Source organism: Cannabis sativa, chromosome 2 (genome assembly GCF_029168945.1).
Source record: "Cannabis sativa cultivar Pink pepper isolate KNU-18-1 chromosome 2, ASM2916894v1, whole genome shotgun sequence".
Lineage (NCBI taxonomy): Eukaryota > Viridiplantae > Streptophyta > Magnoliopsida > Rosales > Cannabaceae > Cannabis > Cannabis sativa.
The window spans coordinates 65,227,857-65,299,945 of NC_083602.1; the positions used below are offsets into that span (position 1 = coordinate 65,227,857).

The 72,089-nt window shown below is 31.5% G+C and overlaps 2 protein-coding genes across 2 annotated transcripts; one reads left to right on the forward strand and one right to left on the reverse strand.

Moving 5' to 3' along the window:
• The first annotated feature begins 29,345 nt into the window (after positions 1 to 29,345).
• Positions 29,346 to 34,616, forward strand: LOC115719379 (inner membrane protein PPF-1, chloroplastic). Its single transcript, XM_030648398.2, has 11 exons — positions 29,346 to 29,876; positions 30,011 to 30,121; positions 30,215 to 30,289; positions 30,407 to 30,467; positions 30,821 to 30,894; positions 30,987 to 31,091; positions 31,722 to 31,829; positions 31,925 to 32,028; positions 33,110 to 33,259; positions 33,339 to 33,462; positions 34,337 to 34,616. Exons 1-11 carry the CDS (start codon positions 29,547 to 29,549, stop codon positions 34,436 to 34,438), a joined length of 1,344 nt encoding a protein of 447 aa, XP_030504258.2. The 5' UTR covers positions 29,346 to 29,546; the 3' UTR covers positions 34,439 to 34,616.
• Positions 34,617 to 35,249: 633 nt separating this feature from the next.
• On the reverse strand, positions 35,250 to 37,076 carry LOC115719380 (CLAVATA3/ESR (CLE)-related protein 46). The gene is made up of 3 exons (XM_030648402.2): positions 35,796 to 37,076; positions 35,583 to 35,650; positions 35,250 to 35,487 (listed from the first exon to the last, which is right to left on the reverse strand). The coding sequence occupies exons 1-3, from the start codon at positions 35,917 to 35,919 to the stop codon at positions 35,410 to 35,412; spliced, it is 270 nt and encodes an 89-aa protein (XP_030504262.2). The 5' UTR covers positions 35,920 to 37,076; the 3' UTR covers positions 35,250 to 35,409.
• Between the last annotated feature and the right edge of the window lie 35,013 nt (positions 37,077 to 72,089).

The window sequence follows — 72,089 nt, forward strand, 5'->3', positions numbered from 1 at the left end:
ATCTATCCAATTCAATATCACCTAGTTGATCCTAGATCAAATGATCTTTATCCGGACATGATTAGGTTCGATCTCAAGAGTGTTATTCGTGTTCTTTGATTTGTTAGTTAAGCCTACTTTTTGGTCAGGGCGATACGTACATTTTGGGAACATGATTTATGATTGAGTGGGAGCGCTAAACATAGATATAGAATCTATAGCTTCTATAGGTATTTAGAGGTGAAATGATGATTTCCTTCGAGCTTGGCTGTATAGAGATAAATGATTGAGATCTCATTTTAGGGATTATATTAGTTCACTAAAATATCATTTATAGGTGGCCAAGTGTTTTAAAGATAAAATACATAGAAAGGGTGTAACGGTAATTTTATCCCTATGTAATGTAGATCATCTATAGAAGATCATTGATTATTGGGATTATAACAATGGATAATTAATAGCGTATCTATATCGTGGAACATATAGAGCGTTCTATGTAACTGAGAGTGCAATTCCAAGTTCTATGGTGGATGCAATGAGGCATTAATAAGTTAGTTAATGTACTTGGTAAATTCTAGATCTGCTTATTGGAAGCTCGGTTATATAGGTCCATGGTCCCCATACTAGTTCAGACAAACTGCTTGTAAGACTCAGTTAATTGATTTTAATTAATCAATTATAATTCTAAAACTAGACTATGTCTAGTTTATGAATTTTTCACTAAGATATGGCTTGATTGTGAAGAAATAGTGTTTTAGGATTTATTTGTTGATTAAGAGACTTTATGGAGTGTAATTAATAAATATTATAAATGACAATTTTATTTGATAGTTATTTTAATTATTAAATAAATAGTTTTTGCATTTATAGGGTTGAAAGTGTAAAAGTGATATTTATGAAAAATAGATAAAATAGTTGGGAAAAATGACAAAACCCAAACTTGTGCGGGGCTCATTAAGTGGCCGGCCATCAAGTGGTTTTTCACCCTATTTTTATTTTTTTTTTTATTCCTAATAATTCAACTCTAACCCTATTAAAGATAGTATAAAAGGAAGGTTATGGTCTCTTCATCCAAACTAATGCCTCCAAAGCTAAAAACCTAGCTTTCTGATGAGACCTCTTCCGTCTTCTTCTTCCTCTTGAATTTTCCAAACACTAAGCCTTTCTTCACAAAATAAATTCAGCCATTAGTGATTGAGTAACTTCCCACACACATCAAGTTGGTCCTTAATCATAGTATGTAAAACTGTGAAGAATCTAAACACAAGGAATGAGTTTCGGCCTCAGATCTTGGTGATACTCTGCTACAGAAAGGATACAAGGGTTAGAGATCTGAGCGGAATGAGTCATTTACATACGCTGCACCCACTGTAAGGTTTCTCAAACTTTATATGTGTTTATTTACATTGTTTTAGAAATTCATATTTAGGATGTTAAACAACATACATGGTAGTAAATTTAGATCCTGGTAAAATATATTCCAACAACTGGCATCAGAACCATGGTAATGATTTACTTTCCTGAAAAATGGAAATATTGTTTGTGTATTGATTTGGATGTGTTCAAGTTGGTTTATGTGTTACTTAATGGTTGAATGTGTTTTACGAAATTTTTCCATGAAAATAATTTTATTTTCTTTCTGAAAATATTTTATTTGGATTCCTTGTAAAAAATTAAGCAATTTTGGTTTTTACGGAACTCGATTCCGATAAAAATTGAGAAAGTTATTAAGGTTTGAAAATTCGGGTGCATATGGTGTCGAGGGTACCCCATTCGCACGCACAGACCTTTGGACAAGGAGGATCCACGCGCGCACGTGCCTGGGACAGCTCCGTGTCTGAACTTGGCGTGCAACCCTCCTTCAGACACGATGCGCCCCAGCTGATGCTGCAACTGCCGAGAGTTCTCGGCGCAGCACCCTGCAAATCTGTTCTCCCGCGCGCGGAATGGGCTGCTTGTTTCGTGGGCAGCCAGGGTGTGTGCACCCAAAAATGTGATTTTTTGGGATTTTTTCCCAAATTTTGATTTTTTTTAATTTTCAAACCCTAATTTCAAAATAAAATATTATTTTTAATATATTTAAACTGAAATATCAATTTTTAAATTAGTAATATTTAATTTTAATAGATTATTATATTAATTTTTGATATTTTGAAGTTTAATTTTATTTTTTAAAGTATGGTCAGATTTGATAAAGTTGTTAATTTCTTTAATATTTATATATTATTTAATTATAAGATCAGATTTTTTAATATTGGACATATTTTAAATTTAAATGATAGCCTTATCTTTTAATTTGAAATATTACATAAAAATTATCTTATAAGATAAATTAAATAATTAATAAATTTGAAATTAACCTAGATATTTTTATAAATATTCTAACCATAATATTTTCAAATTCAAAATTGATTATTTTGTTAAATATTTAATTTTTTATAAATTATAAGTTTGAAAAATGATATTTTTTATCATTTTACTTATCAGATATTTATAAATAATATTTTAAAATATTTAAATAACCTAGATAATTTTGTAGAAATTTGAATAATGCTTAATTTGAGATATTTTGACATATAATTAGGATAATTATTATTTGTTTATTATTTTATTCTTAAAATAATAATTACATAACCATTTTTATTTTAAAATTGTTTATTTTATTATTTTAATTGTATTAAATTATAAGATTAGAAAATGATATTGAAAATATCTATTTGGTTATTTTCAAATCATTTATCTTATTAGATATTTAATTTAATTTGATAAAATAATTCAAATAAACCTAGATATTTTAAATATAGTTTCATTTTTGAATTTTAAATTTTGAAAAGATACTTTAGGTTGTTTTTCATAACCCTTAATTTTCAAAATTTAGCTGGTCAGTTAAATAATAATTTAATTATATTAATATCTTATTTCACATTTGTTACATGGATATTGTGTTTGTTGTATTTATTTTTTTATTCAAAACTTTTTTAGCAAACCTATTATTTATTTGATCTAAATTGCTATGATTAACTTGTTGACAGATCTAATGATCTGATTTTAATCATAGTCTAAAGTGTCAATAGATCCTATAAATAATTTGTAACAGGTAAATTTTGTACTTCTTTCATCTGTGTAAACCTAGTAACATGATAGGGCTCATCCAAATCATTTGACCTGTGTGAGCCTATATGTTTGCTTTTGGGCTTAGATGCATATAGGAAGCCCTTTTAAGTTTTAAGTAATTAAATGGACTAGGTTGCTAAAATAAAATTTCACATAAGTAATTTTATTTAGGCCCAGTTAGAATTGGGCTTATTCAATGAATAAAAATTATTTATTTAATGGTTAAATTCCTCACCTTTGGGCCTTGTGTGAGAGTTAGGGGCCAATAGTAGTGGGTACGACATACTGAACTCAGCCCTCCCTCACATGAACCACCCCAATTGTGAAGGTCCATATACCTTACTTAAATAATTGTATTAGGTTAATTATATTAGTCTAACCTAATTAAAATTAAATTAGCAACATAATAAGCTTTAAAATATATGAAATTTATTTTTCATTGAATATTTTAAAGTTAATTTTAGAAAAACACTTAGTTAATGAGATATATTCTAGATAGTTATTTCTAGTAACTAATTATATTTTCTAAAATTAGGAAAATATTTTTAAGTTGAAAATTAATTATTTATTAATTAATTTTGGACCAACTTAAATTAGAATATTTTTCTTAGTATTAAATTAGAATTAATAGTTAAGTTGATTTTATACTTAATTATTTTTTTTTTCATTTAATACATTTAATTAAATTAAAATTTTAATATTTAAGTTGATTTTATTCTAGACACTTAAATATTAGTTATTTTTCAGAATATTTAATTAAATAGAAAATAATATTTAAATTGGAAATTTTAATTTCAGAACAACTTAAATTAGAAAAAATTTCAAAATATATTTTATTTTATTTTATTAATCATTTTTCCCACCAAATTTCGAAATTGCATTTATTAAATGGAGATAATTTTTTTAAAAATAGATTAAAGTTGAAAATTAATTATTTTAATTAATTTTAGATCAACTTAAATCATTTAAATTTTTCATTAATGATTAATTAAAATAAATAGACTAAAATATATTATATTTTAGTTAGAAAATAAAGAGATTAGTTAGTGAAAATCTAGATAGTTATTTTCTGTTTGCTTGAAGTATTTTTCTAATTATATTTAATTAAATAGAAATTAATATTTAAGTTAATTTTATTTATGAAACTTAAATATTTGATAATTTTCTTAATATTTAATTAAATAGGAAAATTATATTTATGTTGAAAATTAATTTATTAATTAATTTTTGATCAACATAAATTAGAATATTTTTTTCAAGGATTTATTTTATTTTATTTTATGCAATTTCAAAAATGTAATTATTTTTTCAATACATTGGATTTTCGAATTTTGCTATATATTTTTATAGAAAATTAAATTTGAGTTTAAAATTAATTTTGGATCAACTTAAATTGAATAATTTTTGAAATATTTATTGAAAATTAATTCTAAGATGGAAAATAATTTAATTTATTTTCAGATTAATCTAAGTATAATTTTATAAATATTAAATTAAAATTTATATTTAGAATTTTTTTCTAAATTAGAAATTTTAATTAAATAAATATATATTTAAAATAAATAGCTTAAAATAAATATTTCAATGAAAATACAACTCCTTAAAAATAATGAGCTTTAGTTATAAGGAAATTCGATCTCCATTGTTGGTCCTACATGGTTAAATATTTTCAATATAACCTCGAGACGCTAGAATTCGTCCCCCTTATGGATGGTTATTCGTTGAAGTATTTAACACCGTAACGTTCTCTTATGATAAGTATTTTGTAAGTTTTTATCTCTATTAGACTCTCCCCTACGGTGATTACTTAGAGATAAATTTACGAAGTACGTAACAATGGTGGAAGCTCATAAAATAAGAATAACCTTGACTCTCGCCTATCGGGACAACGTTGGATTCTTATTTTGGTCGAATAAAAGGTTTCTAGAATGGTGTCCATTTTAGATGAGCTGACAACTCTATTCAATGAATGATTACTTTGACTCTCGCCTACCGGGACACTGTATCAGTTTGTTGGAAACCTTAGAAATTATTTAAGATGTGCTTGTTTTGTATTTTCTCATATCTTTGTTACTTGTATAATAATTTTGAATTGTGTATGAATTTATATTGAACCATGTTGTTTTCTGTTATTAATTGTAGTTGTAAATTTCGTATAAAATAAGAATAACTTTGACTCTCGCCTACCGGGACATTGTTGGATTCCTATTTTAATCGAAATAATCCTTTATTTTTCCTCTTAGCTTTTTCATTTCGAATTTGCTATGATAATATAGCATTGGATGAATGGTTTATAAATCATTTACTTATGATGTCATTCTGTTTTCTCTTAAGAAATTGAATGGCACAGATGACTATATTCCCAACATTCTACCCCGAAATGATATAAATCCTCGATCTTAGAAATCTTCTACTTGTATATGCTTACTTTAGGCAAATCAGACTTAGAGTTAGATTAGTAGTGGTGGTCCAAGCTACAATAAAACTCATTGTACATTTGGTATATATTTAAGTCTTTGACTTTAAATTTTAGATTCCAAATAGAAATTTTATATTTCTGTTTCTAGAATACAATATAGTTCTACTTTCACAAGTCATTAATATCCATTTTCTGTCAATGGATTCAAACTGTATGTTAATGTATATGGAATGTGAGTTTAGTATTCTGTGACCAAGATCCAATTGGACTATTCTAAAACCTCTTTGATGTAACTAGACCTAAGTCATCAAAAGATTACTACCACATTTTTATATATCTATGGCATTTGTATCTTGTTCATAGTAGTTTTGACAAGATCATTCTCTGCAAAGAGTCAATATGCCTATATCCACTAAAAGTAAAATCATCTATATTAGTAGATCAATGTACATTCAGGGGTGGATATGAGTTTTCGTTATATTCTTAAGACGATCACTCTAGATTTTACCTTATGCAAAAGAAATTTGAAATGTTTAAAAAAATTTCATGAATTTCTAGCAATGGTGGAAAACCATTAAGGTAAGTGGTTAAAGATCTTGCGAACTGATAGGGGTGGAGAAATATTTGGTAGATATGCAGTTCAAAGATCATTAAGTTGATTTTTGAATTATACCCAAACTGACCTCCCCAAAAATTTGATTTGCGTATTGATGATAGTATAAGGTCTATGATTAGTTACTAGCCATTGCCTATACCCTAGTGATAGGAAAATTTCAGAATGATGAAATGGTTGTGTGCTTAGTCTAAACCATTACTAGATTCATGGATGTCCTGATCGTGATCTTCAGAATGCTAGAACAGTTAACTAAGGTTTGCATTTTTGATAGCTATTCTAAGTGATTAGGGGTGGACCATCCCATAGTCAATAGACAAGAAAGTATTTGTTTCAACAAATACTACTTTTTTAAGAAAATGACTAAGTCTGAAAATAAAGTAGCAAATAAAGGAGATATTTTCTTGATTGTAAAAGTGCTCTATCATCTTATTCTGTATAAGATGGTCCCACTGTCTCTGTTGTCTTGACACAACCGAAGAGGATAATTCCACTTATGTTCTTAGACACAAAGTCACGGTACCTTGTCATAGTGGGAGGGTTTCAAGGAACTCACCCTGCTATGACTTGGAAGACACTTGTGATGAAAATCCATTGTCAGAATAAGAAACTAAGAAGCAAAGCCAAGAGAACTATGGTTAAAACCATTCATATGGAACAACCAAAAGTTTTCTATTACAAGGACAAGAAAGGAAATTTCGTTAGTAAGTCTATTAATGGACTTAACAAAACTTCATGTTCCCAGTATTAAAGGTTTGAGTTTATCTAAACCTATGGCTTGTGGTATGCCAGGTAATTTACTTACTCTAGTGCAAGGAACTTACTTTAGTAAGATGTTGAAGCATTTTTTTCTAATGGCTAAATCTATAGAAGCTTCTTGACTTTTAGATATAGATTTCATTTATCTAAGGAAAAGTTTCAACTATTCCAGAAAAGATAAAGGGCAATGAAAGAATTCCTTAGGATCAATAGTGAGAGGTCTCAGATATGCTTTCCTATGCATTAGACTAGACATCTGCTGTTGAGTGGGAGTAATGAGTAGGTATCAGATTAATCCAGGAAAGGAACATTGGAAGACAATCAAGTGAATCTTAAGATTAAGAAGAGGAACTATATGTTAGTCGATAAGGGTGTATTTAATACTCTTAGACTACACCAAATCAGATTTCTAAACTTGCCTTAGTGATAGAAAGTCTGCTGATGAGATGGTGATTACTCTGGGGATGGAGTAGTGATTTTGGAAAAGTGTAAAAACCTATCTGAAGTCTCTAAGTCTACCAGAGAGACTGAATGTTAAAGTTGCAGGAAAGATACTTATTAAGTCTAAGGAAAGTTCTATACATTTTTGGCATTGTTCCAACATTTATTACCTACTATTGTTACTTCCTGACTAACGCAAAAGTAGTTGCCAAAAAGTAAAGAATCCAGTATCCCTAGAGGAGTAGACATATAGAGAGGAATTTCACAATTTTAAGGATTTTGTGATTAAGGAAATGTAATGGTGGAGGAAAGGCTGTATTGAATACAACATGTCATATCCTATTACGGACAGTATACTACATACTAAACTTGATTTGGATATCAAGGTGTTGAGATTATTTGAAATACACTTTTTGTTTTATATTAGTGCAAGTGGGAGTTTGTTGGGTTTTGTGTCCTAAATAAAACCCATTTCAATATAATCAGATTTACTAATTAATAAAGATCAGAAATCATTTTATGTTGCATGGTTCACATGATTTATTTCATGATTATATTTAATGTATAAATTCTATTAAGTCCAGAACATATGTATTTGTTCATGATTATAGTGTTGTCAACACAGTGGAATACAATCATGATTATATGTTCAAAAGTTTAATTCCCTGATTTGTCTATTCACTGGATTTAGACTGGCATGATAATCAGCGATAGGTATACTTACACCTTGGATAAGTGTTATGTCCTTTCCAGGGCATTGGCAAAGTTTACCAGTATCGGATGTATGGAGTATACATTGGAAGGGACCGATATTGAACTTAGATTAGATATGATAAATTTACCGTAATATCTATTCAATTCAATATCACCTAGTTGATCCTAGATCAAATGATCTTAATCTTGACATGATTAGGTTCGATCTCAAGAGTGTTATTCGTGTTCTTTGATTTGTTATTTAAGCTTACTTTTTGGTCAGGGCGATACGTACATTTTGGGAACATGATAGTACAATTGAGTGGGAGCGCTAAACATAGATATAGAATCTATAGCTTTTATAGGTATTTAGAAGTGAAACGATGATTTCCTTCAAGCTTGGCTGAATAGACGTAAATGATTGAGATCTCATTTTAGTGATTATATTAGTTCACTTAAATATCATTTATAGGTTGCCAAGTGTTTTAAGGATAAAATACATTGAAAGGGTGTAATGGTAATTTTATCCCTATACAATGTAGATCATCTATAGAGGATCATTGATTATTAGGATTATAACAATGGATAATTAATAGCGTATCTATATCGTGGAACATATAGAGCATTCTATGTAACTGAGAGTGCAATTCCAAGTTCTATGGTGCATGCAATGAGGAATTAATAAGTTAGTGAATTTACTTTGTAAATTCTAGATCTGCTTATTGGAAGCTCGGTTATATAGGCACATGGTCCCCATACTAGTTGAGACAAACTACTTGTAAGACTCAGTTAATTGATTTTAATTAATCAATTATAATTCTAAAATTAGACTATGTCTAGTTTATGAATTTTTCACTAAGATATGGCTTGATTGTGAAGAAATAGTGTTTTAGGATTTATTTGTTAATTTAGAGACTTTATGGAGTCTAATTAATAAATTTTATTTAATAGTTATTTTAATTATTAAATAAATAGTTTTGGCATTTATAGGGTTGAAAGTGTAAAAGTGGTATTTATGAAAAATAGGTGAAATAGTTGGGAAAAATGACAAAACCCAAACTTGTGTGGGGCTCATTAAGTGGCCGGCCATCAAGTGGTTTTTCACCCTATTTTTATCATTTTTTTTATTCCTAATAATTCAACCCTAACCCTATTGAAGATTGTATAAAAGGAAGGCTATGGTCTCTTCACCCAAACTAATGCCTCCAAAGCTAAAAACCTAGCTTTCTGATGAGACCTCTTCCTTCTTCTTCTTCCTCTTGAATTTTCGAAACACTAAGTCTTTCTTCACAAAATAAATTCAGCCATTAGTGATTGAGTAAGTGCCCACACACATCAAGTTGGTCCTCAATCATAGTATGTAAGACTGTGAAGAATCCAAGCACAAGGAAGGAGTTTCGGGCTCAGATCTTGGTGATACTCTGCTATAGAAAGGATACAAGGGTTAAAGATGTGAGCGGAAGGAGTCATTGAATTTCACTGCACCCACTTTAAGGTTTCTCAAACTTTATATGTGTTTATTTATATTGTTTTAGAAATTCATATTTAGGATGTTAAACAACATACATGGTAGTAAATCTAGATCCTGGTAAAATATATTCCAACATTTATATGATTAGAATTGGAAAATATGGCATTTATGAAATAATAGATAAATAGTTGAGAAAGATGGCAAAAATATAATTAGTGTAGGGCCCACATCATGGTCGGCCACTAAGTCCCTATTTTTGCTATTATTTTATCATTTTTGATTCCATATAATTCAATCTTAACCCAACTAATGACTCTAAACCTAGTTTACATCTTCTTAGACAACTAGAGAGTTTGAGACTTCTTCTTCTTCTTCTTCCTAATTTCGAAATCCTATAGATTTCTTCACATAAAAATTTGAGCCTTAGTGATTGAGTGCATGCCCACCCATAGCAAGTTAGTCCTCAATCATAGTGTGTAAGACTGTGAAGAATTGAAACTACTGAAGGAGTATTGGGCTCAGATCTTGATTATACTCTGCGACAAAAAGGAACAAGGGTTAGAGATCTTAGTGGAAGAAGTCATATAATTCTGCAACAACCACTGTAAGGTTTCTCATACTTTATATGTTTTTAAGTTTCATTATTTTAGAAATTCATATTTAGGATGTTAAAAACATACTTGTTGGTAAATCTAGGTCCTGGTAAAATATATTCCAACAGGGCCTAACTGCCTGTGATCCCCCGATTAATTGGTGCAGCCGGTGTACTGATAGGGGTAGATTGCACCAATTGTTGGAGTTAGGTGGATCTAGATAATTGAAGTGATTAGAATCACTTTTCAAGTTGTTATTTTGTGTGTTTCCACCTATTCATGGCCCTAATTTGTTGAAAATTGGCCAGCCAGAGGAGCACCACCAAAGGGATGACCGACCAAGGGTTGGCCAATGGGAGAGTTATTGAGCTTGAGATCCCTAGCTGGCTCTCTAAACCACTGGTTTCTAATATCTGGCTATTCTCACCATCAAACCTTAGTCGGAAGGCTTATCCTCCTTTGGGTAGGGGAAGGTTTTTCCTGGCTCCTAAAGAACCTGGTTGGACAATTTGTTGGTAGACCCTCCCCGATCTGTCGACTAGTCTCCCTAAGAGAGGATCTCTGATGAGATCCTGACCTCTCCTAGTAGTTCTTTCATTGAACTGCCTTATTAGGTCCTTGGCTTCTTTGTTGTAGCAGTCGAACTCTCTTAGTGAGATAGGAGGATATTGTTGGAATTTATTTTACCAGGATCTTAGATCTACTCACAAGTATGTTGTTTAAACACCCTAAATATGAACTTTCTAAAACGATAAATTAAACACATATAAAGTTAAGAAAACCTTACATTGATGCAGCGGAATTAATGTCTCCTTCCACTCAGATCTCTAACCTTTGTATCCTTTCTGTAGCAGAGTATAATCAAGATCTGAGCCCGAATGTCCTTCTTCTTCAAGTTTGATCCTTCACAGTCTTCCAATCTATGATTGAGTTGCGCTTCTTTGTGTGTGGGCACTTACTCTCTCACTAGGGTTCGAAATTGATGAAGGAGAAAAGAGAATAGGGATTTCGGCCAGGTATAGAAAGTGGGGAAGGCTCAGTTTTTCTGAAGAGAGAAAATTCTGTCAGAAAAGGTTATAGGAAACTTGTTATTTGACTGAGCCACCACTTTCTATTTATAGGCAACTACTAGGTTTAGGTTAAGAATTATTTGGCATTAAAATAATGAAAAAATTAATTTGAAAAACCCTTAATTAGTGGCCGGCCATGGTGTTGTATTGGGCCCCACTTGTTTTTGCAGTTTTATCAAATTTTATCTCTATTTTCTCAAAAACGCCAATTTTACAATTCTAACCTTTTAAATGCCAAAACTAATTATTTAATAACTAAAATAGATTATTAAATAATATTGTCTTTTAATTTAATTATTAATTAGACATATAAAGTCCATTAATAAATAAATAAACCTAGAAACTCTTTTCTTTACAATTTCACCCCTGCTTAGTGAAAATTCATAAAATTAGACATAGTCTAATTTTAGAATTATAATTGATCAATCACGAATCAATTAATGAGTCTTACAAGCAGAATGTTCTCAACTAGAATGGGGACCATGGATCTATATGCTGAGCTTCCGATAAGTGAACCAAATTTACCAAGTAAATTACTACTTATTAATTCTTCGTTGAATCCACTCTTAGAACTTAGAATTGCACTCTCAGACTTATATAGAGCATATTGTATGTTCCACGATATCAATATGCTATCTCATTTAACCATTGTTATAATCTTATTGTGATTTAAAGATCCTCTATATAGATGATCTACATCGAGATGGGATTTCTTTACCGTTCTCACCCCTCAATGTATTTTGCCCCTTAAAACACTTAGCTACCTGTAAATGGTGTTTAGTGGTCTAATAATTAGTCATTTAAACAAGAGCTCATCCATTTACTTCTATTTGCTAAGCTCGAAGGGAATCATCACTTGACTTCTATACACCAGTAGAAGCTATAGATTCCATATTTATGTTCAGCACTCCCACTCAATCATACTATCATGTTCCCAAAATATACGTATCACCCTGACCCAAAAGTAGGCTTAACTAATAAATCTAAGAACATGAATAGCACTCCTGAGTTGAGCCTAAGCATATCAGGATTTAGATTCTTTTAATCTTAAGATCAACTACTAATATTGACTTGGAAAGATATGTATAACGGTAAGTTTGTAATATCTTAACTTAGTTGCAATATCGGTCCAGTCCAATGTATACTCCATACATTCGAAACTAGTATACTTTACTAATGTCCTGGAAAGAACGTAACACTTACTCCAAGTGTAAGTACACATCATCGTTGATTATCACATTAGTGTAAATCCAAAAACACTGATGAAACAGGGACCAAAACTTTTGATTCATATGATCACAATCACATTCCACTGTGTTGACGATACTGTAATTGTGAATAAACATATGATCTGGATTTAACTGATTCTGTGTGTAAATGTAATAAACATATTTAAACCATTAGCATGTAGAATTCATGCAAACATCAATCACTTCAAATTTCTTATATTGATAACTAATCAGATTGTAAAGAGTTTTATTTAGGGCATAAAACCCAACAAACTCCCACTTGCACTAATATAAAACAAACTGTGCAAATAGGTCAATCTGATGTCTTGATCTTCAGATCAAGTGTAGTATATTTGAATCCACCCAAACTTCTGGAACTAGTTCATAAAAACTCTTATGAAACATCCTTTACTATATGCTTTACTCATCAAGGGATACTGAAATCTTTTACTGTTTGAAAAGTACATCTGAATTAACAGAAGACATATCTCTGATATTTTAAAATATGTAATTGAGATAATACAATGTAGACTTATCTTCAGTGATATAACTTTCTTGGATTTCGAATACACAAAGTTATATTTCTTCTCTGGTAGAGCTTGAATTATTATACAATAATTCCTCCACCCCCAAAGTAAGCACCATCTCAAGAATTTTGAAATTAGATGGTGAGATTCAAAGACAACTGATACATAGCTCCTTAATATCTAACATATAAATCACTTTCATAAATCCTTCTTGAATATCTTCTAATGTTCCCTATTTGATTACATCTCAGATAGCTCCCACTCAATAGCAGATGTCTAGTTAAATAATACTTTTAACCTCTGATTGTTTGGAGAGTTACCTAGTTGTGACTTTTGTATTAGTCTGAAACATTAAGTTAAGACTAAGTCATCAACATAGCAGACTAGTATTTGAAGTAAAAATTACATGCCAGAGATAAAGTAATCAAAATTAAGATACCATAAAATTTTATGAGGATTAAGAATTCTAGATTCAAGTCATTCGAATGGACTGAACTAGAGTTCTTTATCTTATTCTCATAATTCTGATAAGCTATTCCTATCCATGTGAATGGTTAGATTTGCTTTTCAGTGGTGTTCTTAAGTATCTATCACAAGTATCAACCTAATGAAGATGGGTATAGAACTTTAAAATTCTCCCACTCAATTAAGGTAGTGTGAAACTTTAACAAAGAACTTTCAAAGGTATCAAACTTTTACTTACAACAGTAAAATCGAAATGAAACATACAATCAAGATCAAGAATTTATATTGACAATAGCTGACTCATTATATTACTTCCATGTTTAAAGAAGATATGTGTTACATAGGGAATTGTGGAATAGACTCCACCCCTAAGAATATACATATAGGGTACTTGTGGATAACCTCCACCCCTAAGTATATAGAGATTATGATCCATTCCTAAAGGTTGTAAAGATCATGATTCTATAAGTGTGATAGAGTTTATGTGGAGTTGAATACTATCCAGATTTCATTAGATATAAAAGATCGTTGAACTGCATAGTTTTCTTAACTTTTATCCACCCCTATCAGATCCAAAGATCCTTTTATTAAACAAATTCTTAATAATTGTATTAGAATTAACAATTATTAATAAACATAGAAATAATTTCTAGTGTTTATTTAATATAACTCTATGAAGAGTTGTAAATATTATAGAATTTGCATCAATAATAAAAACACTTACACATACAAAAATACAAATATAATGTGGTAATAATTGATGAAGATAAATTAAATGAAGCTCAATCTCATAATTTGCAATATTGATTTCGAAAATTAGAAACTTTATTAATAATAAAATAAAAAAAAATGTATTGCAACAATATAAGAAAAACAGGGATAAATATCCCTAACTAAAATTTGAAATCCAAATTGTCTTTAAACTAAAACAATTAATTCAAAAATAAATTGAAGAGCTTCATCTTCATCTGGACGATTTCACCCTTTTATCCAGCTTTCTGATCCAACTCATCTGAGTTCAAGTAGCTTGGCCTATAAGAAGAAGAATACAAATAAACAAAGTTAGTCCAGAATCATAAATCCAATTGGATAATAATTCACTAAAACTCTTAAAGTTTATAAATGGAAATACCTTGTTTCTTTGCAAGAAGTTTAGGACACTGGGGTTTCCAATGACCTTTCTCATTGCAGTAGAAACACTTTCCTTTAAGTGTAGCATCACCAGAAGGAGCAGCCTTTTTATTCTTCATGGCTTTAGTTCGCTTCTTGGTGTTGTTCCACTTCCTCTTCGATTTGGGCTTTGAAGCAGAGGCAACATTTGCTTCAGGTTTCATCGTTCCATTACCATTTCCAGGATTATGAGGTTTGCTCCCTTTCTTCTTGGGTCCTCCAATCAAATTTTCATAAGTTTGAAGGTCATTGACTAATTCATGAAAGTCAATTTCCTTCTTATTCATGACATAATTTGAAGTGTATGGTAGAAATGCTGGAGTTAGGCTATTCAAGATAAGACTTACTTGAGTAGCACTATCCATTTCAGCACCATGATCCTGGGCTTCTTGGAAATAACTTGACATTAGGAGAACATGGTCACGCACGTTTTGATGAGGTTTCATCCGTGCATTAATGTACTTCTTAGTCGCGTCAAAGCGTGACTGAAGTGATGCCTTACCGAATAGCTCGTTTAACTTTGTCATAACTTCGTCATAACTTCAGCAGCCTTCTCGGTTTTAGAAAACCGAGTTTTGAGGGTGTCAACCATGCTAGAAAGCATAAAGTATAGAGCTTTGTCATTTGCTTTCTGCCAACGCTCATACTTTTCTTTCACAGCTTTGGAAGCATTGTCCCCAGGCACTTCAGGTGACGGCTCAGTTAAAACAAACAAGGCACTTTCTCCTATGAGAGCAATATTAATGTTCTCATTCCACTTATTAAAGTTAGATCCATTAAGCTTATTTTCAGTCAACAGTGATAACATGGGATTCATTTTGATAATACAGGATACTACAAAATAATAGAAATCAACAAATAGAAATTAATAATGGTTTAACACAAGATCAATTCAGAAATTATAAGCACATAGCAAGTAGGAATGATATGAGAAAATACTTAAAAAAATCAATCCTAAATAATTTCCAAGGTTTTTCAACAAACTGATATCAGTGTCTTGTTTAGGCGAGAGTCAAAGCTACCATCCATTGAATAGAGTTGTCAGCTCATCTAAAATGTTAAACATTCTAGCAACCTTTCATTCGATCAAGATTGGAATCCACCGTTGTCCCGTTTAGGCGAGAGTCAAGGCTATTCTATCTTATGAGCTTCCACCATTGTTTCACAATTTGCAAGTCAAATATGATCGCCACCATTAGGGTGATCTATACCATATAAAACACTTACAAACCACTTATCATGCGAGATTAAACGGTGCAAAATTGCTAATGAACGTTCCTCCATTAGGGAGGATTACTCACTAAAACAAACGCGATGTAAAACCCACAATGGAGATCGAATATCTTAATAATGATAAAGCTCATTCTTTAAAATGTATTTTCTTTATTATTCTAATAAATAAATTCTCATTAAATTCGAAATTAAGAATTGAAATTCAAAAATAAGAATTTAATATAATATTTATAAAATTATACTTAGATGGTGATTGAAATAAAATTAATTATTTCCATCTTAGTAATAATCTTAAATATAAATATTAAGGAAATTAATTTAAGTTGAATTAAATTAAATAATTAGCAACTTAAAAATTTCCTTTGAGAATATATTTATTGAGTTCGAAAATTTAAAGTATATAAAAGAAATATACAAATTTCGAAAAATAATAAAAATTAGAAAAGAAATACTTCAAGCAAAAATATCACCTATCTAGATTTTCTTTTGACTAATTAATTCAATTTCTAATAATATATATATTTTAAATTTCTTTTATTTTAAATTAATCAATATTTGAAAAAATCATTGATTTAAGTTGGCCCAAGAATTAATTAAAATAAATAATTAATTTACAACTCAATCTATTTTTCAAAAAAAAATTCAAAAATATTGCATAAATAAAATGCCATTTTTCCGAAATTGATTAATAAAATAAAGGAAAAATATATATTGAAAATTATTTAAATTTAAGTTGAAAATTTAAATTTCAACCTAAAAATAATTTTCTATTTAATTAAGTGTCATGAAAAATCAATAAATATTCAAGTATCATGATTAAAATCAACTTAGATATTTAGATTTTTCAAGTTAATTAAATGTATTAAATTCAAGAAATAATAATTAAGTGTAGAGAAGGCTTAATTATTTATTTCTAGTTTAATACTAGGAAAAATATACTTAATAAAATTGTACCAAAATTAATTATTTAAATAATTAATTTCACATAGTATAATATTTTCCTATTTAAATATTATAAATAATAAGTAGTCTAGAAATTACTATCTAGAAAATATCTTATTTGACTAAGTATCTTTTCAACAAAAATTTGAAAAATATCTAATTTAAGTTATATAGAAAAAATCTAAAACTTAAATAATTTCAAATTTAGATTTAATTAAATATCAAAAATTAAGTTATAACCACTTAATTTGAAGATATCTTTTTAAGTTAATATTCGAAAAGATATTAACCTAAAAAATATCTAAAATATTCCATTTTAAGTTAATATTCGAAAAAGATATTAACTTAAAAAATATCTTAAGAATCTTTAATAATTAATGCCTAGGATTCCTCAACTTAATTTAAAATTTAAATAAAATATTCAAATTTAAGTTAGATAAGAAAAATCAGTTGATACAACTAATTTATAACTTAAATAGGAATATTTAATTAAATAAGCTCCAGAAAGAATCTTAGTTAGTTAAAATTCTATATTTAATTAAATACAAGAAAAATACAAATAGTTTGTCTAGAAATAATATCTAAAACTAAAAGTGTTTTTCTTAAAATTAACTTTAAAATATTACAATGAAAATAAATTTCCATATATTTTAAAAGTTAATTATGTTGCTAATTCAATTTTATTAGGTCAAACTAATATAATTAACCTAGTACAGTTATTTAAATCAGGCAAATGGGCCTTCACAATTGGGGTAGTTCATGTGAGGGGGTGTTGTGTTCAGTATGTCGTACCCACTTCTATGGCTCCCAACTCTCACACAAGGCCCAAAAGAGAGGAATTTAACCTTAATAAGAACAACTGTTATTAATTGAATAGGTCCAATAACTAGATGGACCTAAATAAAATCTATCATGGTGTGACATTTTATTTAGCAACAACCTATATGCATCTATATTAAAACAAAATAAACATATAGGCTCACACAGACACACTTTGGATGGATCCTATCATGTTGCTAGGTCATACACAGATGAAAGAAGATTGTAAAATTTACCTGTTACAAATTATTAACTAGACCAAGGGAGCCATCAGATCATTAGATCTGGCAAAAAGTAACCATGGCTATCCAGCTAACCTTGTTGCAGAAGTATGTGGTTATAGCTTGTGTGTAGGTTTTTAAAACCTATTATTACTTGATAATAAAATAAATGTTTTAATTTTCGAAAAATAAAATTTTAAAAAAATATATATTTAATTTCGAAAATAAAATAAAAAAAATAATAAATTTAAATTTCGAAATTATTTAAAAAATAAATATTTAAAATTAAACCTACTATTTTGAAAAATTAGGTTTCAACCAACCTAAATATCATTTCAAAAATTTGCTAACTACTTTTAAAAATTAAATGTTATTTTAAAAATAAAAATTAAATAAAAATTAGAAAAGATAAATTAAATATCTTTTTCAGATTTTAAATTTAATTTGAATAAATAAAATAACAAAATTTAAAAGTTAGCAAAATATCTTACATCTATTTAAAATTACATGATTATAGTTATCTTATTTTAAATTTGAATAAGGTCAAATTATTTAAAAAGATTTAATTTAAAAAATAGTTAAAATCTGACCTTAAATTTAAAAATAAGATAAGATATAATCAAATTTAAAAAATAAGATAGATAATTAAGCAATAAGATAGATATTTACTATTTTAAAATTCAAATTACACTAATATCTTGAGTTAAATTTAAAAAATATTAAATTAATTCATAATGATAATTAGAATTGAATTAGGAATAGTAAATATATAAATATAAAACTACACAAAAAATCGGAAATTAATTCCATGAAAAAGCATGAAAAAATGAAGAAAAACGAAAAAATTGTGAGTTGTACGGACAGTTTTCGCGATCGCAGGAAAATTTCAGCACAACTCCGATTTTTTTCGAATCTTCAAAAAATCATAACTAATTCAAATTAAATCGAAATTGAGTTCTGTAAAAAAGTAACTTGCTTAATTTTTTTCCATACTATCCAATAAAAATGATTCCAGAAACAAAATCGCAATTATTTTTCATGAAAATTCACAAACATCAATCAATCATCAAATAACACTCAATACAACATGATACCATCCATAAACAAACAAACAATCGTTTTAAAGTCTAAATTTCTTGCAAGTAAATCAATTAACCTGGCTCTGATACCAATTGTTGGAATTTATTTTACCAGGATCTTAGATCTACTAACAAGTATGTTGTTTAAACACCCTAAATATGAACTTTCTAAACGATAAATTAAACACATATAAAGTTAAGAAAACCTTACATTGATGCAGCAGAATTAATGTCTCCTTCTACTCAGATCTCTAACCCTTGTATCCTTTCTGTAGCAGAGTATAATCAAGATCTGAGCCCGAATGTCCTTCTTCTTCAAGTTTGATCCTTCACAGTCTTCCAATCTATGATTGAGTTACTGCTTGCTGTGTGTGGGCACTTACTCTCTCACTAGGGTTCGAAATTGATGAAGGAGAAAAGAGAATAGGGATTTCGGCCAGGTATAGAAAGTGGGGAAGGCTCAGTTTTTCTGAAGAGAGAAATTTCTGTCAGAAAAGGTTATAGGAAACTTGTTATTTGACTGAGCCATCACTTTCTATTTATAGGCAACTACTAGGTTTAGGTTAAGAATTATTTGGCATTAAAATAATGAAAAAATTAATTTGAAAAACCCTTAATTAGTGGCCGACCATGGTGTTGTATTGGGCCCCACTTGTTTTTGCAGTTTTATCAAATTTTATCTCTATTTTCTCAAAAACGCCAATTTTCCAATTCTAACCTTTTAAATGCCAAAACTAATTATTTAATAACTAAAATAGATTATTAAATAATATTGTCATTTAATTTAATTATTAATTAGACATATAAAGTCCATTAATAAATAAATAAACCTATAAACTCTTTTCTTTACAATTTCACCCTTGCTTAGTGAAAATTCATAAAATTAGACATAGTCTAACTTTAGAATTATAATTGATCAATCACGAATCAATTAATGAGTCTTACAAGCAGAATGTTCTTAACTAGAATGGGGACCATGGATCTATATGCTGAGCTTCCAATAAGTGAACCAAATTTACCAAGTAAATTCCTACTTATTGATTCTTCGTTGAATCCACTCTTAGAACTTAGAATTGCACTCTCAGACTTATATAGAGCATATTGTATGTTCCACGATATCAATATGCTATCTCATTTAACCATTGTTATAATCTTATTGTGATTTAAAGATCCTCTATATAGATGATCTACATCGAGATGGGATTTCTTTACCGTTCTCACCCCTCAATGTATTTTGCCCCTTAAAATACTTAGCTACCTGTAAATGGTGTTTAGTGATCTAATAATTAGTCAGTTAAACAAGAGCTCATCCATTTACTTCTATTTTCTAAGCTTGAAGGGAATCATCACTTGACTTCTATACACCAGTAGAAGCTATAGATTCCATATTTATGTTCAGCACTCCCACTCAATCATACTATCATGTTTCCAAAATATACGTATCACCCTGACCCAAAAGTAGGCTTAACTAATAAATCTAAGAACATGAATAACACTCCTAAGTTGAGCCTAAGCATATCAGGATTTAGATTCTTTTAATCTTAAGATCAACTACTGATATTGACTTGGAAAGATATGTATAACGGTAAGTTTGTAATATCTTAACTTAGTTGCAATATCGGTCCAGTCCAATGTATACTCCATACATTCGAAACTATTATACTTTACTAATGTCCTGGAAAGAACATAACACTTACTCCAAGTGTAAGTACACATCATCGCTGATTATCACATTAGTGTAAATCCAAAAACACTGATGAAACAGGGACCAAAACTTTTGATTCATATGATCACAATCACATTCCACTTTGTTGACGATACTGTAATTGTGAATAAACATATGATCTGGATTTAACTGATTCTGTGTGTAAATGTAATAAACATATTTAAACCATTAGAATGTAGAATTCATGCAAACATCAATCACTTCAAATTTCTTATATTGATAACTAATCAGATTGTAAAGAGTTTTATTTAGGGCATAAAACCCAACAGATATACGCTTGGTCATCAATCCATCTCAAAAATTCGCGTCTCTATTGAGCGAACACATCGCAATCAACAGTGTGTGGTTCTTCAATTTAGCCGACTTGGCAGACAACCTCCCTAAGTCTTGCTAACTCGAGATCTTCTCCCAAGTCTACATGGGGCTCGCCAATAGCAGGCTTGTCAATTCCTAGCCCTATTTCTCCAGCATAGTTTTAGGGACGAGGTCTAGTTGTTGTTCCTTGGGCTGCTCCATGTGGGTCCTTCCTTCAGTGGGAGATGCTTGTGGAGGGTCTTCCTTGGGAGGCAAGGGCTGATTGTTCAGATCCACTGAGATGTTTATGCCGACCTGGCCAGCTGTAATGGCCAGATTCGTGGTACTTGCTAAGATGACGAGATTGACCACATCTGCAGGGTTCATGGAAATTCCAATCGTGAATAGAACATGAACATCGGGATTTGTAGTCAAAGGATCTTAAGGGAGACCCAATGAGGTAGAGGCTCTACCTGGAGTTCTCCTCATGTTAACCATGGCATTTGATCAGATACAATATTAACTCGCTCTTAATGAAAGCACTAAATTGTTGACCACAGATTTGGCCAACCGACAGTGGATTCGTATTTAATACTAATGCTTGCCACGTGTTACATAATAATAACAACAAAGTAAATGAACACATGATTTTATAGAGGTTTGGCCCCCTTAGTTAGCGAGTAATGACCTACTCCCCTTTTAGTTGTATTAATACTGAGAGGTAATACTACTCAAATCACTATAGTGATGGGATCTGTAGTAGCTCTCTTAAGGTTACAATGTAAGAATCAGAGTTGGCAAATCTCATGTATAAGTATAACAGTGGGCGTGTGAGAGAGAGATGAGCTATCAGACTTATAGCTAGGATTTTTCACTTAGGTCTTTAGAGTTTGAGTAAGGAACTTTATATAGGAGAGCTTACCCCCTTCAAATCCCTTAGAAATAGATAAAAGTGACTTAAATGCCCCTCGAAAAATAGATATTTTCCCTCTATTTTTGTAGGCTATTAAGGCCCAATCTGTAATCTAGCTTGCTATCTACGTGTGAAGTTGTGCACCAAAATCCTGCTAGGCCAAAAGCTGGTCGGCTATACATTTGCAAGATGCATGCTGGCTGGCCATAGGGCTGGCCAGGGGTGGCCGGCCAGCCCCCTTGAGGTGGATGAATCGTCACCTTGTCATCCCACTTAAGTATTCAGACTTCTCATTGGTTGAAGTGCTGAGTAGATGACTTGGCCTTCTTCTTAGCGAGCTGTACTGCCACATGGCATTGATGTTGGCCACGTTAACATGTCACGTCAGGTGGGTAAAAATCGAGATAACATTTCTTATGCCCCAAATTGGCTTACATTATTTCTAAAAAATAATAACAGCAAAACCTACAACAATTATATCATATAATTAACAATTCATCACTTCTCATACATTCACAATAAAATTACCATCCATTCACATACATATCTCATATATATAAATACATAAAACCCATACAACATTTAATGTATACACATTCATGGAACTACTTTGATACCAATTGTTTATTTTTATTGTACTAAATCAGGTACGCAGTGGAAGAGTTTCGTATTATCTGATTATCATAATACCATATCTTAATAGATCTCTGCATGTCTGTACATTAAATCAAAACAGTAAAAGGAATAATTTAAAGTATATATCCTCAAAACTTCTCGTAAGTTGTATTCCCTAATCCCATTGATGAAGAATTATTTCAATTTGGACTCACACTAGTGTCTTCTAAATCGATCCTCCACACACAAGGAATAGTGTGGACTACGGAAATGAAAGAAGTCTACCGAAAGCCCTTGGTACTTGTCTAATCAATTACTATGATAGCTTCAATATTTCATTAGGATAAAGTGTATACATTTTTTTGAGTTCTCAACACATGAGCAAGAACAATTGAGAGAAATAACAGTTCAGAAGGAGTGAGAAGTGTTCTCAAATTTTATGTTCTGATTTCTCAAATCAGACTCCTATTTATAGTAGTTAAATCCTTTTAATTAAATCATATTTAATTATTTAAATAAATAAATATCTATGACCGAATTCGATTACTTATATTTATGAGAGAATATCTTAACAATCTTGAAATATCTATAACCACTTTTCAAAATTAGATATTTGCCTAATTGAATTAATTAAATAATAAATTAACCCAAAAAGATAAATCCCATAAGGATAGGAACAATCATAGGAGCCTACCATTGTCTTTAGGACAAGGTTGATGTCTTCTGTCCTAACAACTTTTGTCTTGACAAATGTTGTCTCGAAAAATTTTATCTTAACAAATTTTGTCTTTTCCCTTTTTAATTAATATTAAAAATTTTATTCATTTATTAAAAATTAAATAATTACTATTTTGCCAATTTAAAATAGAATTTTCGAATATATTTATACAACTCTTTATCCCCTACCCTTGACATTGACAATATTTCAAGGTGGCGATTTGGGGACCATGGACCTATAATTCTAAGCTCCAATAAACTAGATTATTTATTGATTCTCATCAACCAAATAATCTCTTGTTTATTAATTCCATGATTACTTTACTATAAATAAGAAATTGTACTCTTAGTAATTATAGAATTATATTAACTGAGTTTAACTGTAGTATCCATTGATATATCAATTCCAGTGATTAGCCCTCCATTTGTTGGTTTATAATTAGTTTTGGTCAAAATACTATTTTACCCTTCTAGTTTCTTCTTTATCCTTTAGTACCATTAATTCACTAGTGGAAGTATAATTCAAGATTCCGTCTGAATTTTGTGCACATCATTCCAATTCCATAATTAACACTTAAAGGGAACCAACATTCGATTTGTTAGAAAAGTCAGGATTTCATAATTGTACATCTTGTTCCTAGCCATCCATGTTATTAGATTCCCAAAATAGAACTTTTAAGAATCATTTTCTTTGAGAAACTTAAACAAGTGAATCAAAGAAACTAATAACATGAACATGAGTTCATGATAACTCAAGATTTAGACCAGTCTACTATTGATCATCGTTATGATATGAATTAGGTCTTTAAAATAAACGACATATTAATAAAGACAACTTCATTCATATCAGTCCTTGTCATATATAATATCTATTATGTACAACACCTTCACTTAGATGTCTCACTACATTAGTAATCCAAACCAAGATTACTTGCACCGTAGAACAGACATCAGTGAATCGTACTATCAACTATTGATTAAAGATTCTATAACTGTAATATGTTGTTGACTATTTTAAACATAGCTAAGTGGTCAGAATTCTCTGTACAGCTATAAGCAACAACCTCATATATGATTAAAGATTTTTTCGATATTTAATAAACTATTCAATAATAACTTAACGTTCACACATATATCAAATGTTTAACACTTTATTTAATAATCAGGAATGTCTTTACTAGCTTTTTAGGGTATAAACCCTAACACGCTATTCATACCAGGAACCTTAAATTCAGACAGGATGCCACCAGGCATCTTATCAACGATAAAGAACTCGGAAGGCTTGAAAGGAACCTTTGAAGGCATCCTAGCTACACCCTAGACTTTTGGAGACAGAATCTTTGAAAAGTGGTATGTGCTGGGAGATTTGGTGCTGTGATGGATGTTAAAAACCAAGTAAAACTCTACAGCCAAAGGAAAATGACCTTTCGCCCCTTTGAAGGCAATGGCGAAACACGTCAGTATTACATAATCCATTGGGGTGAGTTGGAGAGGGGCGATGATAAAGTAAGCAAGTATTTCAACAAAAAAATGGATGGAGAGAGGTAAGGTGGCGCCAGTCGCCATAATGTATCTACTGAAGGCTACCCCCCCCCCCTTAGTGGGGGTGATAGCAAGCTCATCTTGCCAGGCCTTGCGCAAAGTTAGACCGTTGGTAGCGCGCACCTTGAAGGTGTCCATCACCCTGTGAATGCCATCAGCGGACATAGTACTCTTGATATCTGAAGAGATAGAGGATACCTCATTAGGCAATGGAGGGATGTAGCAGATAGGAGGGAGTACGCCCGTATGATGTGGTAGAAGACACTAGTTATTTGGGTAGAGTCATACCTACAGACATATAAAAGTTATCATAAGCACGAGCCACATGTTTTCTATTTCTTTTAGGCCTCTTACAAGCTCAGGCCTTGACCCTGGGCACTCTCGGGAGCAAGAGGGTGCCAAACGTGACTCCCTATTCCTCGCCCAAAGAAGGCCTGATAGCCTCTAAAGAGGAAAGAACGTCAGGCACAGGAGGAAGGGAACTCTCAAGGAATCTCATATGGGTTTAAGATTCAACAAATGAATCTCTAAGCCTAGAAAGATACACGCCAGAGTCAGTAACCAAATAATGTTGTTCTCCTTTCAAAATTGAATGGATTTCAGCTTAAATCCTCTCAATGCGCTCTCTACAAGTAATAATGTGTTTAAAGTGATTGGCCCTCTCAGACATTAGCCTAGCGTATCTAGCATATGGGTCCTCTTAAGTGTCCTTCAAATCAGAGGATAAAATGTCAATGATATCAGTCGTCGGAAACATCTCTTTTTGGAGTTGCTCCCAAATGGGACTTAGAACTAAAAAATTCAAAGAGACATGATGCCTTGAAACCCCTATCTAAAAGTTGAAATCAAGGCATTGAGCTCACTAGACATTATTACATTGGGTTGTAGGCCCCTACAGGGATGTAGGTGTGCAAACCGACACCACAAAGGTAACATACAAACCACGACTGCTAGTATAATAGACACGTAGTGTAGAGGTAACGAAAATGGAAGAGATAGAGATAATCGTGGTACCTCTTGAAGCAGGAAAGATCACAAAGAAAGGGCAATTCACTCTAGAGTGAGTAAGGATGCATGTTATCCAGATCAAAATGCAAGCGTTAAGACGCCACTCCAGGGTCAAAGGTAACACAAGCCAAGTAAGGCGAAGACAAGGGTAGAAAATATCCAAGTATATTCAAGTATGTATGAAAAAATAAAAATAGATGTGTATGCCTAAATAAGAGAAATAAAAGTGGAAAAAGTAACCTGGGGAAGGATCAAAGACCTCTTGGAAAAAGTGAGGAGGATTTGCCACTACACCAAGGTGATGTTCTGACGTAAAAATTCAAGCAAGGGAGGCCCCCTATATATAGTGGGCACATCCTCGATAAACGTGAAGAAGATAATGATCACACTGCAACAAGGAAAATTCCCCAATTCACTTAGTCTACCAGAAAACTTAAAGAATTCTTGTAAACTGGGGCCAAGTGTTAACCCCAAAAATTAGCGTTGTTAACTCTCTACATTTGTTGCCTCGTAACTAAATGATTAACAAGGACATATTCGATTCCCCTACTCACTTGACGTATATCTCTCAAAGTCACCAACAATACTAATGAGCCTTGGGGGACACCCGAGCAGATCCTAGATTAGCTCCGCAAGTTATGTCTGTGTGCGGGGGTGTGAGATGGGGGCTTGCATGCAAGCCCATGTGAGTGCTCACATGCGAGCATGCATGAGTGTGTGTGTGCATCTGGGTGTAGGGGTGCAAGACGAGGGGCTCGCATGCGAGCGTGCGTATGTGTGTGTGCGGATGCAGGGGTGCAAGACGAGGGGCTCACATGCGAGCGCGTGTGTGTGTGTGTGTGCGGATGCAAGGGTGCAAGATGAGGGGCTCGCATGTGAGCATGGGTATGTGTGTGGAGATGCAAGGGTGCGAGGAAAGGGGCTCGCATGCGAGCGTGCATGTGTGTGCAGATGCAGGGGTGCGAGACAAGGGGCTCGCATGCGAGCGTGCGTGCGTGTGTGTGTGTGTGTGGGTGCAGGGGTGCGAGACGAGAGGCTCGCTTGCGAGCCCATGGGGGGGCTCGCATGCATGCATGTGTGTGTGCGCAGGCAAGTCCATTAGCATGAAGGTGCTGTGTAGTGCCAAGTGTGTTGTTTTGTGAAGAGGGCTTAAGGTGAAATTTGAATACACTTTAAAGAGAATGTCGTTAGAGGGGGAATCAAAGGACAAGGTGTGCGAATGAGAAGCGTACAACCACGCCCATGCAAGCTCTGAAAGCAAGGAGGTATGAGTAGTGGAGGCAATGCACCTGCAAGGTTTGAGGACCCGACCGAGGGTACACTGAGTCACACCTCTGCAGTCAGGGACTACCTTTGCGACTGGGGACCACCTGACACCAGAAAAAGGCACGAGGCTCAAGACCACCTCCTGTACCAGCAATTTGCAGTCCGAAAGCGACAACTTGTCTACTTAGGACCACAGTGTAACTCAGGCCATTAGAGCCTATAAATTCCCCATTCTCAAGTGTGAGAGAGGGTTGGAAAATCAATTGTGTAACTCAGACATTGAATGCAATAGAGAGAAAACATTCATCCATTAATACTTGTATATCTTTTCATCTTCATCATCATCATCTTATTTCTCGGTTTAACTTAGATTTTACAACCACTAAGTTAGTTGATGTTAACAGAAAATATAAATGATGTCATTGTAAGTTATTTTTTTTTTGGTATTTTTTCACTCTAATAATAATCATGAATTAAAAAATGTCAAAAATATATCCGTTCAAAATGCTCTTAGAGCATCTTTAATAGTAAAACTTTAGAGGATGCTTGGTGAGGTGAACATATTATATGACAAAATATTGAGATGCTATACCATTTGAGAGAAAAAAAATACAATTCTAAAAATTTGCATGGATGCTATTCATTTTTTTAATAAAAAATTGAAGCTAAAAAGTTACTGTAGTTAAAAATTAAAATATATATTAAATAATAATGTGTAAGATCATAATTATAGTATTTTGAAAAAATGTTATACATTAGAGTGTTTTTAAAAATAAGTGTGCCAAAAATAATATCGAAGATAAATAAAATAAAATATTATATTTTTAGATGATGTGTAAATTTTTAACATCCTTAAAAGATACTACCATTTAATTTAGGGCCAAGATGCAAAATGACTCCAAATCTAACAATTAAGTTAATAAATGTCCATTTTTATAAAAAATTAATAAAATTTCCATTCAGTTAAAAATTTGATGATGAAATTACAATTATAACCTTAAATAATTAAGTGTTTGGTATAATTATTTTGTACAATAGTATATCGTTTTTATGTGCAATAGTATATTAAAAAAAACTGAAAGGTAGTATATTAGTTTAAGATTGTGTATGTTATTTTAATGTGCTATGATATATAATGAACGAAAGACGGAAATTAAAAAAATGTAAAATATTAGTTTAAGTTTGAGGTATAGTTATATTTCACTAGGAAGTATTATCTTTATGTTCATTAGTATATCATGGAGGAAAGGAAACGAAAAAAAATGGAATATTAAATTAAGTTTTTGGTACGTATAATTTTTTTATTTTATTATATTAATTTTTCATTATAGTATTTCTCCTTATGATTGTATTATATATTTTGTGTATACTATTATATATCTTGGAGAAAAAATCTCATTTAAAAGTATATTTATTTAAGTTTGTGGTATATTCATATTGATCTTAGGTATATCGTTTGTATGTGATATATATAATATATCGTGATGGAAAGAAAGAAAAAAAAATTGAATATTAATTTAAATTTGACGTATATATAATTTTCACTACATTATATATATTATGCATTATATTATCTCATTCAAAAAACAAATAAAAGACAAACAAAAAAGAAACTTATAAAAAATTTAAGCTCGTGATATATTCATTTTACACTATGGGATATTCATTTAATTTACAAATATATCCTTTTTATGTACTGATGTATATCAAACAAAAAAAATAAAGAAAAAACTTAAAAAATAATGACTTTTTGAATAAATACATACGAATAAAATAAAGAGAGAAATAAAAAACTAAACATTGGTATTCTTTGATTAAAAATATATGTATCCTATACAATAAAATTAATATACAATCTAAGTTTTTTGATTTTATTTCTTAATGGTATACCATATTATAGAAAATATATATACCATAATACAAAATGTATATACTACTGATAAAAAATTAGAAGAACAAGAAAATGAGCAGAGCTTCGTCGCTTTCGATTGTGAGGAATTAAGGGAAAATGATTAGATCCAACGAATAAATGGATGAGAGAAAAATATTTCATTACCTTTTACGAAAAATCACGATAATTTACCAAAAAAAAAATTGAAGAAATTTAAACTAACTGGAAAAAATAAGGAAAATGAGGCTTTGTCATTTAAATTTTCGAGCAGAACTTCTGTTTCTATATGGAGAAATGGAGAATGAATATAATGTTAATAATACCCTTATATAACTAAGATTATTTTAAGTACTAAAAAATAATAAAGATCATTAGCTATTAAATTTCACTAAAAAAAATAAATAAAAGACCATTCACTACTATTTCCTTTGAAAATACTCTTGGCATCTAAACATTAAAATGCCACGTAGCGCAGAGTGGAAAAGAGCCATTGGCTGAAATAATTTCTTGTTATATCGTGTAGCTCAAATCAATCCCATATTTTATATTTATTTAATATAAAATATGGATAATTGGGACCAAATAAAATAAAAAATAATAAACAAAAAATCCCATCCTCCTTCTCGGTCTTGGTGTCTCTCCTCTCCACCACTCAGCTGAGCTTCATGAGACACTCGGACTAAGACTCTCTGATTCCGTCTGACCTTCAAAATCCGTACAATTTTCTCGACTCGTCCATGGCGAAAACTCTAATCTCTTCACCTCCACCCTTCTTCGGCACGCCACTGCCTTTTCTCTCTCGCAACGGCACTTGTTGCCTTCCTCATCGTAAGCTATTAGCGGCAAGAGTAAGAGTTAGCCTCAATGAAATTCCTCCTATTCATTCCTTCGATTCCACTGTCGATTTCAGCGCTATTGCTACACGAGCGGAGAGCCTACTTTACACTCTCGCAGACGCCGCAGTCGCCGGGGACGCGGCCTCCGGTGCTTCTACCGATGCTGCCGCAGCTCAGAAGAGTGGTGGCTGGTTTGGCTTCATTTCCGACGGCATGGAATTTGTTCTCAAGGTAATTTCGACTTCACATGTCGAATATTGGTGGATTTATTTTTGTGAAAATTAGATGGTTTTGCTGGCTCAGGCTATTGGTTACCGTTGTGTTTAAATTGAATTATGGTAATTGGTGTGCTTGAGTTGTGTCAGATTTTAAAGGATGGACTTTCAGCTGTTCATGTGCCATATGCATACGGATTTGCTATTATATTGCTGACTGTTATTGTAAAAGTTGCCACACTTCCCCTGACAAAACAGCAGGTGGGTTGTTTATTCAGAATCTCAGATTATGATTAATCGAGCATTTAATAGTTTTCACTGTTATGATAAGGTGGTAAATGGTTTAACATGCAGGTGGAATCGACGTTAGCAATGCAAAACCTTCAACCAAAGCTTAAAGCTATTCAAGAAAGATACAAAGGCAACCAAGTGAGGCTATAGCTTTGTGTCTACATTTATTTCCAAACTCTTACAAGTGTATATTTTATCGTTTTCAAGTAAACTTTCTTTTTCTCTTATCTATCTATTCGTTTTTACTAATTCAAGGAAAGAATACAACTCGAGACCTCACGGTTATACAGGCAGGCTGGGGTTAACCCATTAGCAGGTATTCAATTTGTTTATTTATGTTGGTGTATATATATCTATCTGCACATGTTTAGTTTCACTCTCAAACATAAGAAACGGATATCACTCAGGGAGCTAATTTCTATTTAAGTTAATGTATACGGGTCTCTGCTTATGTTGAAAAGGGTTTGAGTCTTCTTGTGTCAGTTTGTTGCCAATTCAAAAGAACCACTGTCTCCTTATTTCAACTGAAATTCTGAGAGTTCTGTTTCTATCAGAAATTTTCTAATTGTCACTCTCATTATGTTTGCTTAACTTATTGCATCTTCAAAAATTGGTACACTGGTTTATGCTTACCAAAATTTTAACCACTTTAGTCATACTTTATCATAGGTTGCTTGCCGACTTTGGCCACTATACCAGTCTGGATTGGTCTTTACCAAGCTCTTTCCAATGTAGCCAATGAGGTACCACCTATTTTAAGTGATGTTGATGTATTTGTTATTTAAATGTTGAAATTTGAACCTGGCTGATTTTTTGCATTCCATTGTTTTATTAGGGAGTGTTGACGGAAGGTTTCTTTTGGATTCCATCATTGGGTGGCCCTACAACAATAGCTGCTAGACAGAGTGGATCCGGCATTTCTTGGCTTATTCCATTTGTGGTAATAAATCTCATGTTTTGACTCTTAATGCCAAATGATCCCAGAATCATATTCTTGTCTAGGGAGAAAGTGATTATAGAAACACAATAGACCAAGTATATGTGGGTGACTTGGGTGTTGATGATGATATGCTATGCATGCTCCTTACAATGCTTGTTCGTTTATAATAATGATTGCTCTGTAATCTATAAGTAGTAGGAAATTAATCTTTTGTCATGGTTTCTTATATACTTGTTTCCCTCGACAAATCTGATTCCCCTTTTCGTTTTAAGAATATTTTCTGGAAGTTTTCTGAAGTTTGACAAATCAATTTCTTTTTCTGTTCTTTTTTGAAACCCCATTGTTTTTTTAATTTTTTTTTATGGAAGCATTCTTAGCCTTGTATCAAAAATTTTAAGTTCTCCATAATTTGTATCACCAAAGTTTAACCTAAGCCTTTGCGTTTCTTTGTGAAGAATGGAGGTTAGGCTTTTTTTTTTCCTACAGAATTCAATGTAAATACTCTTACAACATGTTTCTTGCTGAACTTGTTTAGGACAACTCTTCTAATTTATGTTTAACTGGTGCGTGTTGAAGACAACAAGCTTATATGTGCCATATCTGTCTCATAATACTTGGTCTGTCATGCAGGATGGTCATCCACCACTGGGTTGGCATGACACAGCAGCATACCTAGTTTTACCAGTCCTCCTTGTTGCTTCTCAGTACGTTTCTATGGAGATCATGAAGCCTCCTCAGGTATAGACATGTCTTTCTGATCATTATCTGTCTTTTCCTCCCCCCCCCCCCCCCCCCCTTTTAATGTTTAAAAATCTCAAATATTACTTTGGCAGACTAATGATCCAGCTCAAAAAAACACTCTACTTGTATTCAAGTTTCTTCCGCTCTTGATTGGTTATTTCTCCTTGTCTGTACCCTCCGGGCTATCAATTTACTGGTTGGTTCTTCTGAACACACTCTTTTTAAATTTGTGTAAGCTAATATGAATGCATGCAAGTAGTACATTAGTTGTTTTTCCTACTGAGAGTACTAATAAATTTAAGAATGATCTCTCAACTTTTTTAAATTTCTCATTGTTTTAACTAAGGATGAAAACAAATTTGGAATTTGTTTCAACTATGAGACTACAATTGTATAGTTGCTATAGTTAGGGATTAGGAGCATGAAGGAATTTGTGCATTTATGTTAGTTGGGAGTTTGCAATAAAAAGCGAATTACCGACATTTGGTAACACTTTTACTTCTGAAATTTTTTAACACAAAAATGGAAGTAGAATTTATGTCTTTTAAATTTTGTTTTCAAAAACAAAAATATGTTATGTAATTACTTTTGTTTTTTAATTTTAAAAACAAAAAGCAAAACTGTATTTTGTAAATGTCTGGGCTATGAGTCCAGGTTCGGGTTCGGGTCAGATCGCGTTCGGGCTGGGTTGGGGTCCGGCTCTGGGTTCGGGCCGGGTCGAGGTCTGGGTTCGGGGCCATTGCTGGGGTCTGGATCCGGGGCTGTGGCGGCTGGGTTCGGGGTGTAAAATATTGATTAAAGAAAATACATATAGATTACAATTAAAAAAATTGTTTAAAATTTTTTTGAAAGTGACATATTTTTGTTCTGAAATTTCAAGTTTTTGATTCTCATTTTTCGAATTAAAAAGTAAAAACAGTTTTATAAAATATGTATTCTGAAAATATTTTCACTTTTTTAATTAGAAAAACAAAAAATTGATTAAAAAAGTGTTACAGAAGACACTCTAAGAATTTAGTTAGTAAAGTTAGATTTTAAGTAGTAGCACGACAATATTTATATGACTAAAATTATCACGTTACTTTACCTTCCATTTGTTGTAAACTTTAATTTCTACAGTTATTGTATGGCATTTTTCCAAGAATGCCAAATTAAATCTCCGTGGAAGCAATATATTGTGAACCTTGAATTAGATAAACACAAATACCATTATAATTATTTACATGAAGCAATTCTCTTTTTATGATGATTTATAAAATTTAACCATCATTTGTTAGGTTTACAAACAATGTTCTGAGCACCGCGCAACAGGTATGGCTGCGCAAATTAGGAGGTGCAAAGCCTGTTGTGAGTGAAAATGCAAGTGGAATTATAACAGCAGGTCGTGCAAAACGGTCTGGCTCTCAGCCAGACCGGTCGGGTGATAGGTTTGTATCTTGCCACAATGCATGCTAAAATTTATAACTCCTGCAAAAGTTTCTTACTTGGAAAGATGGTGCTCAACAGATTCAAACAGTTGAAAGAAGAAGACAAAAAGAAAAAACTTAACAAAGCTTTACCAGTAGAAGTTCAGACCTCTGCTTTGACTTATGATTCTGAGGATGGTTCAGATGAAGAGAACAATGACAAGGTAATATGAAACTACTGCTACTCGTTTAATTAACCTTTTTACAGTTATTTTTTTTTTTTTGTTTTTAAGATTTGTTTTCTGCTATGATAAGCTATTTACATGTGCTGATCTTCATAATGTATATGTATCTGTGTCTGCGTCTGCATACAAGTATTTGGTTGTGCATAAAAGAATACATTTTGCATTTTCAATCTTTGTTAAGTCGTGCATTTGATCGTGAATCCTCCAAATTACATAGTTGCTGAATGCAAAAGAGAGGACTACTTATTTTTTATTTTATTTTATTTTTTGAATGGAGAGGACTACTTATTTATGATCAAGAATAGGAAAATTTCATTTATGAATAGTATACTTCTATTTTTAGTTGTGACTGGTAAGCTGCTTGCCAATATATATATATATATATATATATATATATATATATAAATTTAATTCAGTCATTGTTGCAAATTGAATGAATTTGAAAAATATTTTCTCTACTACTAAACAGAGGGAGCCACATATGGATTTCTCACATAATGAAGCATTTGTTTGAGGAAGTATCACTATTTGTCTCATCAAGATACTAAGAGTAAATATTATTGTTTGTCTGTGTGTTGTGGACATTGTCCCACATAGAATAAATGGTAGAGAATTGAGCCATATATAAGAACATGGGCTACTCCACTCATTGCCAATTGGTTTTGAGATGATTATTTAGTTGACTTGTGTTATGTCTCTGATTATTCAAAGATCCATCTAAAACGAACATAAAGTAAAAAGAATATAGAAGCTTTTCAATTTCAAGCTACTCCCTTAATCTTGTTTCAATCTTTGTGCTGTAAAATTTATTTCAGTTATCTAGTTTGAGAAACTAATTCAATGTTTCCGATAGGGTGGTCGAGAAGAAGCTTATGCTTCTAATGTTAGCAAAGAGGTTCCTGATAATTCTCGGCCAAGGAGAAGTAAGCGGTCCAAACGAAAGCGTGCTGTATAAAAGATTAGTGATGTTTGTATTTTACGGTGAGTCTTGTATATCTCAGAAAAACGATATTTCTAATATGTAGATGCCAGTTTTGTGTTGGCTCATTCATTTTGAGATATAATGCTAATTGCACAAAGTAATAATATTCACTAGACTTTAAAATTCATATTTAAAGCATCATTTCTCATCACAGCTATTGTCTGTATTCTGTTAAAGCGAATATCATGTGGATTTCAGAATCCTTAAAACCTTATTGAAGATGAATATATCTTGTGAATATTTTATTAAAAGGAACTTTAAAATAATGAACAATTATAGAGAACCTTATTGCAGCAAGGAATAGGAAATAGAAATCAAGCAGTTTTCTTTATTGCAATTCTCATTCTCAGAGGATTTGGAAAGCAGAATTTGGAGTAAGTTTTCTTTCTTGATGGAGGGCTTAGCATAACCTAGAGCTTGTCACTGGGGATACATTCTCGTGTCCGAAGTTTGGTGAGCAGGTGTTTTGAATTGTCTCAGTCATTTCTGTGACCTTTTTGAATTATGTCTATTTGATTAGTTTTCCTATCCATTATCCATTAAGACGAATATATATATAATACATGCAAGAGAGTTAAACATATGAAGCCTTATTTTTCTCTTAGAAGAAAGGAGCATTATTCAGCAGTTGGTTCTGCTGCATTGCACATAATTTTAGAAACTCTTGATAGAATCTGAATATTGTATTTTGTGTCCTATCATTGCTTAAGATGGTGACTTCTGTAATTGGAGGCAGAAATGTATATTTTAACTTTAGTGTTGACAATTTAGTTGCTAAATGTAATTTTTAGAGAACAAATCATCAGTTGCATTCCATTTGTACAAGCATAATACCAGAATAATATGTTTTCCAGCCTAAATAAATACATCTGATGTAAAACTGTTAAAGGAAAATACTGATCCTTAGTCCTACACCATCTTGTCTCTCACCTGCATTTATCAGTTCATTGTCTGGATGGTGGACGATGATTCCCTACTGGGTTAGGTCCTGATCGTCTCATATGAGTCTTCTCTCCATTAACCTGTTTATTAATTGTAATGAGTTCAGGTACATGCATAACTCATTGAGAAAAATGGATGGTAACTACAATGTCACTTTTGGAAGAGATAAACTCACCCTAGCAGGTAGTACAAATCTGGTGTCAGACCTTGAGTTGGGCTGTGCAGGTTTGAATCTGAAGTGAACTGTTGCCAGCAATTGAGTCAGGTAATGCAAGTTAGAAACTGTTTACAATATTTTTGCCTCACATTTAATGCGATGAAAGAAAGCTTATATATTATACAAAATCCTGCACAACCCACTACAAGAACAGAACGTTGTATAGCTTGCCTGATTCAATATCTTGAACAGTAATGGTAGAGTGATAGTATTGGATAGCTACGAACAGGATGAATGCCAAGGAAAGTTGGATGAGAGTGCGGACTCCTCCCATGCTGGGCATGAGCCTGTGCATGCCTTGGTCAATAGGATAGGTTTAATATTACAAGCATTTATTTATAAGACACGTTTTTGGTAAGTAATCATAGCCGAAGTGGAAATTTTTGTAGGAGTGTTTATCTTCAATGAGTGCTTGGGTATCCTATGCCATTAGATATTGTATTGGTAAGATAGGAATATTGGCTGGTCTGTCATTGTGAGTTGACTTCTTCCCAGTTATCATTGCATCCATGATAGTTTAATTAAGTACCTCTCCTATTATTTCTTTTTAATTGTTCAGGCCATGCTGTGGGCAACTCGATTATTGGGGCCCACCGATGCATGTTTAGTTACCATGTCTACCTAGAGTTTGTTCTTTTGTCATTATTCTAGGTAAACCATGAGACTTCCATGCCTTTTAAAGTAGTTGGATTTTCTCTGTTCGTTTTGTTGGTTTGTTTATACTTCATCTTCATGTGAGCTGAAATTGGAAAACAAGTAGACTGATTCATATTGAAGTGAAACTAACAATTGTGTTCTATGTTGCATATTTTTCTCCAATTACAAATAGCTTTGTATAAACCAATGTAAGGATGTGCATCAGCATCATTTGTTTGTCTCGAATTAACTTCGTATTTCGTTCAACAAAAACAGAAAAAGAAAAAAACAACTTGGTGATTTCTATAGCTGTCTTTTTGTGCAGGAGTGGCTTGTACTCAATTATTTATTTGTTTATTTTACTAGAAATGTTGAGTAGAGCAGAAGTGCCTGAGGGGAAATCATTTCCATTATAGTGCTTATGCTCGATTTGCTTGTTGACTTTGCTGCTGATACATGACTTCTTTTTTTGCTGGAAGCTAATACGACTTAAAATATTGTAGACTCAATCCAGATGAGTTGCCATGAGATATTTTTGTCTTCTTAATTCAGAAAATAAATTGAACCTTACCTACAAGTTCATCGAATTACACCCAATAAAGGCGTAACTCCATTTGCATGGTGGATTATAAGATCTTCTATAGTTTCATTGTATCAGGGAGACAATTGAACATAAAAATTGGTATCAAGTAGTACACTAATTTTCATCCTATTTTTTTTCCTTCTTCTAATGCGCTACTCTTTCTCTTTTATAATTACATAATTATTGTACATTACGATTTTTTCCGGAAATCGATTAAGAAACTTTAAATTAATGAATTTTAGTCCACAAATCAGTAAAATTTAGTAATTGATGCCTTGACCTCTTTGTTTAAAATCACTCTATACCACTACACTAAACACTGTTTGCCACCCTTTTCCGTGAGTACGTAGAGGAGACATTTTTATTGAATTTGTTAAGAATACAACAAACCTTTTGTGAGTACGTAGAGGAGACATTTTATTGGATTTGTTAGGGATACAACAAACCAGTGAATAGATTCCGGTTAGAAATTAATTTTCTGTTATTTTCAGTTATTATTTTATAACAGAATTACTTTGCGAAGTTATATTTGGGAATACATGATGAAGCTAACTACTAGAAATGGTCCCAAATTGGTTAGCTGTGCCTTTTGCTTCCTGAGACTCCTAGGTGGGAGGTCTAGGCTTTAAACTTGTTTGATCATGTTCCATCCTTCGGGATCGTTGTATTTTTTACATTCTTGGAAGGTAATTTCGAGCTAGTCTTGGATTGTTATGCTCTAGTTGTATTTGGGCTTGACATGCCCCTTGCTGTCTTATTGGGACCCATTTATGAAGGCACGTCTCTTACTGTTAGAAAATATACATATAATCTTCTTTTGGAAATTTTTAATTACATACAAAATTATTAAACTATTAGTATATATAACCTTAAGGAAACTAATATAACATCTAACGTGACATATTCGATGGATTCTGTCGTTGCTTGAGTCCTTTGCTCTAGTGACTGATGCTTCAGTGGTATCAGGCAGGGGTTTTGTTAGTTTTTTTGGGGGGGGGGGGGGAGGGATGATACGGGTGTGGTTTGGTTGGCGTGGTCATTTGGTGTAGGTGATTTTTCTGTTAATGTGGCGAAGTTGCTTGCCAATGGTTAGGTTTGTCTCTTCTGCATCAATGTAGTTTTCGTATCTCCCTTATTAATAGTTGATTCTATAGTGGTAATTGGTTGGATGAATAAACTTCACATATTGGTGTTCAGTCATTTTATTAGATGTTTATTCTTTATTAGTTGCTGCTGGTGGTGGTGCTTGCAGCGATGTTCCGCGTTCGGTAAATGGTGTTGCTCACATACTGACAACTTCTGTTACTAATTTAGGAGATTATGTTTGGATGGATACTTGTTCACGATTTTGAGTTCTTCTATAACAATAGATTTAGTTCAATGAATTATATCTTTCTCTAAAAAAAAAAAATCTAATGTGTCATGTCATCCCATAATACTGGAAAGAAACCATAGTGCCCAAACTTGGAATCTGCTTCAATAAATTCACCCAATTGCACATTTAACTTTGTTAATTGTTGACAATGCAACTAATGTGTAACTAAATGAGAAAACACAATTGTCCTTTTTTTTAAAAAAAAAAAAAAAAAAAAAGTGGGAAAATTTTGATGGTGCGGTATCAAAGGTAATAGTTCAAATTAACAAGAGAAAATTATATTTATAGCATGTGAATTATGTATATACTTTAATCAAACAAACAAAAAAGATACTTGCATTATATTTAAAAAAAATGTAGTAGAGAAAATTTATTTTTTTTTATTTATTTATATTTTACGTAATAAATTAAAAAAAAAAACTATAAAATTACCTTTTATATATAATATATACCAAATAACTAAATTTAATTCTCTAAAAATAACCCAAATTTAAAGTAGAGTTATTAACTAAAGATTAATTTGCGGCATAACTTCTATAAGTGTTTAGTTTATTGCAACTAACCCTTAATTTAAAATTTTAGTGGTAAAACCCTCTAAATTTGTGTTCTATTAGCAGTTTAACAATTCCATCCATTTTTAGTTATTAACTTTCATATTGAAATGTCTACGTATACACAGTGTACGCGGCACAATTTTATTAGTCCATATAAATAATTATTTTAAAAAAATTGAAATTAGGAAAATAAATAAATTTTGAAATAAAAAAATATAAAACATAATTAAATAAAAAACTGAAGAAAAAAAATCCTAATTTTGAAACCTAAATTATCGCACCCTCTCCCTCTCAGCCGCATCTCCCACCTTCTCCCTGTGCTCAACCTGTGTTCAATATCGCACCTCTCTCCCTCTGTTCATTATCACACAGCCACCCATTCGACCACCTCAAAAACCAATCCACGACCAAAATGGAAGCTAAACCACCATTTGAATAATCCCCATGACCCAAAAACCCTAACCTGATTGTCTCTGTCCATCCACGGCCAACCCCAAACCACCATCCTATTTCTTTCTTTCTTTCTCTCTCTGCGTTTAGCTCGGCCCAACGCCGGAGGGTTGTCTCCGTCCATCCACGGCCAAAATGGAAGCCACAAATGGCTTCCCAAGTCGTCCGAGGAAGAGAACGATTGTCGATGCTCTTCTCCTTCTGGTGCTGGTGCGTGCACATGCGAGAGAGAGAATATAGTGAGTGGTGGGGTGGGGGTTTCTAGGAGCAAAGACCTCCGTCGTGGTCTTGGTTCAAGAAGACGGTGATCGGTGATCGAAGGAATAACAAATAACTGTGAAAGAGGGTGATGGTTTGTGAGTAGGATGTAGAGAGACAAAGAGTGCTGGTTTGTGCTTCTTAGGAAATTAGGGTTTTCTAAAAAAGAAAAGGAAGAAAGAAGGAGAAAGAAAAAATTATTTTTTTAAAAAAAAAAAATTAAGATTTATTTTAAATTTTAAATTAATTTACTTTTAAAAATTTTATTTAAAAAATATATATACATGGACCAATAATATTATTTCACGTCTACACTGTGTCCACGTGAGTAGTCTAACAGAACACGAGTTTAGGGGTTTTACCACCAAAATTTTAGTATTGGGAGTTAGTTGCAATATACTAAACACTAATGGAAGTTATGCCGCAAATTACTCTTAATTAAAATAAATTTATTAATTTGTATACATTTTGATAATTTTCAAGTTTGTTTAAATAAATTAAAAGTAATAATAGAATTACTTTTCAATGTTTTCATACATAACATGATATCAATCAATTAAATTTTAAAATAAATTTCCTTAAAAAAAGAAATTTGAAATATTAACTAAAATAGGAATTTTGGTAGATGGTAATTAATCTATATATTTATATAAAGAAAATTTCAAAAAGTATTAAGTGGTATTCTATATGATTTTTTTTTTTTACTAATTTTTGAGGCATTATATATATTTATAATGCTATTTCTAATTTTTTGTTCTTTTTACACTTATCTATTTTTTTCCATTTTTTAAGTTTTTGCTAAGTTTTATTTTTTTTTAATTTATTAATATTCTATTAATAATAGTCTAAACATTGTTATATATTGATATTCATTTATTATAGTACTCATGGTATTATTTAGAGATAATTATATAAGGCACCATTTTTTGTAAAAATATTATATTTTTATGTTTAAATATTTTTTTTACTTTTTTACAGGTTTTCATAGAAACAACACGAAAACAACAAGAAAATTACATAAAAGTAATATGAAAATTGGATAATGGTGTGCCTAAAGGGAACCTCCTATACTATGACACGGCTAACTGGAACTTTTTAGAACACCTTCTGACTGGTTTGAACTTCCCTACCAGGTTCACAAATTGGATATTGGTCTGCCTAAAGGGAACCTCCTATACTTTGATGATGAAAGGGCGACTTCAAGGGAACTTTAAAGGGAAGAAGGATCTAAGGCAAGGTGACCCGATGTCACCTTTGCTCTTTATTCTAATAATGGAGTATTTGACTAGAAGGCTCAAAATGGAGGCTAAGGAGAAAACCTTCAAGCATCACCCTATGTGCAAAAGTCTAAACCTAATTAGTTTATGTTTTGCTGATGAGTTGATTCTCTTTTGCAAGGGCTCAAAACAAGATGCACATCACATTAAAGTGGCACTTGATGATTTTAGCTAAACAACAAGGCTGGTTGCTAATTTAGCTAAGTCCCAAGTGTTTTTTAGGCGTGTTCAAGATGTAGATAAACAAGCTATTTTGGAAGACATTCAGCTAGAGGAGGGTACCTTTCCTCTTAAATACTTAGGGGTCCCTATGAGACCAACTAAGTGGAAAAAAGTAGACCGTGAAATCATCATTCAAAAGATAAAGCAAAGATTGATGACTTGGGCAACTAGGCACCTATCCTTTGCAGGTAGAATACAACTTATTCATTCTGTGTTGTTAGGTCTTCGAAACTACTGGGTGTATATTTCCATTCTTCCTCAAAGCATTGTTAATGAAGTGGAGAAGCTCTGTAGGGATTTCCTGTGGGGAGTCAAGGGTAACAAGAGCAAAATACACATAGCCTCTTGGGAAAAAATCTACTATCCTAAATCTCATGGAGGGCTTGGGTTTAGGGATAGTGCTAACTGGAATAGAGTAATTCTTACCAAGTATCTTTGGGCTGTGATGAACAAACATGACTTGCTATGGGTCATGTGGGTTAATGTGGTGTATTTGAAGAACACAAATATATGGGACTACAATCTTACCACGGATGTGAGCTGGTACTGGCAAAAGTTGTGTCATTTAAGGGTAAGATTTACTGCTGCAACTCTTACTGTTGCAGGTAAAAATGGTAAAATCAGTCTAGCTGTTGTGTATAACAGCACTTTGCAGGTGGAAAAAGTCTACTATAATGAAGCAGTTTGGTACAGGAGCAACCTTTTGAAGCATATGTTCATGTTATGGCAGGTGATTAATAATTAATTGCTAACCAAGGATAAGTTTTTCAGATTCAAATTGCTCTGGAAAATATTAATTGTCCTATTTGCAATGCTGAGATTGAGAGCCATAAAACCTATATTTTGAATGTATTTTCTCAAAGTAAGTGGTAACTGCTGTCTTTGATTGGCTCGGGGTCTAGGCTTTGGCCTTTGAATTTTGATGGTTGGCTTAGTTGGTGTTGGAACAGGGGCAAAGCAGAGCATGAGTGTGACAGTCAGTAGTCCCATGATCCGTAAGGGGAAACACAGGGTAAGCTGTGTAATCTCACACCGCCTGGGGAAGGTTAAGTGGGATGATTCTGAGACTATGTAGGTATGGGACTACACAGTTGAAGAGAGCTTAAATGGATTGATTGGTACTACCTATATCAACAAGGTGCATCTTGTTTTTCGGTAGCCCATCTCGAAAGAACTCAACAGTTAAGCGTGATTGGCCTGGAGCAATTTCAGGATGGGTGACCTCCTGGGAAGTTTTCCCAGGAAGCGTGTGAGTGAGGACAAAGCATGCTGGAAACACTCGTGTTGGTCTGTAGGGTCAGTCGTCAATCCAGGAAGCAGCCAGAGTGGCGTACTCGTGTATAAGAGCCATTCATTCCGTGGGTGTAAGGACCCAATGGAGGCTTGAAGCGGGGACGTTACAAATGGTATCAGAGCCTTGACCCAGCCGGAAGTGTGGTCGACGAGGACGTCGGACCCCGTAAGGGGGGGTGATTGTGACAGTCAGTAGTCCCGTGATCCGTAAGGGGAAACACCGGGTAAGCTGTGCAATCTCACACCGCCTGGGGAAGGTTAAGTGGGATGATTCTGAGACTGTGTAGGTATTAGACTACACAGTTGAAGAGAGCTTAAATGGATTGATTGGTACTACCTATATCAACAAGGTGCATCTTGTTTTTCGGTAGCCCATCTCGAAAGAACTCCACAGTTAAGCGTGCTTGGCCTGGAGCAATTTCAGGATGGGTGACCTCCTGGGAAGTTTTCCCAGGAAGCGTGTGAGTGAGGACAAAGCATGCTGAAAACACTCGTGTTGGTCTGTAGGGTCAGTCGTCAATCCAGGAAATAGCCAGAGTGGCGTACTCGTGTATAAGAGTCATTCATTCCGTGGGTGTAAGGACCCAATGGAGGCTTGAAGCGGGCACGTTACAATGAGCATCTACTATGCATGTCTTGCACCGTGTGTCTACAGTATTTGGAGGAACCGAAACAATTGTATACATGAAAATTTCTCTTTTACTACTTTGTATATAGTCAATGAGATGAAAGTTGTTATAAAAAATAGGTTGTATAGCTTACAAAAGGAAAAATTAAGTCTGGATGTTAGGAAGATGATTTCTTTTTTATTAAATTGATTGATTGTAGGTTATTGTGAGTAGGCTGGCTGTTTACCTTGGTTGGTTGTGTATTTGGTGGTTGATTAATGAAATCATTTCCTTGATAAAAAAAAAATAAAATCAATTTAAATATTAATTTTCTTTTATTTAATTAAATGTATTAAACATTAGAAACAAATAATTAAGTATCTTGAATAAAATCAACTTAATTATTAATTCTAATTTAATATCTACAAAAATATTCTAATTTAATTTGATATAAAATTAATAAAAATTAATTTTTAACTAAAATTAATTTTTCTAATTAATTAAATATTAGAAAATATAATTTAGTTACTAGAAATAACACTCTAGAATTTATTTCATTAAACTAAGTGTGTATTTCTAAATTAATTTAAACTAATCTAATGAAAAAATTAATTTCATTTGTTTTAAAATTAATTATGTTGCTAATTAATTTCATTTGTTTTAAAACAATTGTATACATGAAAATTTCTCTTTTACTACTTTGTATATAGTCAATGAGATGAAAGTTGCTATAAAAAATAGGTTGTATAGCTTACAAAAGGAAAAATTAAGTCTGAATGTTAGGAAGATGATTTCTTTTTTATTAAATTGATTGATTGTAGGCTATTGTGAGTGGGCTGGCTGTTTACCTTGGCTGGTTGTGTATTTGGTGGTTGATTAATGAAATCATTTCCTTGATAAAAGAAAATAAAATCAACTTAAATATTAATTTTCTTTTATTTAATTAAATGTATTAAACATTAGAAACAAATAATTAAGTATCTTGAATAAAATCAACTTAATTATTAATTCTAATTTAATATCTAAAAAAATATTCTAATTTAATTTGATATAAAATTAATAAAAATTAATTTTTAACTAAAATTAATTTTTCTAATTAATTAAATATTAGAAAATATAATTTAGTTACTAGAAATAACAATCTAGAATTTATTTCATTAAACTAAGTGTGTATTTCTAAATTAATTTAAACTAATCTAATGAAAAAATTAATTTCATTTGTTTTAAAATTAATTATGTTGCTAATTAATTTTAATTAGGTTAAACTAATATAATTAATCTAATACATTTATTTCAATAAGGCAAATGGGCCTTCACAGTTGGGGTGATTCATATATGGGAAGACTGAGTTCAGTTTGTCGTACCGACTACTATGGCCCCCTAACTTTCACACAAGGCCCAAAAGAGAGAAATGTAGCCATTAATTAAATACTTGTTATTCATTGAATATGCCCAATACTAATTGGGCCTAAATAAAACTATCAAGGTGATATTTTTATTTTAGCAACCTAGTCCATTTAAAGGAAAAAAAAAACATAAATGGGCTTCCTATATGCATCTAAGCTCAAAAGTAAACATGTAAGCTGACACATGTTAAATGATTTGGATGGTCCCTATCATGTTACTAGGTTTATTACAAATGAAAGAAATTACAAAATTTACCTGTTACAAATTATTTATATGTATTATTGACAATTAAACTATGATTAAAATCCGATCATTGGATATGTCTACAAGTTAATCATAATAATTTAGATCAAATAAATAATATGTTTGTAAAAAAAATGAATAAATAATTAAGCAAACATTCAAACATGTAACAATATCTGGAAAGTATGTTAAGATATTTCTATTTTAAAATAAAATATTTAAAAAATATCTTAACTAGAATTTAAATTTAAGTTGTTAGAAAATATTTAAAAAATATTTAAAATCATACAAACCCTAAAATATCTTAAATTCAAATTTAAAATTTAAATATCCAACTAATTTTCAAATATTCAGTTTATTTAAATAATTTAAATTAATTAAATATCTCATAAGATAATATAACATAATATCTTTATTAAAAAAATTGAATATTTCTAATATTATATTTCAAATCTTATAATTTAATAATTTAAATTTAACAAAATAAACAATTTGAAAATAGGATATTTTGATGGTTATGATAGTATCAATTTTATTTAAATAAAATAAATAAAATAAAATATCCCAAATTAGAAAATTTTATGATAAGAAAACCCTAAAATATCCATTCAAACCGAAATTAACAATTTTCAAAAAATTTCATGTTATTGTGACCTAAAATATAAATTTTTAATTAAGATAAATATCCAATAAGATAAAATATCAAAACTAACATTTTTCTAATCTTATAATTTAAATTTTTTAAAAACTTATACGGTTAACATTTTGAAACTCTAACTAGATTATCTTTAAGTTTTATTAATATTTTAATGTCAGTTACAATTTTGCCATTTTATTCAATAATTTATCCTTTCTTTCATAAATTCCATATTTTTCAATTTTAGTCATTTAAATGTCAAAACTATTTATTTATTAATTAAAGTTAATTATCAAATAAAATTTTTATTTAATTTATTTATTAATTAGACTTAATAAAGTCTCTTAATTAATAAATAAATCTTAAAAACTCTCTTTTCTTCACAGTTAAGCCCTTGTTTAGTGAAAATTCATAAATAAAACATAGTTTAATTTTAGAATTATTATTGATTAATTAAAATAAATTAATTGAGTGTTACAAGCAGTATCATCTCAACTAGTGTGTGGACCTAGGCCTATATAACAAATCTTCCAATAAGTAGATCTAGAATTTACCAAGTAAATTTTCTAACTTATTAATTCCTCCTTGTGCCACTGTAGATTCGGAACTGCACTCTTAGTTATATAGAACACTCTATATGTTCAACGATATAGATAGGCTATAAATTATCCATCATTCTAATCCAAATAATCAAAGATCCTCTATAGATGATTTACATCGAGTAGGGACAAGTTTACCGTTCCACCCCTCAATGTATTTTATCCTTAAAACACTTAGCTTCCTATAAATGATATTTCAGTAAACTAATATAATTACTAAAATAAGAGCTCTTCTATTTATCTCCATTAAGCCAAGCTCGAAGAAAATCATCATTTCACTTTTATGTCCAGATAGAAGCTATAGATTCCGTATCAATGATTAGCGCTCCCACTCAATTGTACTATCATGTTCTCAAGATGTATGTGTTTCCCAAACCAATAGGTTGGCTTTAACTAACAACTCTAAGAACATACATAACACTCTTGAGATCGAATCTAACCATGTTAAGATTAAGATCTTTTGATCTAAGATCAACCAGTGATATTGACTTAGAAAGATAGAACGGTAAGATTATAATATCTTTACCAAGATCAAAATCGGTCCCAGTCCAATATATAATCCATGCATCTGATACTAGTATACTTTACCAATGTCTTGGAAAGAACATAACACTTATCCAAGGTGTAACTAAAGTTTATCACTGACTATCACATTAGTGTAAATCTAGTGCGCTGATGAATCATGGGACATAATCTTTTGAAAAAAATAATCACAATTACCTTCCACTGTGTTGACATCACTATAATTGTGAATTATAATATGTTTTGGATTTAATAGAAATTGTATATTAAACCATAAACATGAGTAATATATGTAAACATAAATGATTTCTAATCTTATATTGATAACATATAAGATTATATTAAAATAGATTTTATTTATGGCATAAAATCCCAACAACGGGGCCTACCAAATTATTAATTACCCTCGATACCAAAAATGAACTTATAGCTCTAGAGTCAAACAATACAATATAATAAGAGTTGTTAATAAGAAGCTAACCTGTTCCTACTGAAGGACTGGCGGCCGCATTTACTTGTGTAATGGTAAACACCCAGATTAAAGTGGTATTTTCCTCTTGCTCCAGTTCCTCTCCTTTCAGTACAGGACAATCTTTCTTATAGTGGCTTACAAAACTGCATTGAAAACACTCCTTACGATTACATTCTCCTGAATGATGCTTCTTATAGTGAAAGCACTCTAGAAAAGTATAATGTCTTCCAAACCCACCTTATAAACTACCTTGACCTTATGTCCCCCAAAACCTCTTATTCTTACTCGAGCTCACCAATGTCGATGCAGGTTTCCTCTTTTGTTCAACAAAGGAGTCACTACCACCTGTACTATAATTGGAAGTAAGAGGAGCAGTGATCCCACCATCTTCTAAAATCCCTTGAGGCCTTAAAAAAAATTCTGTAGGGCTCTCAGTTTAAAGAGCATTCTTCATATCTAGCTTTCCCTAAAGGACTGGAGGTCCTTGCATCCAAAGTCTCCCATACAATGATTCCATTTGCTTACCAGCCATACTCTATTCTGTTGGTAACACTAGAACAAAAATGATTGGAACTTGAGGTCAATGTACTGTTGGGCTTTCTGCTTTAAATAAAACTCATTTTAATATAATCAAATTTACTAATTAATAAAATATCAGAAATCATTCTATATTGCATGGTTCACATGATTTATTTTATGATTATGTTTAATGTATAAATTCTATTAAGTCTAGAACATATATATTTGTTAATGATTATAACGCCGTCAGCATAGTGGAATATAATTATGATTATATGTTCAAAAGTTTAATTCCCATGATTTGCCAATTCACTGAATTTAGACTGACATGATAATCGGTGATAAGGTATACTTACACCTTGTATAAGTGTTATGTCCTTTCCAGGACATTGGCAAAGTTTACCAGTATCGGATGTATGGAGTATACATTGGATTTGACTGATATTGAACTTGGATAAGATACTATAACTTACCGTTATATCTTTCTACGTCAATATCACTGATTGATCTTAGGTCTATAGATCTTAATCCTGATATGGTTAGGTTCAACTTAGTTGTATTATTTATGTTCTTCAAGTTGTTCGTAAGAACTAACCAATGGTTCTGGTAGATATTTACATTTTGGGAACATGGTAGTTCAATTGAGTGGGAGCGCTAATCATAGATATGTAATCTATAGCTTCTATAAATATTTAGAAGTGAAACGATGATTTCCTTTGAGCTTGGCTGAATAGAAATAAATAATTGAGATCTCATTTCAGTAATTATATTAGTTTACTAAAATATCATAAATAGGTAGCTAAGTGTTTTAAGGATAAAATACATTGAAGGGTAGAACGATAAATTTGTCCCTTTCGATGTAGATCATCTTTAGAGGATCTTTGACTAGTAGGATTGTAACAATGGATAATCAAAATGTATCTATATCTTGGTACATATAGAGCGTTCTATATAATTGAGAGTGCAATTTAATTCCAAATCTATAGTGGCGTAAGGATGAATTAATATGTTAAGAAATTTACTTGGTAAATTCTAGATCTACTTGTTGAAAGCTCGGTTATATAGGCCCATGGTCCCCTCACTAGCTGACATAATACTGCTTGCAAACTCAGTCAATTGATTTTAATTAATTAATTTTAATTCTAAAATTTGACTATGTCTTAATTTTCACTAAGCACGGGCTTAATTGTGAAAAAAGAGGTTTTGGGGTTAATTTATTAATTAAGAGACTTTGCATGGTCTAATTAATAAATAATATAAATAAAAATTTTATTTGATAATTAATTATAATTATTAAATAAATAGTGTTGGCATTTATAGGATTGAAATTAGAAATATGGTATTATTGAAAGAAGAATAAGTGATTGAAATAAAGTGGCAAAATTGTAGCTAGAAAATGGTCCATTAAGTGGCCGGCCACTCTAGTGATTTTTGCCTAATATTATATATTATTTTAATCCACATAATTCAAGCCTAAGCCCTAGTTGAAACAATATATAAGGAACTTGATGCTCTCATCGTATCCAACACTTTTCAACCTGCCAAATCTAGTTTCTAACTCTGTCAAACAACTAGTAGATGAGAGACACCCTCTATATTGATTTCAAAACCTTCTTCATTATTCTTCATCATATTCGAGCCTTAGTGATAGAGTGCCATGCCCTCAAATATCAGGTCAAGTACTCAATCATAGTGCAGAAGACAATGGTCACCAAACCCGAAAGAGAGAAAGAGATCCAGGCTCAGATCTTGATAATACTCTGCAATAGAAAGGAACAAGGGTTAGAGATCTGAGCGGAAGGAGTCATAATATTCCGCTGCAATCAATGTCAGGTTTTCTAAACTCTTATGTGTTTAATTTCATTGTTTTTGAGATATTTATATTTAGGATGTTAATTCAACATACTTGTTAGTAAATCTAGATCCTGATAAAATATTCCCAACATGTACGATAGAAGATCCTTGTTGTCTCAACCTTTGAATCTTCTCATCTTGACGTTGAATCCTAGCTTCCATCTAAACGAACGTTTGCTCCAAATCTAACAGAGCCTGTCGTGGATTTTCATAACCACCTTCTTGAAACCTTCCATGGCCTTTGCCATGTCCACGGGGATTTGTGAGATTCTGACCTCCCCAACCACCTCCAGTCTCAACCATATTATCTTAACTCCTTGTGTTTTGCTGGGTGTCCATATTATAAGACTTGCCTTGCGAACCCATAAGTCAGGTTGGTCAGACAGATCACATATAACCCAAAATACTGCAATCATGAATTTAAGGCAACACATTTAAATAACTAACATATTATTAACATGCTTTTTTTTAATCACATAACTTACTAATACGCAAAAGCTAATAGAACCATGAGTCGAGCTTATTTATGATGATGATTGTACATATCTTGATAGTCTTCGATAAACATACTGGCGGCTCTGATACCAAAAATTGTAACACCCAACTGCTTAGGCACGCTACAATGATTTTCTAGTTACCGTGCCCACCTTTGCTAATCAAATGGCTTTTCAAAAAATGTATAAAATTTAATCTTTTAAACATTATAAATATATATAAATATCCATACAAAAAGTTAGGATCCCATTTCTAAAATTTCTATCCATACTCAAATTACGTTTTACAAACATGTCACACAATGACTACAAAATAAGTCGTCCCGAGACCGAACTCTCCAGGTCTAACCATCTTGACATGTACAATCACCCCCAAGCTCTAGAGTCATTGGTGTTTAGCCTTATCCTCTCCTTTACCTACACATGCAAACAATATATGTGAGTCAACAGACTTAGTAAGAAACGCATATAACAAATAGCATAATATCAACTTGTATTTAGGTGCCTAAACACCTATCTACAAGGCTTAATAGATGATAAAAAATGCTCTTAACATTTGGTACTATCGACCATGATATCAGCCATTACCAGTTCTATGATCACGCTGCGGGCCCGGTACTATGTTCGTACCGCTATGATAACATCAATAATACCTAAGAGTATAATTAACCATGATATCACTTTTAACCAGTACTATACTCGTACTGCCAACCTGGTACTATGCTTGTATCGCTATGATAGCATCAATTAATACTAACTGGAATTAGATATCAGTCAAACCCAATACTATGCTTGTACTACTAACCTGACACTACGATTGCGCCACTGTGATATCAATTAATATTATAATTCCAAGATTTTTAACTAAATAATATAAGTGTCCCGTTTAGGTGAGAGTCAAATGTATCATCAGTTAAATAAAGTTGTCAGCTCATCCAAAATGAACACTATTTTAGTAACCTTTTATTCGATCAAAATAAGAATCTGATGTTGTCCCGTTTAGGCGAGAGTTAAGGTCAATCTCATTTTGTGAGCTTCATCCATTATTTCATACTTTGTAAACCTACTCTTAGCAGTCAATGATCGTTACTAAGAATAAAAGATTTACAATAATACTTATCTCTTAAGACTCTATGGTGTTAAATTGCTAATGATTTAACATTTATTAGGGATGAATCTCATTAAAATAAGAACCATGTAGAACAAACAATGGAAATCGAATATCCTTAATCTAAAGCTCATTACTTTAAAGGATTGTATTTTCATTTGATATCTTATTTTAATCTATTTATTTTATTATATATATTTAATTAAAATTACGAAGTTAATTAATTCTAAATATAAATTTTAATTTAATGTTTATAAAATTATTCACTTAGGTAGATCTGAAAAATAAATAGAATTAATTTTTTATCATTAGTATTAATTTTCAGTAAATATTATGAAAATTATTTTACTTAACTTGGTCCAAAATTAATGAAAATTTTCAACTCAAATCTAATTTTTTTTATACATATATATCATCAAATTATAAATTCAATGTATTTAATGAAAAAAAACATTTTTGAGTTTAGATTAAAATAAAATAAAATAAATATCTAAAATTTATTCTAATATATGTTGGTCTAAAATTAATTAATAAATCAATTTTTAACATAAATATAATTTTCCTATTTAATTAAATTTCTTAAAAAAATTATCTAATATTTATGTATCTTAAATAAATTAACTTAAATATTAATTTTTCTATTTAATTAAATATATCTAGAAAAATACTAATATAGTCTTCTTAGAAAATAGCTATCCGCATATTTCATAAACTAATTATTAATTTTTTTAATTAAAATATAATATATTTTAGTCTATTGATTTTAATAAATTATTATTGAATATTACTTGATTTAAGTTAATCTGAAATTAAAGAATTAATTTTTAACATTAATCTAAATTTCAAAATTTCAAAATATCTCCAATTAAAAATTAAATGATCTCGAAAATTACATAAGTAAAAATTATTAAAACAAAATAAAATATGTTCTAAAAATTATTCTAATTTAAGTTGATATGAAATTAAAAATAAATTTCTAACATAAATATAATTTTCTATTTAAATAATTTTCTTAAAATATAAGCAAATAATTAAGTATCTTGAATAAAATCAGCTTATTTATAAATTCTAATTTATATCCAAAAATAATATTCTAAATTAAGCTATTCTAAAATTAAGTAAAATTAATTTTTAACTTAAATATATTTTTCTACTTAATTAATTAGAAAAATAAATTAGTTACTAAAAATCACTATCTAGAATTTATTTCATTTAAACAAAGTATGTTTTTCTAAATTAATTTTAAAATAATCTAATGAAAAAATAATTTTTCATTTATTTTAAAATTAATTATGTTGCTAATAAATTTTAATTAGGTTAAACTAATATAATTAGTCTAGTACAATTATTTAAATAAGGTAAATGGGCTTTCTATTGGGATTTTATGCCCTAAATAAAATCTATTACAATCTAATCTGGTTTGTTATGAATAAGAGATTAGAAGTGATTTATATTAACATGTAGTTTTCATGTTTATGGTTTAATATATGTACAAAATCTGTTAAGTCGAGAATATATAGTCATTCACAATTACAGTGATGTCAACACAGTGGAATGTGATTGTGATTATATGATTCAAAAGGCTAAGTCCCTGTTTCATCAGTGCTTTGGATTTAACTGATGTGATAATCAGCGATGAAGTGTACTTACACTTTGCATAAGTGTTATGTTCTTTTCAGAACATTGGCAAAGTATACTAGTCTCGAATGTGTAAAGTATACATTGGATTGAACCGATATTGATCTTAGTAAAGATATTATAATGCTTACCATTATATCTTTCCAAGTCAATATCACTAGTTGATCTTAGATCAAAAGATCTTAATCCTGATATGCTTAGGTTCACTCTCAGGAGTACTATTCATGTTCTTTGATTTGTTAGTTAAGCCTACTTTCGGGTCAGGGTGATACGTACGTATTAGGAACATGATAGTATGATTGAGTGGGAGCGCTAAACATAAATATGGAATCTATAGCTTCTACTGGTATTTAGAAGTAAAGTGATGATTTCCTTCGAGCTTAGCTAAATAGATGTAAATGAAAGAGCTCTTATTTCTGTGATTATATTTTAGTTCACTTAAATATCATTTACAGGTAGCTAAGTGTTTAAAGGATCAAAATACATTGAGGGGTGAAACGGTAAATTAGTCCCTACTCGGTGTAAATTATCTATATAGAGGATCTTTGATTATTTAGATTATAACGATGGTTAAATGTGATAGCGTATATATATGGTGGAACATATAGAACGTTCAATATAACTGAGAGTGCAATTCCAAGTTCTAAGAGTGGATGCAACAAGGAATTAATAAGTTAGGGAATTTACTTGGTAAATTCAGTTCAGCTTATTGAAAGCTCGGTAATATAGGTCCATGGTCCCCATTCTAGTTGAGACCATACTGCTTATAAGACTCAGATAATTGATTTTAATTAATCAATTATAAATTCTAAAATTAGACTATGTCTAGTTTATGAATTTTCACTAAGCATGGGCAAAATTGTGAAGAAAAGAGATTCTATGTTTTATTCATTAATTAAGAGACTCTATATGTCTAATTAATAATTATGTTAAATGATAATATTATTTAATAATTTATTTTAGTTATTAAATAATCAGTTTTGGCATTTAAATGGTTAGAATTGGAAAATTGGAGTTTTTGAGAAAATAGAAATGAAAATTGTCAAAATTGCAAAATACCAAGTGGGGCCATTAACACCATGGCCGGCCACTTGGAGAGGTTTTTTCCAATTAATATTTTCATTATTTTAATGCCAAATAATTACTAACCTAAACCTGGTGGTTACCTATAAATAGATAGCGATGGCTCACACCAAAATAAGAGATTCAAGTAATTCAAGAGATTGCCTTCAGAAAAATTGAGCCACTCACTATCCTTCTATAGCCGACCCCCTCTCTCTCTCTCTTTTCTTCTTCTAATTTCGAAAACCCTGAGTGATAGAGTAGTGCCCACACACATCAAGTGGTATCTCAATCATAGTCTTGAAGATCGTAAAGAATCCAAATTGAAGAGAAGGACGTTCGGACTCAGATCTTGGTGATACTCTGCGACAGAAAGGATACAAGGGTTAGAGATCTGAGTGGAAGGAGACATATTATTCCGCTACAACCAATGTAAGGTTTTCTAAACTTTATATGTGTTTATTATCGTTTTAGAAGTTCATATTTAGGATGTTAAACAACATAGATCCTGGTAAAATAAATTCCAACACCTTCATCATAGTTGGGTGATTCATGTGAAAGAGGGATGGACTCAGTATGTTGTACCCGCTACTATGACCTCCTAACTCTCACACAAGGCCTAAAAGTGTGGAATTTAACCTTAATTAAATAATTGTTATTAATTGAATTAGCTCAATACTAATTGGGCCTAAATAAAACTATCAATGTGATATTTTATTTTCAACAACCTAGTCTATTTAAATATCTAAGATAAATGGGTTTTTTTATATGCATCTAAGCCCAATAGCAAATATATAGGCTCACAAAAACAAATGATTTGGATGGGCCCTATCATGTTACTAGGTTTATCACAAATGAAAGAAATTACAAATTATATTGAATTGGATTATACATCATATTTTTATATAATACTATGTTAAACTTTAATTTATACTAAAATATTATATATTTAGGTGTCTATAAAAATTAATACCATATATAATTTTACATAAAATACAATTTAATATAATACTATATAATACAATACGGTGTAATACGGCGTACAAAAAAACCCTTAACCTATTGACAATTGGACTATGATTAATTTAGATCATTGAATTTATCAACAAGTTAATCATAGCAATTTAAATCAAATAAATAATAGATTTGTTAAAAAAAGTTTTGAATTAAATAATTAAATTAAATAAACAAACAATGTAATAAGATATAGAAAGTTGGTTAAGATATTTCTATTTTAAAATAAAATATCTAAAAAATATATTTTAATTTGAATTCAAATTAGGTTGTTAGAAAATATTTGAAAAATATTTAAATCTAACAAATTCTTGAAATATGTCAATTCAAATTCAAATATCCAACTAATTTTTTAAAAATCTAGTTTATATAAATAATTTTAATATATTAAATAACTATGGGTGTCTACCCATTTGGTACCCTGTGTTTCATCTAAATACAAGTTAGGTACCCTATGTTTTTGTTATACCCAAAATTCGGTTGTACTTCGTAAAGTAACACTTGTCAATCTCAGAGAATATGAATCAATAAATATAATGGTAATTATATCATTAAATACAAAATGGAATAACTCATTAAATGCAGAATTGATAGAGTATAATTATAACTCGCTGATTACACAGTGTTAAGCAAGATCAGGATGTACAAACTATTAATTTATCTATTGACGAGAAACCATTTTGCATCAGAAGGCATAATCCTAAGAGAGACATAGACAACGCATAGTGAGACATCTACCTTGCTGTATGTAAAGAAGCATTGACGAGGTGAATTGGTTATTAAAACACTTAGCGTATAATATACATTATAATAACTAAGTGGAATAACTTGAAGGACATGATTGTCCAGCCTCCAAGACCTTATCGTCAAAGAGCAGTTCTTAAGTTTGCTCAGTACATTGGTGCTCATGCCATTGCTGGAATGCATGTAAACTAGGTCATACACTTATGTACTAGGCGAGACGCCTCAACGAGATACATTTGGTAGCATGTTCAAATCCACGTCACCGTTGATCTCCTTACAAATGGTTTAAATCACAATCGTGTGATTTAGTATTGACTGCACGTATTTACTTGGAGCGTAATTAAGGCCCACAATTTCGGGGAATATTGTTATAAGATTCAAACTTAAATGTAATTAACTGTGAATCTATATTACTATAAATAGGGGCAGATTCTACAAAAAAGGAGACAAAAAAAATCTTAGAGAGAAAAGGGAGCATACTGATTGTAGAAACCCTAATCCTGTATCCAAAAATATTTGAATAAGATAGACTCGTGGACTATGCAGAGTTAACTGCAAAACCACGTAAAAATCTTGGTGTCATCGTTATTATTTTCTTTATATTTGTGTTTGATTTATTACAAAATAAGCTCATAATCGTTAACAAAAATCTGCGTTAACAGTTTTGTGCTTTCTTTGAGAGCCTATGTGATAAAAGCTTCGAAAAATCCCTCCTAACCAAAAAAGGAATGTCTTCTCCATGGCTGATAATGGGAATAATGACAACATTCATCTTGAAGAGGCTAATCGTCGTCCTGGAAAAGAGTCAATGGGTTCTCGGAGGCCACCCAATTCACGAACAACTCGTTCAACACGATGAACACGTTCAAGAAGAAGCCAACGTGATGATGATCAAAACCTAGAAACTGGGAATGAGGAACCCAACACAAATGCTGGTGGTTTTACTCATATGAGTGAGGGTGCCTACGATCCCACTAGGTATGTACCGTTGGTTGAGTTGGAAAATCATCAACTCTGGCAACGTCTGGATGAGGCAAACCAACAAAATGCTGAGTTGGAAAGGGAGGCAACTGCAGCCAGGGCGACACAAGAAAACAACACACAAAATCAATCTGATCCTGGAGTGAGAACGCCGAAGGTAGACCTCGGGGCTCGAGAACCAAGAGGCAGGAGACGGCTCAGGAAGACCCCCAGAACACTTAGGAGGAGCAACCTGGGGAAACTGGGGATGTTCCTGAAGATGAACTTCTAAATAATCAGGCACCTCGTCAAGAAGTGCCTCAGAGACCCCGAGGATTCACAACCCAGGGGAATGAAAACAATGATTTACCAGAATCTTCTTATAAAAACAAGAACATAAGACAACCCAGGACTAGGGAACGAGAAATCGTTCGTGGTAACGAGAGAAATCTTGGGACTCAACCTAGGACAAGTGGGTTGCCACTAAGACACCGTCAATGTCCTTCTCACACTGATAGGGAGGAGGCGTATACAAACCCCGGCAGGGGACATGTATCAAACCTCTCCCAAAGGAGAAGGCCTGTACATGACAAGGAAAGTTCTAGCTCGGGACATACTAGATCTCGAGATCACATATGATCTACGCAAGGAGGAAATAGACCTCAGCGTAGTAATGATCAAGAGAGTATAAGTCATACAAGGAGTAGCCAATCTAAGAGTTACTTAGGTACAAGGTCAACAAGAAACTATGATCGAAGACGGTCAGATCTTCGGGAGCAATTCAATCGGAGGAAGCCCGATTTATGCAAACGGCTCAATTCCAACCAAAAGCTAGAGGATCCAAACCAACTGCGAATCAACTAGTTGGAAAATAAGTTCAAGAAATATCAAGATGGAAAACTGCCTGATTACGACTCAGATGAGGAGCTCAAACCTTTCCATCCAAACATTATGAGAACTGATTTTCACCAGGGATTTAAAAGCCCTCACATCTCGTCGTACGATAGGACTACAGATCCGTTCGCTCACCTGAACAACTTTAATACAATAATGTGAGCCAACAATGTCACGAATAACTTACGTTGTATTTAATTCCCCACCTCGTTGATTGGGGCAGCGAGCAGCTGGTTCAATAAATTCACCCATAACTCAATTACCTCATGGGAATAGTTATCTAAAGATTTCAAGAAACAATTTCAGGCGGCAAGGGATAGGCGACCTGAAGCGTCTTCCCTCACTAACGTAAAGCAGAAGCCAGGTGAGTCACTAAAGGCATAAATGAGTCGATTTAGTACAGTTGCTGCTAGAGTTAGAAACTTGAACGAGAGTATACAGCGTATTGCTCTTCAAGTAGGGATTACGACTGATCTCTAGATAGTTGGAGGCGGGCTGTGGGATGACTTACAGGGTCGTCCTGTAAAAAACATCAGTGTGTTCAATGAAAGAGCTCAAGTGTTTGTACAAAAAGAGGAAGCAAGGAAAGAGATGAAATTGATAAAGACTGGCTCGGGAAGTAAACTCAGCACTGTCCAAGCCAGCACCGTCTTGACGAAGGCTGACAATCTAGGAGGCTCTAGCATAAAAAGGAAAGATGACTCCAAGGAATTAGCCAAAGATAAGAAAAAACAAAAAAAGCACGATAAGTATGTGCCAATTTACACTATTTATACCGAGCTTAATGAAACTCGAGAAAATATCTTTCTCGCGCATGAGCACAGGGTTGCATTTCGCAAGCCTGCGGCCATGATACATGCGAGGCACAAACAGGATTGACAAAATTCTGTAGATTTCACAAGGACATTAGGCACACAACGAATGAATGTCGTCAGTTGAAGGACGAGATAGAGAGCCTTATCTCGCGTGGTTACTTTCAACAATATGTAAAGCGACTAGGTAATGGACAAAACCAGCCAAATCCACCCAATAACCCAGGCAACCAAAGATTACAACTTCCTCCTGTTGAAGGAGAGGACATTTTGGTTATCTCAGGAGGGCCACATCTCGCTAGAGAAAGTAGCAATGCCCAAAAGAGATATGTTAAGAAATCAAGAACGAGCGGTCAGCTTTCACTCCAGAACCATCAAAGAAAGCTAAGACTGAGGAACCTGTTGTGTTTTGTGCCCTAAATAAAACCCATTTCAATATAATCAGATTTACTTATTAATAAAGATTAGAAATAATATTTTTATGTTGCATGGTTCACATGATTTATTTCATGATTATATATGTAATGTATGAATTCTATTTAAGTCTAGAACATATGAATTTGTTAATGATTATAGTGTTGTCAGCACAGTGGAATATACTCTTAATTATATGTTCAAAAGTTTATTTCCTGATTTGTCAGTTCACTGGATTTAGACTGACATGATAATCATCGATAGGTATTCTTACACCTTGAATAAATGTTATGTCCTTTCTAGGACATTGGCAAAGTTTATCAGTATCAGATGTATGGAGTATACATCTAAAGTGACCGATATTGAACTTTGATTAGATATATTAAAATTTACCATAATATCTATTCAATTCAATATCACCCGTTGATCCTAGATCAAATGATATTAATCCTGATATGATTAGGTTCGATCTCAAGAGTACTATACATGTTCTTTGATTTGTTAGTTAAGCCTACTTTTAGGTCAGGGTGATACGTACATTTTGGGAACATGATAGTATAATTGAGTGGGAGCGCTAACATAAATATGGAGTCTATAACTTCTATAGGAATTTAGAAGTGAAACGATGATATCCTTCGAGCTTGGCTAAACAGAGATAAATGGTGGAGATCTCATTTCACTTCGCTGAAATATCATTTATACGGAGCTAAGTGTTTTAAGGATAAAATACATTGAAGGTGTAACGGTAATTTAGTTCCTATTCAATGTAGATCATCTATTAGAGGGTCATTGATCAAATTAGGATTATAACAATGGATAACTAATAGCGTATCTATATCGTGGAACATATAGAGCGTTCTATATGACTGAAAGTGCAATTCCAAGTTCTAAGTGTGGATTCAATAAGGAATAAATAAGTTAGGGAATTTACTTGGTAAATTCGGTTTGACTTATTGGAAGCTCGGAAATATAGGCCCATGGTCCCCATACTAATTGAGACCATACTGCTTGTAAGACTCAATTAATTGATTTTAATTAATCAATTATAATTCTAAAGTTAGACTATGTCTACTTTATGAATTTTCACTAAACAAGGGCGAAATTGTAAAGAAAAGGGATTCTAGGTTTATTTATTAATTAAGAGACTTTATATGTCTAAATTAATAAATATATTAAATGACAATATTATTTAATAATTAATTTTTAGTTATTAAATAATTAAAATTGGCATTTAAATGGTTAAAATTGAAAAATTGGCATTTTTGAGAAAATGGGATTGAAAAATGACAAAATGGGAAAGTTGCAAAGTGAGGCCTAATTTCCTTATATGGCCGACCACTATGCAAGCCTTTTACCATTTATTTTTCCATTATTTTAATGCCATACAATTTTAACCTAAACCTAGTTGGCATTCTATAAATAGAAAGTGTTGGCTTCAGGAAACTATGACTTGCATATTGTTCCTTTCAAAGAAAAGCCATAGCCGCCCCCCTCTCTTCTTCTTCTCTTGAATTTCGAACCTTGAGTGATAGAGTAGTGCCCACACATATCAAGTGGTATCTCAATCATAGTGTGTAAGACTGTGAAGAATCCAAATAACAAGAAGGAGAATCAGCATCAAAGGAAGGAGAGAAAGAGATCCAGATTCAGATCTTGATTATGCTCTGCTACAGAAAGGAATCAAGGGCTAGAGATCTGAATGGAAGGAGTCATTATATTCCGCTACACCCAATGTAAGGTTTCCTAAACTTTATATGTGTTTATTTCATTGTTTTAGAATTCATATTAGGATGTTAATGAAACATACTTGGTAGTAAATCTAGATCCTGGTAAAATATTTCCAACAGAACCTCCAATTGTGTTTTTAGAGGAAGACACAAGGCACGTGAGGTACCCACACGTCGACCCACTCATGATTACAATCCAGCTTGCCAATAAAAGAATAAAAAGGGTGTTGGTGGATAATGGGAGCTCAGTGAATATCCTTTACAAGGATACACTGAAGAAAATGGGATTACAAAACGCAAAGTTAAAACCTTGCATGGTGAATTTGTGCGGATTCACTAGGGACAGTGTCGCCAGTTAAGGAATTATTGAATTCATGTTAACTTTGGGCGAGCCACCTATATCCACCACATTGATGCAAGACTTTCTAGTTGTTGACTTACCATCGGCCTACAACATATTGTTGGGTCGTCCTGCACTAATTGGACTAGGGGCAGTTAGTTCAATTAAACACCTATCTTTAAAGTTTCAAACATCGGAGGGAGTAGGTGTAGTGCGAGGTGACCAACTACTACCTTGGGATTGCTATCGTATAGAGCTACAAAATAAAAAAGCTGGTCATCAACTAATGGCAGTTAAAACTGAGGAAGGCAAGAAGCAGGACAAGGATCTAGATCCTCGAGTTCAAGATGAAAAGAATCAATTAAAACCAATCAAAGAATTGGAAGAAGTTATTTTAGATCTAGAAAATCCCACAAAGTGTGTATTCATTGGAAAAAATCTGGATGAAAAACTAAAATAGAAACTAATAAGTTTTTTAAGGAAAACCAGGATCAGTTCGCCTAGAGCCACTCAGATATGATAGGGATTGACCCTAAAGTTATTTGTCACCACTTGAATATCGACCCAAAGTACCCAACCAAGAGACAAAAAAGACAACCCTTGGATTCTGAAAGACAAGGGGCACTCAAGGAGGAAGTGGATATATTGTTAGCTAACGACTTTATACGCGAGGCATTTTACCGCTCGTGGATATCTAATCCTGTCCTTGTCCCAAAACCAAATGGAACTTAGAGAACTTGCATCGATTTTTCAAATTTAAACAAGGCGTGTCCTAAGGATTGCTTTCCACTACCAAGGATCGACTAGTTGGTGGATGGAACTGCAGGACATGAGCTAATGACGTTCATGTTGGAAATTATTTTACCAGGATCTTAGATCTACTCACAAGTATGTTTATTAACATCCTAAATATGAACTTTCTAAAACGATGAAATAAACACATATAAAGTTTAAGAAACCTTACATTGGGTGCAGCGGAATATAATGACTCCTTCCGTTCAGATATCTAGCCCTTGATTCCTTTACGCGCGAGCATTATCAATATCTCGAACACGGATCTCTTTCTCTGAATCTTTGATGCTGAATCTCCTTTGCTGATGATCTTTCTTCACGATCTTCCTCACTATGATTGAGGTATCACTTGATGTGTGTGGGCACTACTCATACACTAAGGATTTCGAAATTATCAAGGAAGAAGAGAGAGAGTGGTCAGCTAAAGATAGGGAGAGAGAAGGCTCAGTTTTCGAATAGAAAAGTCAGAAGAAAAGTGTAATTTTTCTGAAGCCTTCACTATCTATTTATAGCATTCCACTAGGGTTAGATTTGAATTATATGGCATTAAAATAATGAAAAAAACAATTTAAAAAAGCTACAAAGGTGGCTGGCCATACACTTAATGGATTGGGCCTTGGGCTTTGCAATTTTGCAATTTTAACACCTTTTGTATCTGATTTTCTCAAAAATGCCAATTTCCTAATTCAATCATTTAAATGCCAATTCTAACTATTTAATAACTATAAATAATTATTAAATAATATTGTCATTTATCATATTTATTAATTGAACCATACAAAGTATCATAATTAACAAATATGCCCCTATAAACTCTTTCTTTACAATTTCGCCCTTACTTAGTGAAAATTTCACAAATAGACATAGTCTAACTTGTGAATTATAATTGATTAATCAAAACCAATTACATGAGTCTTACAAGCAATATTATCTCAACTAGTGGGGGGACCATGGGTCTATATAACCGAGCTTCCAATAAGTAGATCAAGAATTTAGCACTAAAATTCACTAACTTATTAATTCTTCGTTGAATCCACGCATAGAACTTAGAATTGCACTCTCAGTATATAGAATGCTCTATATGTTCCACCATATAGACACATCATTAGTTATCCATTGTTATAATCCTAATGTGATCAATGATCCTCTATATGAATGATCTCCTTGTAAAGGGATTAAATTACCATTTACACCCTACAATGTATTTATTCCTTAAAACACTTGACCCCGTATAAATAATATTTCATCGAATGTGAAATGAGTACTCCACCATTTATGTTCGTTTGGTCAAGCTCGAAGGAGATCATCCTTTGCTTACTATTTGCCAGATAGAAGCTATAGATTCCATGTTTATGCTAGCGCTCCCACTCAATTGCACTACCGTGTTCCCAAAATGTACGTATCACCCTGACCTAAAAGTAGGCTTAACTAACAAATCAAAGAACACGAATAGCCTCTCGAGATTGAGCCTAATCATATCGGGGATTAAGATCATTTGATCTAGGATCAACTAGGCGATATTGACTTGAATAGATATTACGGTAGGTTTAATAAATCTAAGTCAAAGTTCAATATCGGTCCCTTAGATGCATACTCCATGCATCCAACTTTGAGCTTTACTTTAACCAATGTTCTGGAAAGAACATAGTATTTCTCCAAATACAAGTAAACTCTTTATTTGTAGATTATCATATCGGTAAAACCACATGTCTGATAAATCTAGGAAACTTTATTCACATAGTCATGTTTACTTTCCAATGTGTTGACGACACAATAAACAGGATCAAGTATGTGAAAAGGGTTTCAGATGAATTCATACATTATGTACATATAATCATGAAATAAATCATGTGAACCATGCAACAGTAAATGTTATTTACGATCTATATTAATAAGTAAATACGATTATATTGAAATGAGTTTTATTTAGGGCATAAAACCCAACAAACTCCCACTTGCACTAATATAAAACAAAAAGTGCGTTTCAAATAATCTCAACACCTTGATATACAAATCAAGTGTAGTAGTAGTAAACTCCTCGTAATAGGAGCTGAAAGGTTGAATTAACCACTACCTTTTTCTCCACCATTACTCTTCCTTTAATCCTGAAAATCATTGATAATGTGAAATTCCTCTCTATATGTCTACTCTCTTGGGATACTTTGGATTCTATACCTTTGGCAACTACTTTTGGTTAATCGGGAAATTAACACTAGTAGTTTAAGGCAATTGGAATGGTGCCAAAGATGTATAGAACTTTCCTTAGGCTGAATAAGTAACTTTCCTGCCTTTAACATTCGGTCTCTCTGGTAGACCTGGGTAGACTTCAGATAGGTTTTTACACTTCTCCAAAATCACTATTCCACCCCCGCAGTAACCACCATCTTATCGGAAAGATTTACTTAGCACATAGGCAAATTTCGAAATCGATATGGTGTAGTCTAAGAGTTTTAAACACACCCTTATAGACTAACATATAGTTCCTCTTCTTTATCTTAAGATTTACTTGATTGTCTTCCAATGTTCTTCTCACGGATTAATCGATACCTACTCATTACTCCCACTCAACGAGCGGTGTACGGTCTAAGGCATACAAAAGCATATCTAAGACCTCTCACTGTTGATATAAGAAATTTTTCCATGGCTTTATCTTTTACGGAATAGTTGAGACTTTTCCTTAGATAAATAAAATCTATGCCTAAGAAGTTGTGAAGCTTCTATGGATTGCCATTAGAAAGAAAATGCTTGACATCTTACTAAAGTAAGTTGCTTGCATTAGAGTAAGTAATTACCCGGGTATACCACAAGCCATAGGTTTAGATAAACTCAAACCTATAATACTAGGAACGGGAAGTTTTGTTAAGTCCATTGAATGGACTTATAAACGAAAATTTCCTTTTATGTCCTTGTAATAGAAAACTTTAGGTTACTCCATGTGAATGGATTAAACCATAGTTCTATTGGCTTTCTTCTTAGTTTCTTATCTTGACAATCCATTACTTGTTTAAACTCACAATGGATTTTAATCACTAGTGTCTCCCAAGTCATAAGAAGGTGAGTTCCTAGAAACTCTCCCACTACGACAAGGTACCGTGAATTATGTCTAAGAAAACTAAATGGTATTGATCTCTTCGGTTGTGACAAGACAACGAGGCGAGTGGGATCATCATATGTCATATAAGATGATAGAACACTTTTGGAATCAAGAATTAAGTATCTCCTTTATTTGCTACTTGTTTTTCGGACTTAGTCATTTTCTTAGAAAAGTAGTATTTGTTTGAACAAACACTTTCTTATCTATTGACATGATGGGATGGTCCACCCCTAATCACTTAGAATAGCTAAGAAAACATGGTTAACGGTTCTAGCTTTTCTTAAGATTTTGATTAGGTCATCCATGAATCTAGTAATGATTTACATTAAGTATACAACCATTACATCATTCGAAATTGTATTACCATAGAAGGATTTAGGCAACGACTAGTAACTAATCATCAACATGCAACTCGAAATTTACGGGAGGTAAGTTTGGATATAATTCAAAAATCAATTTAATGATCTTTGAACCGCATATCTACTAACTATTTCTCCACCCCTATACCGGTTCGCAAGATCTTTAACCACTTACCTTAATGGTTTTAACCATTGCTAGAAATTAATGAAATATTTAAACATTTCAAATTTCTTTGCATAAGGTATAATCTAGAGTTATCGTTTTAAGAATGCAACGAAAAACTCATATCCATCCCCGAATGTACATCCATCTTCGAATGAGATGAACTACTTTCGATGGATATAGGCATATTAACTCTTTGCGAGAGATTGATCTTGTCAAAACCACTATGAACAAGATACAAATGCCATAGATTAAGAAAATGTGGTAGTGTCTTTGATGACATAGGTTTAGTTACATCGAAAGAGTTCTTAGAATACTTCAAGTGGATCCCTGGTCACGAATACTTAACTCCACATTCCATACATTTTAATCCATTAATAAAAAATGGATATTAAACACTTGAGAAAGTGTAAGCATGGTATGATACGGAATTAGAAATTTAAGAAAATTTCTATTTGGATTCTAAAATTAAAGTCAAAGACTTAAATTCAACCAAATTTAATGAGTAATTCTTTCTTGGACCACCACTACTAATACAAACTCTAAGTCAGATTTGCCCATACAAGTAGGAGATTTCTAAGATTGAGGATTTATATCAATTGGGAATAGAATTTCGGGGGTTATAATCATATGCGTCATTTAATTTCTTAAGAGAAAATATAATGACATGAAATGATTCATAGACCATTCATCCAATGATATATTTGAAAGCTAATTCGAAATGAATAAGCTAAGAGGAATTAGGATAATTTCGTTTAAAATAAGAATCCAACGATGCTTCGATTAGCGAAAGTCAAAGTAATCTTATTTATATAATCTTCTTGTTTTATATCGTAAAAATACTAGTCTAAGGTGTCATCAATTGATGAACAGCTAGATGTCGCATATACAATATTTATCTTTCGAGATCTAACACTATTATGTATGTCTAATGGTGAAAATCCACTTAGGGATTTATCTCATTAGATAAACAAGCCAAGTTAGACCAACAATGAAGATTCGAAATTAAACTACAACTTAATAACGAGAAAATAACATGGTTCAATATAAATTCATACACAATTCGAAATTATAAACATATAGTAAGTAGGAATGACAAGTGAAAATACTAAAACTTACAATCCTAAATAATTTCCAAGGTTTTCAACAAGGCGATATCGGTGTCTAGTTTAGGCGAGAGTCAAAGCTACCATTCATTGAATAGAGTTGTCGGCTCGTCTAAAATGTTAAACATTCTAGCAACCTTTTATTCGATCAAGATTGGAATTCAGCGTTGTCCGTTTAGGCGAGAGTCAAGGCAATTCTATCTTATGAGCTTCCACCATTGTTTCATAATTTGCAAGTCAAGTATGGTCGCCACCATTAGGGTGATCCATACCATACAAAACACTTACAAACTACTTATCATGCGAGGTTAAACGGTGCGAAATTGCTAATGAACGTTCCTCCATTAGGGAGGATTACTCACTAAAACAAACGCGGTGTAAAACCCACAATGGAGATCGAATGTCTCTTGATAATAAAGCTCATTATTTAAAAAGAGTTGTATTTTCTTTTATTCTCTTTATTTATTCTATTTATTTTAAATATATATTTATTTATTTAAAATTTCCAATTTAGAATGAAAAATTCTAAATATAAATTTTAATTTAATATTTATAAATTTTACTTAGATGGATATGAAAATAACATGAATTATTTCCATCTTAGTAATAATTTCCAATAAATATTTAGAAAAAAATATTTAAGTTGTTACAAAATTAATTTAAATTAATTTACAACTCAAATTTAATTTTCTATAAATATATATTGCATTTCGAAAAATTAAAGTATATAAGAATACAATTTTCGAAAAATGCATATTAAAATAAAAAATAAATCCTGGAAAAATTATTCTAATTTAATGTTGGCCCAAAATTAATTAATAAAATTAATTTACAACAAAAAAATATAATTTTCCTATTTAATTAAATATATAAGAAAAATTACAAATATTTAAGTATGATGATGAAAATCAACTTAAATATTAATTTTCTATTTAATTAAATACACTAGAAAAATACTTCAAGCAAAAATATCACCTATCTAGATTTTCCTTTGACTAATTAATTCTATTTCTAATAATATACTTTAATTCAATTTATTTTAAATTAATCAATAAATGAAAAAATTATTGATTTAAGTTGATCCAAGAATTAATTAAAATAATTAATTTACAACTTAATCTATTTTTCAAGATAAAATTCGAAATTCTAGCATTTAAGAAATACAATTTCGAAAATTGATTAATAAAATAAAGAAAAAATATATTTTGAAAATTATTTAAATTTAGTTGAAAAAGATAAATTTCAACTAAAAATAATTTTCTATTTAATTAAATGTCATGAAAAAGAAATATTTAAGTATGATGATAAAAATCAACTTAGATATTTAATTTTCAAATTAATTAAATGTATTAAATTCAAGAAATAAATAATTAAGTGTAGAGAAGGCTTAATTATTAATCTCTAGTTTAATACTAGGAAAAAATATATTTAAAATAAATTGTACCAAAATTAATTAATAAATAATTAATTTCACAATTTATAATATTTTCCTATTTAATATTAGAAATAATAAGTAGTCTAGAAATAACTATCTAGAAAATATCTTATTTGACTAAGTATCTTTTCCACAAAATTTGAAAAAATATCTAATTTAAGTTGTATTAGAAAAAATCTAGAACTTAAATATTTTTCAAATTTAAATTTAATTAAATATCAAAAATTAAGTTGTAACCACTTAATTTGAAAATATTCCATTTTAAGTTAATATTCGAAAAGATATTAACTCAAAAAAAAAATATCTAAAGAATCTTAATAACCAATGCCTAAAATTCCTCAACTTAATTTTGAAATTTGAAATTCAAAAGATATTCAGATTTAAGTTGGTAAGTTGAAGATAACTAAATATCAACTTAAATAGGAATATTTAATGAAAAATTTAAATTAAGTTCCGAAGTTAATCGTAGATGGTTATAATTCTATATTTAATTAAATACAAGAAAATACATATAGTTTAGCTTAGAATAAAGAATTCTTTGAACTATAATTTTCTTAAATTAATTTCAAAATAAATGAAATTAATTATGTTGCTAATCAATTTTATTAGGTTAAACTAGTGTAATTAACCTAGCATACGGTTGTTCAAATCGAGCAAATGGGCCTTCACAATTGGGGTGGTTTGTGTGAGAAGTCTTTGGAGTTCGATATGTCGTACCCACTTCTATGGCTCCCAACTACTCACACAAGGCCCGAAAGAGAGGAATTTAACCTTAATAAGAACAACGTATTAATTGAATAAGCCCAAAACTAAATGGGCCTAAATAAAATCTATCAATGACTATGACATTTTATTTAGCAACATTAACCTATATGCATCTATAATAAAATTAAACACATAGCTCACACAGGCCCGCTTTGGATGGGTCCTATCATGTTGCTAGGTCATACACTGAGATGAAAGAAGATTGTAAATATACCAGTACAAATTATTATCTTGACCAAGGGAGCCATCGGATCATTAGATTCGGCAAAAAGTAACCATGGCTATTTGCAATCAAGTAATAATAGGTTTTAAAAACTTACACACGAAAGCTAAAACACATACTCACAAACGGGGTTAGGTTTGGATAGTTGGATGTAGGATTTATTTAATTTTAAATAAATATTTAATTTCGAAAATAATTAATTAAATAAAAAAAATAAAAAATTTCGAAAATTTTTAAAAAAATTTAAAAAAAAATTCGAAATTAAAAAAATTTAAAATTAAACCTACAATTTTTGAAAAATTAGGTTTCAACCAACCTAAATATCATTTCAAAAATTTGCTAACTACTTTTAAATATTTAATGTTATTTTATAAATAAAATTAAATAAAAATTAGAAAAGATAAATAAATATCTTTTTCAAATTTTTAAATGTAATTTAAATAAATAAAATAACAAAATTTAAAAAATTAGCAAAATATCTTATATCAATTTAAAATTACATGATTATAAATATCTTATTTTAAATTTAAATATGGTCAAAATATCTAAAAAGATTTAATTAAAAAATCTTAAAAGATAAGATATTTTTAAAATATCTTAAAAGATATTATAAATGTCTTTAAAAGATAAGATATTTTTAAATATCTTAAAAGATATTATAAATATCTTAAAAGATATTATAAATATCTTAAAATATCTGACCAAATTTAAAAAATATAATCAAATTTAAAAATAAGATAGATTTTTAAGCAAAAAGATAAATACTAATTCTATTCAAATTCAAATTACACTAATATCTTGAATTAAATTAAAAAAAAAATTAAATTAATTCAAAATGATAATTAGAATTGAATTAGGAATAGTAATAGTATATATACAAAACCATACAAAAAATTGGAAGTTAATTCCATGAAAAAGTATGAAAAATTGAAGAAAATTGAAAAAATTCGAAACTGTACGGACAGTTCGCGATCATGACTATCAATACGATCCGATTTTGTCAAATCTTCAAAAAATCATAACTAATTCAAATAAAATCCAAATTGAGTTCTGTAAAAGGCTAACTTGCTTAATTTTTTCCATACTATCCATTAAAAATAATGCCAGAACCGAAATAACAATTATTTTTCACGAAAATTTCACAATCATCAATCAATCATCAAATAACACTCAATACAACATGATACCATCCAAAGAACATACAAACAATCGTTTTAAAGTCCAAATTACATGTAAGTAAATCAATTACCATGGCTCGAGGCCGGTTGTTGGAAATTATTTTACCAGGATCTTAGATCTACTCACGAGTATGTTTATTAACATCCTAAATATGAACTTTCTAAAACGATGAAATAAACACATATAAAGTTTAAGAAACCTTACATTGGGTGTAGCGGAATATAATGACTCCTTCCGTTCAGATATCTAGCCCTTGATTCCTTTTACGTAGCGAGCATTATCAATATCTCGAACTTTGGATCTCTTTCTCTCGAATCTTTGATGCCGAAACTCCTTTCTTTGATGATCTTTCTTCACGATCTTCCTCACTATGATTGAGGTATCACTTGATGTGTGTGGGCACTACTCATACACTAAGGATTTCGAAATTATCAAGGAAGAAGAGAGAGTGGTCAGCTAAAGATAGGGAGAGAGAAGGCTCGGTTTTCAATAGAAAAAGTCGAAGAAAAGTGTAATTTTTCCAGAAGCCTTCACTATCTATTTATAACGTTAGGGTTAGATTTGAATTATATGGCATTAAAATAATGAAAAAAACAATTTAAAAAAGCTACAAAGGTGGCTGGCCATACACTTAATGGATTGGGCCTTGGGCTTTGCAATTTTGCAATTTTAACACCTTTTGTATCTGATTTTCTCAAAAATGCCAATTTCCTAATTCAATCATTTAAATGCCAATTCTAACTATTTAATAACTATAAATAATTATTAAATAATATTGTCATTTATCATATTTATTAATTGAACCATACAAAGTATCATAATTAACAAATATGCCCCTATAAACTCTTTCTTTACAATTTCGCACTTACTTAGTGAAAATTTCACAAATAGACATAGTCTAACTTGTGAATTATAATTGATTAATCAAAACCAATTACATGAGTCTTACAAGCAATATTATCTCAACTAGTGGGGGGACCATGGGTCTATATAACTTGAGAACTTCCAATAAGTAGATCAAGAATTTAGCACTAAAATTCACTAACTTATTAATTCTTCGTTGAATCCACGCATAGAACTTAGAATTGCACTCTCAGTATATAGAATGCTCTATATGTTCCACCATATAGACACATCATTAGTTATCCATTGTTATAATCCTAATGTGATCAATGATCCTCTATATGAATGATCTACACTGTAAAGGGATTAAATTACCGTTACACCCTACAATGTATTTATTCCTTAAAACACTTGACCCCGTATAAATGATATTTCAGCTAATGTGAAATGAGTACTCCACCATTTATGTTCGTTTGGTCAAGCTCGAAGGAGATCATCCTTTGCTTACTATTCGCCAGATAGAAGCTATAGATTCCATGTTTATGCTAGCGCTCCCACTCAATTGCACTACCGTGTTCCCAAAATGTACGTATCACCCTGACCTAAAAGTAGGCTTAACTAACAAATCAAAGAACACGAATAGCCTCTCGAGATTGAGCCTAATCATATCAGGATTAAGATCATTTGATCTAGGATCAACTAGGCGATATTGACTTGAATAGATATTACGGTAGGTTTAATAAATCTAAGTCAAAGTTCAATATCGGTCCCTTCCGATGCATACTCCATGCATCCAACCTGAGCTTTACTTTAACCAATGTTCTGGAAAGAACATAGTATTTCTCCAAATACAAGTAAACTCTTGTTGTAGATTATCATATCAGTAAAACCTACATTATTACGATAAATCTAGGAAACTTTATTCACATAGTCATGTTTACTTTCCAATGTGTTGACGACACAATAAACAGGATCAAGTATGTGAAAAGGGTTTCAGATGAATTCATACATTATGTACATATAATCATGAAATAAATCATGTGAACCATGCAACATTAAATGTTATTTCTGATCTATATTAATAAGTAAATCTGATTATATTGAAATGAGTTTTATTTAGGGCATAAAACCCAACAGTTCATTGACGCATATTCTGGATATAACCAGATTAAGATGCATGTCCCTTATCAGGAACATACAAGTTTGTAACCAACATGAGACTTTATTGTTATAAAGTTATGTCGTTTGGTTTGAAGAATGTTGGGGCAACATATCAGCGACTAGTGAATGAAATGTTTGAAAAATAAATAGGAAGGAACATTATTGCGTTGCCTAATTAGGCAAGCTCGTGCCATAGCCTACTACCATATATCGCATAACTGCATCACCTAATCAGGTGAGCCCGTGTGAAAAACCTACACCCATATTTCATGTAATTGCATCACCTAATCAGGTGAGCTTGTATATCACATTCATAGTATCATACATTACCATTGCTTAACCAATCAACCTTTCATTATATAACAATATTAACTATATCTCAATCTCAATATTAATCAATTCATAACACTATTAATTGTATTACAATATAACGTACTATGCAGTACTATATACTTTTCTTACTTTTAATCCAAGTTCATCCATATCGGCCAACCCAAGTAGACAACTATCCCCAATGATCTCGGTCCTATGTCACAACAATGGTAAACAATTAAATATTTATCCTAAAACACTACTTAATATTCACATAAGACAATCTAGGGTGTTCTATCAAACCCTGCAGTATAAAT

Bases quoted from the DNA above. Each gene is read 5' to 3' on its own strand.
- LOC115719380 (XM_030648402.2), bottom strand. From the start codon at position 35,919: ATGCACAGGCTCATGCCCAGCATGGGAGGAGTCCGCACTCTCATCCAA. The intron at 35,651-35,795 runs GCAAGCTATACA...TGCTGGCAACAG, and splicing joins TGTTCAAGATATTGAATCAG to TTCACTTCAGATTCAAACCT. The intron at 35,488-35,582 runs GTGAGTTTATCT...ATTAATAAACAG, and splicing joins GATTTGTACTACCTGCTAGG to GTTAATGGAGAGAAGACTCA.
- LOC115719379 (XM_030648398.2), top strand. From the start codon at position 29,547: ATGGCGAAAACTCTAATCTCTTCACCTCCACCCTTCTTCGGCACGCCA. The intron at 31,830-31,924 runs GTATAGACATGT...TTACTTTGGCAG, and splicing joins AGATCATGAAGCCTCCTCAG to ACTAATGATCCAGCTCAAAA. The intron at 32,029-33,109 runs GTTGGTTCTTCT...ATCATTTGTTAG, and splicing joins TCCGGGCTATCAATTTACTG to GTTTACAAACAATGTTCTGA.